The sequence below is a fragment of the Syzygium oleosum genome, unplaced genomic scaffold, assembly GCF_021117445.2.
Source record: "Syzygium oleosum isolate NSW1041296 unplaced genomic scaffold, Sole_v2.1 Sole_v2.17, whole genome shotgun sequence".
Lineage (NCBI taxonomy): Eukaryota > Viridiplantae > Streptophyta > Magnoliopsida > Myrtales > Myrtaceae > Syzygium > Syzygium oleosum.
Window position 1 is genome coordinate 1,432,411 of NW_026607501.1, and position 65,924 is coordinate 1,498,334.

The following is a 65,924-nucleotide window of genomic DNA, read 5'->3' on the forward strand; positions in this document are numbered from 1 at the left end:
TTTTTCCGGGGCTAAAAGAGTGAATATGCTATGAAGTACGTTGCCAAAGGTCCTTTCAGATTTTGACTTTTTTATTATAGGGTCCATTTGCAAATCTACATATTTTTAATTCTATTATTGTAGCTATCTAACACATGCAAAATTAAACATTACATCCAAAATGTAGCAATACATCACATAGGGGTCCAGCCTCATCAATGATAAGAAAAGAAGAAGCTAAAGATCATATTAACACGTAAAGGTGGTCCAGCCTCCTTGATGATCAACCTAGATCAAATCAGCATCAGAATTCGACATAAGAATTCAACCGATGATGCCTCGCCCTCGGTCTCTGGTGTCGAAGAAAGTATTTGATGGTTGCTAGTGCCACGTCATAGGCTGACGTGGCATGCATTGTTTTTTTTGAAACCCAATCATAAATTAACACATGACAATGGCATGGACAAATGTAAAAAAATTAAAAATCTGTCCAGATTTTCCTCTCTTCCTCTCCTCCTCCATTCACGGCGAGCTCTCCTTCAGCCACAACCGTGCGTACACACACATCGCCGGCAGCCGTGGACCTCCGACGACCTGCCTCTGCTTTTTTTATTTATTTATGATTTTTGAGCATCCAGTCTCAGGCAGCGATGGACCACTGGCAAGCTGCCTCTATTGTTTTTCTTTTTGCTTTTTAAGGCCATGGACGAGAAAGGCTCCCGACCAAGCTTCCGTCGTCAGCGTCATCTAGATCTGAAATCTTGGCCGTGAACCAAGGTTGGTTTACTCTCCACAGAACTGGAAATCGCCGACGATCGTCTATTGATGCCGGCGACGGAGCCTTGGCCGCGAGCGAAGGCTGCTTTACTCTTCGCGGACGAAGGCCGCTTCATGCAGTGGGAAGCTTTACTGCAACCACTGCCCTTACCACGAAAGGTAAACCGCTTCAAATCCTTGAGCCCACAAGAGGTTACAAACAAATTGAAGACCAGCAAAACAGTATCATGCTTTTCGACGAGGACGACGACGAGTTCGAGCGCCCTAGATGGATTCGGCGGTGGGGGACCGAGTGCGCCATTGTGGATGGAGGAGAGAGCTTGCCGTGAATGGAGGAGGAGAGGAAGAGAGAAAAATCTAGACAGATTTTTATTTTTTTTTACATTTATCCACGTCACTACCACGTGTCAATTTATGATTGGATTTTGCCAAAAAAATGCCACGTCAATCTATGACGTGGCACTTAGGGTACGCATGGCAACGATTCTGTGTCCAGGAACTAATTCTGCTCAGAAATGATTCTTTTTTATTCTATATCCGGAAACAATTTCTAAGCATTTGAAAACATTTGGTAACTACCCAAAATTTTTATTCTTAAAATAGAAAAAGAACATAAATGCGTTTGATAACTACACAAAATTTATTTTTATTAATAATATTTTGAATTTTTTAATATTTCTTTCCTTTTTTTCCTTTTTTTTCTTTTTTTTCCTTCCCTTCCTTGGCCATGGCCGGTCGCCAGCGCCGACAACCGGCCACAGGCCAAGGCTGTCGAGGGCGTCGCGACCCTCGCCGCCGGCCTCGCCATGGCCAGGCAAGGTTGAACCTCGCGGCCGCGAGCCTCCCTCGCCTGCCCTGGCCGGTCACCGGTGGCAGACCGAGAAGAAGAAGAAGAACAAACCAAAAAGGAAGAAGAAAACAAAAAAGAATCAGAAATGGAAAATTTGTTCCAGAATCAAGAAGCTACTTTTTTTTCTTCTTGATTCTGTTCCAAAGCTGATTCTGGAAACAATTTTTTGCAAATTTGTGCCCGGGCACAAAAATTTTAACAAACGAATTTCTGTTTCCAAACTGATTCTGAGAACAAAAGAACAGAAATTTTCACTATTTGGCAACTTGCCAAACGCCCCTTAGCAATCACCGAATACTTTCTCCTGGTGTCGAGGCCGAAATCGTCTTCGTGCCATCTCTGACATCTTTTCCAAGTCATACAATTAAATTTAGAGAAAAGATCAAAAATATAAAATACCACATTAAAAGAATGGATTAAGGTTGTTACACTTACATAATTCGGCCTTGCTCGCCCACCAGCCCACTTCCCATTACTTTTCGAGTAAAATATCTGGTATCCGTCAATCTTGTTGAGTTTTACACAGAAAAAAAGAAGAAGGAATACTAGTAATTATCACTGTTTAAAGATGAACAAACATATCATTGTCAAATTTAAAGGAGAAAAGATAAATAATAATAAATAATAAATTAAAAACAATGATGATGAGGATGAGGATAACAATAATAATAATAAGATTTTTTTTGGTCGGAATATAATAATAAGATAAAAAAAATCTTATTTGCTTTTATGATAGTATTACTTTAGTTCGTTGAATGTTTTCGTCTTTAATATCGTTAGTGAAACCATAGGCAATTCTCCTTAGCTGAAATTAGACTTTGACTTGACTTCGAAAATTAGCTCACGGGTTCATGTCCCGAAACTTAATAATGAGGCGGCATATACTTTCCTCGTCTCGTATCGAATTTACTTTTCACACTTTACTTTTATCCGTCCTTTATTGTCATTTTGATGTGTTGTGTTGTTTTCTTTATTTTAATATCGTGACTCGATTTCTTTAGCTTCATTTAACGAGTAGATTACACTTTCGTGTCAATCTCGATCAAACAAGAATGTATGGACATGTATTGGAGAATACTTAGAATCCATACTTTGATAAAGATGACACGAGTATAATCAAATCCCCAAACTTAGTGTAAGGACCTCGGCCCCACCACGCTTCCGCTGCGCCCCTCCTTGTGTAATATTGTCCGCTTTGGACACTAAGTCCTCACGGTTTTAAAACGCGTTACACAAGGATTATGGGCCAAGCCTTATAAACTCACCAAGATCTCACTCCCTAAGCAATGTGGGACAAGAGTAACGCAATCCTCTCACCATCCGCGAAATTTGCCGGGAGCCGCTCCTTGTCCGAGCCCTCTCTGGCTCCGACGATCACTCCCTGCCCTCGTCGGACCGGGTCATTACATTCTCCCCTCCTTCGAGCATAGCGTCCTCGCTATAGTCCCACATGCGGTCGGGAGTTGGCTCTGATACCATTTGTAAGGACCTCGGCCCTACCACGCTTCCACTGCGCCACTCCTTATGTAATATTGTCCGCTTTGGACACTAAGTCCTCACAGTTTTAAAACGCGTTACACAAGGGTTAGGGGCCAAGCCTTATAAACTCACCAAGATCTCACTCCCTAAGCAATGTGGAACAAGAGCAATGCAATCCCCTCACCATCCGCGAAATTTGCTGGGAGCCGCTCCTTGTCCGAGCCCTCTCTGGCTCTGGCGATCACTCCCTGCCCTCGTCGGACCGGGTCATTATACTTATGATCTCTAGCTCGTAGGAAGAAGAATGTTCTCTAGCTAGCACCTTGCCTAGCTTTTAGTATATTTCTCAACGTCGTAAGCGATTAAGATTTGGGAGAGCCCGCGCCAAAGGAGAGTGAGCACCTCGGTTAGAGGGATTGCACGTTCCTGTTCGACAAGTTGTTAAACCCGCTCGTCCCGCTTAGGAGGGTCACAACAGACTCTGACTGCCTTTGCTCGTACTATCAACATTCATATTCTACCAAAATATTACGAAGGCAATAAAGATTCAACATCTTATCAGATCAATTGAATCTGCTTCTGCATTGTGTTGATCTTGAAATCACTTGAGCTAGTTGGATTGTTCTGCCCTAACTAGATCATCTTCTCTAGCTCTTCTACTCCTTTCTGCAACTTTGACCTTCTTGGTCGTATATGTTGCTCAGGTCATCCGCTTAGCAGTGATCCTTAGACACGATTTTGGCTCCCGATGCTCAAGGAGCTGCCAGGGAGACATATGTTGGCACGATATCACTAGTTGCAGAATCCCCTGCCACGATTACCATGTAATGATGGAGTTTGATATAATTTTGAGCCTTTGGATATAGATTTCCAGCTTCAAATTCATTATACGGTTTAAATTCAAATCGCGAATCATTTGGATACAGGCTTCCGATAGTGCATGATTGTGACTTCTCCTGATTAACAATAATTAGCATATACGTGTTGCATTTTAACAAGGCATAACACCATTTCGCTTCGAGTAATAATAGAGGAAAGGCTTGGCATTCATATGAATTGCACGCTCACTCAGAGCAAGTAGGCCAACTTGCTTCCTGAAAGAGATAAAGGTTAGGCTAAGGCAAGTTGACTTGTCAACTTGTTTTCTAAAAGGTGACAGCTTGGAGCCTGACAGCTTGGAGCCTGATTCACGACCTAACGCGAATCAACCGGGGGTACCGAGTCTCGCGTTGCGGGTTGATTCACGTTAGCGGCGAGGTTGGCAAATACAGCAGTTGTCTGCTAGACCACCTTATCACCCCAAGCGCGGGATGCTACTATGCAAGCCCTACTCGGTGGTAGCCAGTCGAAACTGACGTGGTATCTACCTTCACCACCTAAGGCCCTCCTGTCCTAAGTCTCCTTTGTAAGTTTTTCAACCCCAAGGGGAGGGTTATGGGGTTCAGCAAGGGGTCTCCCACCCCACTCTCCTTAACCCTTTGAGCCTTTTAAGGACATGCTCGGTCCAGTTTCCCTTCCTTCTTTATTAAGCAAACTTGACTAAGATTCGGAGGCCAACTTTGATTTTTCGTACTTGACCGCCAATGGTAGGACGTGGATTATTCAACACCACCCTCTTTGATTTGCCCAATCCCCTACAAACCGATTCTAGCCGTAACTCCATCGATATTGTCTTTTGAAGTTCCAAACGGTGGCCACGCTTTTCCGTGACTGATGCAGCTAGAACTTTGCTACCTAAAGTATCTGATAGGCCTTTATTACACGAGAGCAACCACCTATTCTTTCTGAAATCTTTCTATTAATGGAGGTAAAAGCAATATTTTGAGCAACAATATTGTGGTTCTTAAACCGATTTCATGCTTATCTATAATCCCGATTGCAAGGTTAATAACAAAATTTTGGGAGAAGTTGATGTTCAAATACTTTCTGTCCAGATTAAAGTTGCATGGCTTGATTGCACAATTCATGGTGATTTGTATTGGTTGGAGTAGGCTACTCTTCGTAGCCAAAGGTCTGGGTCTGGCAATTGAGTTGGTTAATGCAGCTGAGTTGGGTCCATTGCGTATTAGTAGAAGTCAAGATTTTATTAGGAGCTATACGAGAGTGATAAGTAATGAGAAACGGATGGAGGTGATGATGAAGGAGGAGGAGTTGAATTTGTAGGAGTTTTTTTTTCTTTTTGGGTGCGGCCGAATGATCACATTCCGCCACATTCATTTTTTTTCTGAAGCAACGGAGACTCAACGGTCACTGGCAGTGACCTTTGATAAAAAAAAATTGGGCTGTTTTTGGGCTAGCCTGTTTGGGCCTAAGGGGATGGCCTAGGCCCACCTGGGCTAGAGCTCGACCCGGCACAATGGCCATGCACGACTACCCTTTGAAGGGGCCGTGCTGTGCAGTTCCTGGGCCGACAAGGTCGAGTGGTCATTACTAGTCACAATACCACAGTAAAGTTTGTGCTATTGGGTCCACTTGTTCAACTTCTTTCTGGGTTGGTTCTGCAATTTTGAAAGTCAAATGAATGTTTTGGGAGTTCATGTGTGCTAAGACTTTAGAAGGGTTGCTGCGTTTGGTAAGGCTTCCAGGGAAAGTCTTTGGAGGAAATGCAAAGAATTTGGGTGAGAGGGTTTTTCTTAAATGCAAGTAGTGTTTTGGTAAAGTGTAAATTAAAAGCGCATTGGGAACAACTTTGATTTATATACTATTTGGAAAAAAAAAACTACACTTACAAAGGAAGTTTTGCTATTTTCTTTATAAAAAAAAATCCTCAAACCTTCACCGGTGGTTCAGATCTGGCACTGAATCTAACCTCGCCAGCAACGCCATGATGAGGTATTTTTGGAATTTCAAAAGTTTAGGGAGGGCAAAGTTGAAAGAAAAAATATACATTAACATTCCAAAAATGTTTAAAGCCAAAGCTCCTATGAATCTGTCTTGGGCTAAGCGACTTTAGAGTACTTTAAAAATGCAATGCGTTTTCCCAAAGTTTTTCAAAAATATTTGTCGAATGGCTTAACTTTTGGCCAAAGTCCTTTAGAGGCCCAAAGGCCTTTTGGCCAAATGGTTGCTAAACGTAGCCATATTATGGGACAAATTTGATTTGCAATTAAAACATTTGGTTGATGAGAACTTGAGAGTCCCGGTTAATTGATACATTATTTGATAGGCAGATTAGTACTTCTCATGTAGACTACCATTTCTCCATCGCAGCTTCATATGTCATGTTGACATATTAATATAAACACTTAACGAGTGTCAAGGGGTAACCTTTTTTATATTTCGTCAATAGTAAGGTGTCTGGTTCTATTTAATGATTGATAAACTCACCATGTTTGGCAATCATTTCAGCTTTTTTTATTGGTCTATATTTAACCATCTTGGCATCAACCAACGTTTATTATTTGTCCCAAAAAGTGCATATAGAATAAGGACTCGTGATTCATATTTTAAGAGGAGCATTTAGAAATTATGGTTAGAGAAACATAAGAAGACATTTTGGCTCCCATAATACAATCGAAATCATTGGAGTCGTTTTGTTACCAATTGAGTCTCGACCATGAATTCTATCTAAAAAAAAGAATAAGTTGGAATTGATTTCGTTGCCCCACTGGAGGAGCCAATTAGGTTTACTTATCATTCCATCTAGCAAACTTTGGTGCTTAGTTTAATGACAATACCCACTAGAGGAGCCACAAGATTTACTTTTTTTTTATTGAATAGTTTTTTGGGGTAGAGCCTGATGGTCCTCTAGTGCTTACTTATGGAAGAGCGAGAATATTACATATTGATTAGTGATTATTCCATCTAAATAAATTTGGCTTAGTTATATGTTTAAGATGAAATTACACAAATCCCCTTGAACTTTGGGAATAGTGCACGTTTGCCCCCAGTTTCAATTATTACACAATGTCCCCTGAATTTTAATTTTGTAACAGCCACTAACCCTTTGATATTTTTTTTCCGTTAACATGTGTACAATGCATATGACTTGTAAAGTGCAAAAGCATATTTTAATCTCATTCTTTGAAGAAAATATCTCTCTTTTACCCATAATTACCATAGAAAAATGAATAATACAGAACATAGGAGAACGCTAATCTAAATAAAATTATCGTATTGTTGATTTTTACCAAGAGAACAACAATCAATGTTAATTGTCAAATAATATTTCATTCAAACAAAAAAAAAAAAATAGAACCCATGTGAAAGGTGAAGTAACAAAGCCAATTCGCGTCCTGGTAAGTCTTGGTCTTCCTGAATTTTATTAAAGTTTCTTTCGCACATCTCCTTTTCACTTTTGCGTCTCTTTCTTTTCTTCTTTTTTTTTTTTTGTGAAGTACATGATGTCCCCTAAAGTCTTGGTCTTTCTGAGTTAATGGTTTATTTACATGAACATCGCACCTGTGGACAGAAAGCATCCTTGAAAGTCTTGGTCTTAGCTTAATGTTTATGGTGGGTGAAAGTTTTGGTCTTCCTGGACTTTATAGTTTTCTCTCTCCATTAGCTCATTATCACTTTGCTTCACCATAACTCATCACCCCATGGCCATTGGAGAGATATTTTCCGTTCCTTCTTGGCTTTCTTCTTATACTAATTTATAAAATTGTTAATTTTAAGCAAGACATGCAACTCGTGGAAATTCTACTAGTAATGGAAAAGAGACATTCACATAGGGATGGAAGAGAAGGGATGTGAAAAGTGAAGCAATGAAGCCAATTTGTGTCTTGGAAAATCTTGGTCTTCCTGGATTTTACTACAGTTTTTTTTTTCCATTTGCTCTTTCACTTTTGCTTCACTTTCTAGATAAAAAAAGGTACATGATATCCAATAAAGTTTGGGTCTTCCTGATGAGAAGTATTTTATTTGAGTGTATTATTACGACAATCCGTTTGAGTAAGACCGAAGAGCATATGTTTTGATGCACATTATGTTCTTGAGTTAGATAAATCAATTGTTCCCCTTTTTCTCCGGGTCAAGAACTTTGAACATGCAAAGTTAGCCCAAATTATGGTGCGCAACAAAGAGACATTCACATTATGGATGATAGTGGGATGTGAAAAGTGAAGCAACAAAGCCAATTTGCGTTTTACAAAGTCTTGGTCTTCCTGGAATTGATTAAAGTTTCTTTCCAGTTGGTACTTTTTCTTAAAGTGCTTCGCTTTTGCTTCTCATGTCACGCGTAGAAATTCTCCACTTTTGCTTCACTTTCCAGACAAAAGAGCACATGACATCCAATAATGTCTCTGGAAATATTCTCTAAATATTAGGAAACAAGTACTTGTGGACAAAAAATATTTTAAAATGATTTCTCTAGCCATTGATGAGCATATTTTAAAGTCTTGGTCTTTGTTTAATATTTTTCGTAGGTGAAAGTCTTGGTCTTCGGGGACTTCTACAGTTTTCTCTCTCCGTTACCTCATTATCACCTAGCTAGTTAGCTTCACCATAACCCTTGTTGTTCTCTACGGTGACTGATTCACCCATGGCCATTGGAGAGATCTTTTCCGTTCCTTCTTGGCTTTCTTCTTATACTTGTTTCTAGTATTGTTACTTTTAGGCAAGACCTGTAACGAGTGAAAGTTCTACTAGTAATGGAAAAAGAGACATTCACATAGGGATGGAAGAAGAGCGATGTGAAAAGTGAAGCAATGAAGCCAATTTGAGTCCTGCAAAATCTCGGTCTTCCTGGATTTAATAATATTACTTTTTTCCCTTTTGCCTCACTTTCTACACAAGAAAGTGGATGAGTTACAGTAAAGTCTTGGTCTTCCTAATACGCCAAGAAGTTTGAGTCAGACCGAAGAGCGTATGTTTTGATGCACACTATGTCCTCAAGTGAGATTGTTCTCCTTTTTCTTCAGATCAAGACTTTTGGATGTCGTTTGAAATAGAGGACCTTTTCTTTTAGCCAAGGCACTTGATTTTGTTTTCATTATCAAACAGACAAACTTGCCGTCCTTTGTGACTTGTAGATGTATAATAGAAAATAAGATGTTATTGTTAACTGTGTCTTTGATAATTTAGGTTTCAAAAACACTGACATAGTGGCGATCCTTTGATGCGATTTTGGCCCACGATGGTCAAGGAGCTGCCGGGGAGACATATGTTGGTACGAGATGGCTAGTTGCAGAATACTCTGCCACATGTGCCTTGTCATGAGGGAGTTTGACATAATTTTGAGCCTTCAGATATAGATGTCCAGCTTCAAATTCATTTTACGGTCTAAATTCAAGCCTCGAATTGTTTGTCTACAAGCTTTCGATAGTTTATGATTGTGAACTCTCTAGAATCACTATAATTAGCATATACTACAAGACATAATACGATTCGCTCCAAGTAATAATAGAGGAAAGGCATAATACTTAGTGCGTTCACTCAGATTAAGTAGGTTAAATTGTTTTCTAAATTCTAGAATCGTAGTTAATCCCGATCCACTGTGAAGATAAATTTCCACATCCAATTGGTTTGGTCTCCCCACTCGAAAAAAGGAATTGAATTTTGCTTTAAGAAAGCAAGATTGTGCAAGAAATCTTTGCTTTAAGCAAGATTATCGTGAAAAACGTCCCCATTCAATAAGGAAAAATGAATTTTCTTATAAGAAAGCAAGATTGTGCAAGACATGCAAGACTCCAACTTGAAGTAATATGATGGCTCTCTCTCTCTCTCTCTCTCTCTCTCTCTCTCTCTCTCTCAAACCTCTCAAGTCGTTTCATGTCCACACACATCACGTATTCCGCTCATATATAGTTAGATTCTCGACTGTTGTTGATTCTTATAACTTACGATACCTAAAACATGATTGATAAAAGTATTCAAGATTGTATGGGCTAATTCTATGATAACAATCAGTAGTACTATAGGAGTCTAATTTGCTCTTTTTTTCGAGTGAAGAACGGTGAACATCTTCATTTGAATCCAGTAAAAGATATGATTGTATTAATCTTGTGTAACTTTGCAGCCTTTAATAATTGGCGGACGAAAAGTCCTTAATGCTATGCTTGATTGGACATGGTGACAAAAAAGGCTAAAGCAGTGCTCCCAGTTCCATCATTTTGTTTTAGCATGTGTGGGACCGATCTTTGGTCACTATTGGTGAACATGATCCAATAACTGTTTAAGCATATACATAGCCTCCATGATTCCTCACATCCTTGGGTAAACTAAAGTTATGCCAAGCGTGAATGTCAAAAACTATCAAATCTATTAAATCAGGAAATTTGGTTGGACCCTTAAAAAATCTCTCCGTGACTCTTAAGTCGAGCTGATATGGGTTTCTACTCTTTACCATGTAAAATGCAAGGAAGTAAAAACTTTAACTACTTAAACTACTTTGATAGAGAACAACAAGAGGATTTGGCTCAATTTGATCCGAAAGAGAAACGTAATGGAAAATCCGAATAGGATTAGAAGTCAGATATATATCCCAGTGTCCAAATCTGCACTGGCGTTACTTTGCAAAGAGAGGCGAAACGTGGGCAATAAGCAGACGGTTACGGTCAGGATCATCTGACCATCCCACATCACCTAAAATTAAGAAACCCCGAGTTACCAAAATAAGTGTAAATAGCTCAGAAATAACCATTTGATAGATAAAACTTGTTGATACCTAAATTTTGCCCAAAGTCGATTTCATATATATTTGAAAAAATGGAACCGGTTTTCCTAAAAAAAAAAAGTTTCTTGCAATTAAAGCATTTTATAAGCATATACCAGAATTTTAACAAAAAGGATTAGGTTCCTTCGAATTTATTCCCCAAAGAAAAAAAGAAAAGAAAAGATAAAATGGGAACCTCTGAGAAAAAATACCCACCTTAGAGCCACACCGCCTCACTTTTTCCTCAACCACCATCATCAGCTTCAAACTCACGCCCACAGACTCCACTTTCATTCAATTCACTTCTCGCATGCATGTTGATTGTCGCCAATAACCACCATCTCTGATCTGCCCAATCCCCCACAAACCTGTTCTAGTCGTAGCTCCATCAGTATTGTCGTTCGTCGTTGCAAGCGGTGGCCACGCATTGCCGGACCAGAATTCACATACATAAACTGTGAACGGCCGAAACTGGTGCTCGCCCCCCTCTCAACAGTGTTCTCTTCCTGCTTGTTTGAACCTAGTGCTCGTGCTTGCTGGATTGCTGTTGTTGATCTAATCCCGTTCACCGGTCTGCTCCAGGAAGTCTACACGGAATAGGTAAGAGACATCTATTTTGGTTCTTAAACCGATTTCATGCCTATCTATAATCCCAATTGCAAGGTTAATAACAAAATTTTGGGGGAAGTTGATGTTCAAATACTTTCTGTCCAGATTAAAGTTGCATGGCTTGATTGCATAATTCATGGTGATTTGTTGAATATTTTTGCCATCGGTGTTCATGAAATTGCATATCACTAGGTCACTCTCAATCACATCTTCACGTGTCATTTCATGTTTACATTGCCTATACATTCGTTGCATTCTAGATTTGTATATTAGGGGGCATGTTTAATAAAACCTCATGTAGATTCATTAGGTGTTGTACATTTAGGAAATTGCATATTAACCATTTACATTTTTGGGGAAAGTTATATTCACAATTTTAACTGTGTTCATATTGTATAATTGGGCTTATTGAAGATTTTTAATTACATATTAGGATGGATTTTCATTTATTTTCACGTTTCCTTTTGTAAATCACATGTTATAAATTGGAAAATGTAGGAAAAATCATATCTTGCATGTTAGTAATTTTAGATTGCATCTTTAAAAAAAAAACAAAGAAAATATGTATAGTGGAACTCTCCGCAAGCCACGAAGAGTATTATCGTCCCATTCCTGCATTTTATGTTCTTTATAAGTTTTTTTCTGTTTTTCTATTTTGGTTTTTCTTCTTGAGAAGTGAAGCACCAAAGCCAATTTGCATCCTGCAAAGTCTTGGTCTTCCTGGATTTTAGTGAACTTTCCTTCCCATTTGCTCCTTTTCACTTTTACTTCACTTTCTAGACCAAAAAGTACATGATGTCTAATAAAGTCTTGGTCTTCCTGAGTTTTTGGTATATTTACATGAACAGATATATATGATCGTGGAAACTACAAATATCTGGGATAATCTCTAAATAGTACAAAACAAGCACTTGTGGACAGAAAGCTTTCTCGAAAGTCTTGGTCTTCCTTTCATCTCTTTGGTAGTTTTCTCTCTCCATTATCTCATTATCACTTGGCTTCACCATATGCTCGTCCCCCTGCTCAACAGTGTTCTCTTGCTGCTCATCCGAACCTAGCGCTCGTGCTTGTTGGATTGCTCTCGTTGATCTAATCCCGTTCAACAGTCTCCTCCAGGAAGTCTACTTGGAATAGGTAAGAGACATCTATCTACTTGCTCTCGTTTCCCCTCAAACCGATGCAGCCAGAACTTGGCTCACTAAAGCATCCGGTAGACATTCATTACACGAGTGCAACCACCCATCGTTTCTGAAATCTTTCAGTTAGTGGAGGGAAAAGCAATCTTTTAAGCAAAAGAAGAGGCAACAGCAGTAACAAAATTTGGTTCGTAAACCGATTTCATGTCTATCTATAATCCCGATTGCAAGTTTAATAACAAAATTTTTGGGGAAGTTGATGTTCAAATACTTGCTGTCCATTTTTAAGTTGCATGGCTTGATTGCATAATTCATGGTGATTTGTTGAATATTTTTGCTGTCGGTGTTCATGAAATTGCATATCGCTAGGTCACTCTTGATCATATCTTCTCATGTAATTTTCATGTTTACATTGCCTACACATTCGTTGCATTCAAGATTTGTATATTAAGGGGCATGCTTAATAAAGCCACATGTAGATTTATTAGGTGTTGTACATTTAGGACATTGCATATTAACCATTTACATTTTTGGGGAAAGTTATATTCACAATTTTAAATGTGTTCATATTTGCATATTTGGGCATATTGAAGATTTTTCATTACATATTAGGATAGGATTTCATTTATTTGCACGTTTCCTTATATTAATCACAAGTTATAAATTGGAAAATGTAGGAAAATCATATCTTGCATGTTAGTAATTTAAGATTGCATCTTCATTAAAAAAAAACAAATGTACAGTGGAACTCTCCGCAAGTCACGAAGAGTATTATCGTCCCATTCCTGCCTTTTATTTTCTTTATCAGTTTTTTTCTGTTTTTTTTTTTTTTTTGGTTTTTCTTTTTAAAAAGTGAAGTAGCAAAGCCAATTTGTGTCCCGCAAAGTCTGGGTTTTCCCGGATTTTATTGAACTTTCCTTCCCTTCTGCTCCTTTTCACTTTTGCTTCACCTTCTAGACCAAAAAGTACATGATGTCTAGTAAAGTCTTGGTCTTCCCGAGTTTATGGTATATTTACATGAAGAAATATGTATGATCGTGGAAACTACAAATATCTGGGATAATTTCTTAATATTACAAAACAGGCACTTGTGGATAGAAAGCATTCTCGAAAGTCTTGGTCTTCATTTCATGTCTTGGTAGGTGAAAAGTCTTGGTCTTCCTCGACTTTATAGTTTTCTCTCTCCATTATCTCATTATCACTTGGCTTCACCATATGCTCCTCCCCCTGCTCAGCAGTGTTCTGTCGCTGCTCATCCGAACCTAGCGCTCATGCTTGTTGGATTGCTCTCGTTGATCTAATCCCGTTCAACGGTCTCCTCCAGGAAGTCTACTCGGAATAGCTAAGAGACATCTATCTACTTGCTCTCTTTTCCCTCAAACCGATGCAGCCAGAACTTCGCTCACTAAAGCATCCGGTAGACATTCATTACATGAGAGCAACCACCCATATCATTTCTGAAATCTTTCAATTAATGGAGGGAAAAGCAATCTTTTGAGCAAAAGAAGAGGCGACAGTAGCAACAAAAATTTGGTTCTTAAACCGATTTCATGTCTATCTATAATCCCGATTGCAAGTTTAATAACAAAATTTTTGGGGAAGTTGATGTCAAATACTTGCTGTCTAGATTAAAGTTGCATGGCTTGATCATGGTGATTTGTTGATCTTAATTTGGCCTAGTTGTTTTGATGAGGTGATACATCTGCACGCTACTTGTTTAAGCCAAAACTGACCTCTATTTTATGATTTTTCATTATATATTAGGATAGAATTGCATTATATTCATATCAGGACAATTATATTAGAAAAATTAGAATTTTCGTGGACAAGCATTATCATGCACATCTAGGCCATTTGGAGTGGATTATTATTAATTGTCATATTTGCACGTTTCCTTTCATAAATCAAATGTTATAAATTGGAAAATCTGGGACAATCTTTATGCATGTTAACAACTTTAGATTGCATCTTCATTAAAGAAAACAAAACAAAAATGTGATGTGGAACTCTTCGCAAGTCACGAAGTATTATCGCCCCATTCCTGCATTTTTTTTGTTTATCAGTTTTTTGCTGTTTATCTTTTTTAGTTTTTCTTTTTTCTCTTTGTTCGAGCCAAAATTGTCCTCTAATTTATGTTTTTTTATTACATATTAGGATAGAATTGCATTATATTCGTATCAAGACAATTATATTTAGATTCTCCACTCTTGTTGATTTTTATAACTTCCGATATTTAAAACATGATTGATAAAAGTATCCGAAATAATATGGGCTAATTTTATGATAACAATTCGTAGCACCATACGAGTCTTAAGGGCTCTTCTTTTGGAATGGAAAACGGGCGAATATTTTTATTTGAATCAAGCAACAAGATATGATTTTATCAATCGTGTGTAGCTTTTAGGCCTTTAACAATTGGCGGATGGTGGGTCATCGTCCTCGGAGGGGTCAAGTCCTTAATGCTATGCTTGATGGGACATGGTGACAAAAAAGTCTAAGGCAAGGTCCTACCAATTCAATCATTTTGTTTCAGCATTGAAGGGACCGATCTTTGGTCACAATTGGTGGAACGTGATCCAATAATTGTTTTCAACCACCACCACCATCATCATTATCAAACTCACACCTAGAGACTCCACTTTCATTCAATTCCCGTCTTGCATGCATGTTGATTGTCGCCAATCACCAACATCTTTGATCTGCTATTCTAGTCGTAGCTCCATTGATATTATTATTCGTCATTGCAAGCGGTGGCCACGCATTGCCATAGCTGAATTCACACGCATAGACTGTGAACCGCCGAATCCAGTGCTTGTCCCCCTGCTCAATAGTGTTCTCCTCCTGTTCGTCCAAACTTAGCGCTTGTGCTTACTGGATTGCTGTTGTTGATTTGTCCAGATCGCTAGTCATATTTTGTAATTCAAACTGGGCATGATAGAGCCGTTATTCAGCTCGAGATAGGCCCATCGCCCATCACAGTGCACCTGCCGCCATGGTCAAGCCGGAGTCCTCACCTCATTGCTGCGTTCCCACCACTGCCTTGCCGTGATCATCGCTAAGTGGCGTCGTTAGTCATCACAACAAGTTGCCTACTCGTTGATCTAAACCCGTTTTCCGGTCAACTCCAGGAAATCTACTCAAAATAGGTAAGAGACATCTATCTACTTGCTCCCTTCTTCCCTCAAAACTGATGCGGCAAGGGAGGGTGACGTCAAGTACTTGCTGGCCAGATTAAAGTTGCGGCTTGATTGCATAATTCATGGTGATTTGTTGATCTTAATTTGGCCTGGTTGTTTTAATGAGGTGATACATCTGCACGCGTACTTGTTTGAGCCAAAATTGACCTCTAATTTATGATTTTTCATTACATATTAGGATAGAATTGCATTGTATTCATATCAGGACAATTATATTGGAAAAATTAGAATTTTCGTGGACAAGCATTATCATGCACATCTAGGCCATTTGGAGTGAATTATTATTAATTGTCATATTTGCACGTTTCCTTTCATAAATCAAATGTTATAAATTGGAAAATCTGGGACAATCTTTATGCATGTTAACAACTTTAGATTGCATCTTCATTTAAAGAAATCAAAACAAAAATGTGATGTGGAACTCTCCGCAAGTCACGAAGAGTATTATAATCGCCCCATTCCTGCATTTTTTTTCTTTATCAGTTTTTTGCTGTTTATCTTTTTTAGTTTTTCTTTTTGCTCTTTTTTCATTTATTAAACTTAAATTTGGAAAGATCAATGAAAATCTAGACATAATTCTGACAGACAAGTACAATAGAGATTAATGAACGAAAAATCACAATATGGTTAAAAATGCCAAAAGTTGGACAAAAATTAGTTGATTTTGAGCGAGAGAACGATAATCAATGCTAATTGTCAAATAATAATCTGTCTCCATAAGTCTTGTCTTCCTGGATTTTATTAAAGTTTCTTTCCCATCAGCTCTTTGTCAATTTTGCTTCACTTTCACGACAAAAAAGTTCATCATTCCCAGTAAGGTCTTGATTTTCTTGAGTTTATGGTTCATTTACATGAGCAGATATATGATTGTGGAAGCTACGAATATCTGGGATAATCTCTAAATATTACGAAACAAGCACTTGTGGACAGAAAGCATCCTCGAAAGTCTTGATCTTTGTTTCATCTCTTTGGTAGGTGAAAGTCTTGGTCTTCCTCGACTTCATAGTTTTCTCTCTCTATTAGGTCATTATCGCTTTGATTCACCCTAACCTTTGTTGTTGTCTACAGTGCCTGATTCACCCATGGCCATTGTAGAGATTGTTTTGGGTTCCGTCTTGGCTTCCTTCTTTCAGGTCCTATTCGACAAATTAGCTTATTTGGGATTGAGCAATGCGCAAAGGGAAGGAGCACCGCCCTTCTCTGGAATCAGCACCGACCTGCTCAATAATTGGAGGAAGACGCTAGACACAATCTATGCAGTGCTGGATGATGCAGAGGACAGGCAACTGAGCAGTAACTGTCCAGTGAAGCTGTGGTTGGACGATGTTAGGGACTTGGCCTATGATATGGAAGACTTGCTCGATGAGCTCGCGATCCAAGCCACTCAGGTTAAGTCGGGGGCAAAATCCAGCACAAGCAGAGGTCGGATAAATTGCAAGTTCTCTCGCTTTGGCCAAGATAAATCCTCCAGATCGAATCCAAACCCGTGCTCACTCGTGTCTGAAACCGAGGTCCGGGAGATCAATGGCAGGTTGGAAGAGATTGTCACCAGGAAGGATCGTTTAAGCTTGAGAGAGAATGTTGTGGGCAGATCTGACAACACCAACCAAAGGCTCCCTAGCACTTCTCTACCGGAGACTCAGTTTTTTGGCAGGGAGAAGGAAGAAGCACAGATACTCGAACGATTGGTTAGTGAGGTCGAAAATTCTGATGCCACGCTGAGCATAATCTCCATAGTTGGGATGGGTGGTGTTGGAAAGACGGCATTGGCTCAACGGCTGTATAATGATGCTAGAGTGAAAAGCTATTTCGAGACGAGAGCATGGGTTTGTGTGTCAGATGTTTTTGATGTTTTTGACATAACAAAGACTATTTTGCGGTCGATCACCGGGTTGTCCTGCGAGGGCGAAGATCTTAACGGACTTCAAGTTAAGTTGAAGGACAGTCTATCCGGGAAGAAGTTTCTTGTGGTTTTAGATGATGTATGGAATGAGAACTACGGAAAATGGACTGACTTCTTAAAGCCATTTGAAGCGGGGGCCAAGGGAAGCAAGATCATTGTCACGACTCGCAACCTTCCCGTTGTTTCCATAATAGGAGCTTCACCGTATCATTTGGAGCAGCTGTCCCTTGATAATTGTACAAGCTTATTAGCCTTTCATGCTCTTGGAGCAACAAATTTTGAAAGCCACCCAGATCTTCAAAGAATAGGCAAGGAATTAGCTAAAAAATGTAAAGGCTTACCTTTGGCAGCGAAGATGTTGGGCGGTGTCCTATGTAACGAAAGGAATCCAGATAAATGGAAAGATATCTTAAATAACAGAATATGGGATCTTCCAAAAGGAAAAAAAGATGAGGTACTCCCAGTTTTGAAATTGAGCTATGTCCATCTTCCTTCTTATTTGAAGAGATGTTTTGCTTATTGTGCGGTATTTCCCAAGGATTATGAAATTGAGAGGGATGAGTTGGTACTCTTATGGATAGCAGAGGGCTTTTTAGATGGAAAAAAGGCAAATGAGGATATCTTGAGACTGGGACAAGATCACTTCGATGAGTTAGTATCGAGATCATTTCTTCAACAATCAAGGGTCGATGCATCTAAGTTTTCAATGCATGATCTTCTGAATGATCTAGCAAAGTCAATTGCGGGTGGGACATGCTATAGATCAGGGGACTCTCAACTGGCAAGTAATGAAGACGATGCATCTCTAGAGAAAGCTCGTTATGCATCATTCATGACAACATGGCATGTTACATCAAAAAGCCTGGGAGCATATCACGGAATGAAGGTACTAAGAAGTTTAATTCTAGTACGTGTTGGATATAGTGGGGGCTCTTTCTCTATTTCCAACAAGGTGCTACATGACGTGCTAACAAACTTAAAGTACTTGAGGGTGTTCTCGTTATGTCATTGTTCCATTACAGAGGTACCGAATTGTGTCGGTGATTTGAAACATCTTCGATATCTCAATTTCTCATACACTGAAATCAAATGGCTACCCGAGTCAATTAGCACCTTGTGCAAATTACAAGCTTTGATATTGAGAGGTTGTCAAAATCTTTCTATGTTGCCTTTAGGCATCACAAACTTGGTCAGCTTACAGTTTCTTGACATTAGAGATACAGAAAGTCTAAAAGAGATGCCATTAGGTATCAGTAATTTGAAGAATCTTACTATCTTGTCCAAGTTTGTGGTGGGAATAGAGAAAGGGTCACAGTTAAAGGAGTTAAAGAAGTTGCCACATCTTCAAGGAGAATTACTCATATCAGAATTGCAAAAGGTGAAAGAAGTGAGAGACGCAACTGATGCTAATTTGTCAGGAAAGCAAGGCCTTAGCAACTTATCCTTGCATTGGGGTGAAGATTTTGGAAATTTGCGGGATGATAAGCGCGAAGCGCAGGTGCTTCACTCTCTGCAACCTCACACTAATCTTGAAAATCTCACTATCTCATACTATGGTGGTGCGAAACTCCCGTCCTGGTTAGAAAGTCCATCATATTCTAAGATGGTGTCTTTGTACTTGCGAGACTGTCCTAATGTCACGTCGCTGCCCCTACTTGGACAACTACCTTCACTTAAGGAATTATCTCTTTTCGGTCTACATGCAGTAAGAATGATAGGCTCTGAATTTTACGGTGGTAAACGGCCTTTCTCGACCTTAACAACTTTGAAGTTTGAAGAGATGTTGGCATGGAAGGATTGGTGTCGTTATGCCGGGGACACAAAAGAAGAAGTCCCATTCTCCTGTCTTCAGCATCTTGTCGTCCGGAGCTGTCCTTCGTTGGTCGAGGCATTGCCTTGTCAACTTGATCTTCTCATAAAGCTTGAAATTCATTCATGCCCGCATTTGAATAACTCAACCGGCATGGTTCGTCTTCCATCTCTCCGCGAGTTATGCCTTGAGGATTGTAATAAGGAGATCTTAACGTGCTTGGTCAGCCTAACTTCTTTAACCGTTCTCAGAGTTCAAAATCTTGCAGATCTCGTTTGCTTTAATCATGAGTTCATGAGCGGTTGGGTCAAGCTAAAGGAGCTTCAAATAACAAGCTGTGACAAGCTAACACACTTGTGGCAAGATGAAAATGAAACGCGAAATCTTATTTGCCTCCAGAAATTAGCCATCCAAAGCTGTGCTCAATTCACGTCTTTTGTGGCAGGAGAAAAAGAGATAGAGCTGCCTTCCAACCTTGAAAGCATGGAATTAAGGAATTGCATGAGTTTAGAAAAGCTTCCGAGCAAAATGCAGGCCCTCAGAAATTTGGTTATTGGGAAGTGTCCAAAACTCATGGCATTAACCATTGCTCCAGATGACCCCACCAGTATTAACCCGATGCCTCAACTTGCTGCTCTGAAGACACTTCAAATTAGTGATTGCGAGGGAGTGAAATCGCTGGAAGAGATCGCCATAGAATCGTTGAAATATTTAACTATTAACAACTGTATGAAACTAAGAAGCCTACCACAGTGCCTTCGCACGTTCTCCCATCTCACTTTTTTGAAAATACGTGACTGTCCAGCATTGGAGATAGAGGACTTCCCTCCCCTTCCCATCACCCTGTCGTGTTTCTGGCTCCGTAATTGTCCTAAGGTAAAGTCTCTACCAAATCAGTGGCATCGTCTTACATCCCTCGGGTCGCTATCTATTATCATTTGCCAAAATATCAAACGCTTCCCCGAAGGAGGTTTTCCTCCCAATTTGCTGCACCTTATAATTGTAATGTGTGAGAATCTGGAGCAACCAGTGAGAGAATGGGGATTACACATGCTCACTTCCCTCGAGACACTGTCAATTGACGGAAGGTGCATGGGAGGGGAGGGAGAGAAGGTGAGTTTTCCTTCGGAGGAGAACGAGGAGGAGGAGGATGCGTGGAGTCTTCTCTTCCCTTCCTCTCTAACCTCTCTTGGCATTTACCAGATGAAGAACGTGGAAAGACTGTCGAGCGGTCTTCGCAACCATCTCTCCTCTCTCACACATTTATGGATTTACGATTGCCCGAAGTTGAGGTACTTGCCAGAGGATGGCCTCCCTCCCTCCCTCCAACGATTGGAGATATATCGATGCGAGATTCTGAAAGATCGATGCTCAAACCTCGGTGGCCACTATTGGCCCCTCATCCAAGACATCCCTTACATCGGCATTGATTACCATCGGATCCAGTGAATTGATTCGGCCATGTACAGTGGGTTTTCTAGGGTTCGCGTGAGTTTTATGGTTTTTGGAGGCATCGATTTCCATTTCTGCTTCCTCGATTCGATGCGTAATACAAATTGATACTTTCCAGTGGAGATGCTTCCCATAAATTTCCAAAAAACCAGCCATTGAAGGTCAAAGACGGACATTCGGGTGGGTTTTCTCGTTGGGTTGGATCTTCCTCTTGCTATATTGATGACCTATCTTCAACTCTGCTTGATGCCCAAACAAATTGTGAATGAAAAATGTACTATGCCTTGCATGAGAGTCACGAAGAATCGTAGCGTTCTGCAATCATATTCCTCTGCATTTTCAGCGTTCGTTGTTTGTTCTCTTCACAGCATCTTTTTCTTGTGCCCTAGCTCATTCACTCTAGTTGTTTTGCAGGTACCATTGTAGTCTGCATTGGCAAAATCTATTGGAAGGATCATTTGCGAACATTGTTGAGGTAGGGCTAATGCTGTCAATGTTTTTGTGTCATTTTTTTTGCAATTTATCCAAAAGAAAGAGAAGAAACAAAGAAATTTATTTGGTGCACTGATACGTTCTAAATTTTCTTCTAGTGAATATAATCTTTTTCAAAATCTAAAAAAAATGATCAGTTATGTGGAAGCCGTGATGTGATTGTGAAGAAAGGGGATGCAGTATATTTTTTTTTTATGGTTTTCTTTAGAATCGAGAACCTTCTTTTTGTTGATGATGATCCTTCGTAGTATTAAGCAGTCGATCTGGGATAATATTCTGAGGCAGATCGTGGCTCCAAGCTTTCATCACAACTCCTATTCATGACGGCATTGATATTCCATAAATCACCTTCCGTTTGGGTCTTGATCTCCGGTGGTTTAGGAAACTATTGCTTACAGCTTGCTAGAAATATTCAGCCATTATACTTATGCTTGTTTGGTTGAGATTGTAATGATATGCTGCCTGCCTCTGGGTTTGCATTTGCGTTTACTCCACTGCGGAAAATGATTTCGTCATACATTGTGTCATTTTATCTGAAAATACCTTCTTATGTGGCATTCTTCCTGTAGGGAGTTCAGGAAGAAAAGCTTCGATCTCACTTGGGTTACTTTGGCGTAACTGGAAATCGTGCACTTCAACCAATGTATACCTTGTCTGGTACATCTCCTCCCTTTTGCTACTGTTGCATATGTAGTTTTTTTGTTGCAGCAATTTTCGCATGAAATTTAGAAGCTCTAGTAGAGGTTAGTCAATTTGTAATCTGAATTGTAGTTCACTGTGTACTACTCCGAGGCTATTTGGATTTTATTGCAGACATAACATGGTGCTTTGACCATATAAATAGGTGGTCAGAAAAGAAGAGCTGCATTTGCCAAGATAACTTTCGAGAAACCTTACATAGTTTTGCTTGTTGAGCCATCCAATCATCTGGTAAGTTTACTCATTTTTTTCCATCTTATGGCTTCCATTACCTTTTCAGTTAGCTTATTATTTTTCTTGCACTAATTGAACTTATCGGAATCTGCTCTTACATTGAAATTTTAGGAGAACCAATCAGTGATTACAGCTACAGAGAGCCTCTGTCATCATATATATAACTTATAATGGAACATAAACCAATCTAATTATTCCAACTTGGAAAATATTCGGAATAGAACAGTTATGCTAGCCTGATCAGTTTTTTCGTATTAGAGTAATCATTATACCAAATAGTTCTGATATCTGTGCCTATAGGCAATATTGGGCTCTGCACATAGTTAATGTGGTTGTGGACCTACTTTTGTTTATAAATTTGGTCTTCAAGTTCTACTTTAATGACCAATGACTGCTAAAGTATTATCTTTGCAAATTGTTTGTTTCTTGTCTAAGGATGAGTGACTGTGATTTTGCATTTTTGCCTATCCTCAACCGTAGGATTTGGATGCAGCGGAGGCACTCATTCAAGGTCTGGTCTTGCTCCAAGCAGGAATTCTGATGGTGAGATTGATTTTCTTGTCAAAATACTTCAATTTGACCAATGATGGATCATTTTCACAGATAACAGCCCTCTTTTCGCCATGATTTGCAGGTTAGTCACGATGAGCATCTAATGGCTGGAAGCTCAGATGAGGTCTGGCTGGTTTCTCAAGGCAAGGTGGCGCCTTTCCACGGGAATTTCCAGGACTATAGGAAGGTGCTTCAGTTTTCCTTGAATAAGGTGCATCTAGTTATTGACATCAAGAGAGAGTGGTTTGATGGGTTCACATTACCTTACAAAATAGAAAATGAGGCTCAGCTACATAGAGAAAGCAAAAAAGGATGAAGAGAGGATTGTTGCTAATATACAGGACGGACTCACAGTCAAACTGGCCCTCGTTTGTCATATATACTTGATAAGGGCTCGTGGAAGGATGAGTCCAAGTTTTTCACATTGAGCATGCAGTATCATTTGCAATAGCTTAAGAACTGAGATGGGATTGCAGTCCTGGTATAATTTATGATTCTTTGCACATTTTGTCCTAGCAATAAGTCCATTTGATGTGTCCCTGGAAGTTTGATACTCTATCGCCGCAGAAGTCAGCTTTCCCATGCACAGTAAAATGATTTAATCATTTGCGAAAGAACCATTTTAGCACAGTAAATTATTTTGTAAGACAATCTATTTTTTGATAAAGCTGTATGAATATATTTTCCCTATTTTCATTCTTTGGCACTGTTCGGGAGAATTAATTATGAAAATATTATCACAGTCAACTAAACTCTATATTCAACTCTAAGTACAGAATTGCTTTTACTAGCTATAATGTAGGCCTTGCCTAGCCAAAAAGTACTATAATGAAATTCTGTATAAATGCCTGGATTTGTTAGATAATATCCTTTTAACATGCTCAGGTCAATAATCAAAATAAGAAGCTTTCTTTCTTCCAACTGCTATGGTGCAGATGAATGAACGCTACTGAAAACAGAGGTTTGAATATGCGAATGTGACAGCTAGATTTTGATGAGCCCTGCTGGTCAAAACCCATTCACAAGCTGGTTGCCTGATCAAAGGTTAAAGTTTATCTTTCTTTTATTCAAATACCTACTCCATCTCTTGACAACATTTTTAGCAGACCTACATATTATATTTCCTGTGCAGGAGGGGGAAGGGAGGGAGGGAGGATCGATAGCCGTGGCTACCATCTGGATGTTGCTTTGAGGATTTGTGTCTGCAATGAGATATTCTTATTCCGAGAAAGTCGTCACTTAGCACCACTCATGACCAATTCATTGAAGTAGGCAAGCCCCATCACAATTACCCCATCAAGGTGCCAAAGGTCCAGAACCATTCTGACGCAACGAGATGTATGCATTACCATCGCAAATGGTTTCGATCTCGTGACCTCACATGTTAAAGATATATCTTGAGTTTGAGTTTGAGCAGATGAAGGAAATTTGATCCAAGGAGGAAACTTGCTACTATGGCTTCATGATATACAACATTGAGGAATACTGTTGCATGAATTCTATTATCGGACACTTCTGTTACATGATAAAATTATTGCTTGCTTCATGAGGTTTATGCCATAACAATCATCTTGATCTTGAGGAGCAAAACTGTTTTCTACATCGTCAGACCCTGCTTGAGACATTGTCTCCCGAACTACTTTTAGCAGAGACTTTTGATCTGGAGCGGCTGCAAGTGGAGCTTGATGTTGAGTTTTGTTAAGGAATAATTGAGTTTGTTCTGGTAGTCTGCGACTTTGACCCGAGTGGGATTTGCAGCGAACCATAAACGCCTCTTCATTTGCAAATGGAGGGGCAAATTTTGACCACCATTTAATTTTCTAATTGTCTTTCAAGAATAGAGCATGCCACGGTCTACTGAACAAGATCTAACATGTGAAGATGAAGAGGTTCTTGAATATTTCGAGAGAAGTAATTGTATCCATTTGAAACCTATGGAGGGAAAATATGAGATCCTGGACCAAATTAGATTAAACCAGTCTTGGAACCAAATAGGACTCGTTTTCTGAAAATTTTTATCAAAGAAGAAGAAACATGAATGATCAAAATGTTTCTGATTTAAAAAGTTATACCGTGCTTGCATAGACTCATAGTAACTATATGGTTGAGGCTTAAATAAATTCGTAAAAAGTTCTGGCTCTAAGAGGATGATCTGTAATATAAGTAAAATCCGGAGGGATGTGACCCTGCATTATTTTTATGACTGAGTTTTGAAAAGTTCTTCTAGGATTTTGTTTGTTTGCAGAAAAATATTTTAATCGAAAATTGTTATTTTCGTTTTTCACTATTTAGAGTGGTAAAAAAAGCTTGTCAGAGGAAATTACTTTGGTCAATCAGAAAATCAAATAAAAAAACTTTTTAATTTGAAAAGTCGAAGTACGAAAATAGTATGGACACAAGAGTCTGAAATGAACTATTTTAAGCCAAAAAAAAAAACAGTCCCTCTAATTTGCTGTTACAGGAAGTTGCCACCAGATATAGTGGTGATTCCTTGATTTACATGAGTGAGATCACCACTCAAATGATTTTCTTTTTCGTTATTATGTATAAAATCTTTTGATTGATTAGTTTGACGCCATGTTGAACTCACTAAACTAAGACAAACTTGACCATACTTAAACACACTTCAACTTGTTTAAGACTTATATAAGATAAGCATGTCAAACGAAAGAGAAAATGAAGGTCAGTTCGGTTCGTTTGAGTAAAGTAAGAACTAACTCCAAATTAGGTTTCGTTATTTTTCCCTTCAAGAAGTAGAGGTTAAGGAAGGGACAAAGGACTCGTCAAGCTGTATGTCTACAAGACTCGGTGTATGTTTTCTTTGCAAAAGGTAGTAAAGAATTTGCTCTGAACTTTGCCCGTGTAAATCAATTTTCACATGACTTTCCAGATGGTTTTACCATTTACGATTAAGTAACTTGTTTATCCTGAATTTGTCACACCATAGATGACAAATCGGTGAAGCTCCACTACTGCCTAATGTCAGTTCATTTATTTCTTACAATGGACTTGTTCGATTTAGTTGAATGTTTCGCTATTTAGTTGCTTTGCCCCTTTTCTTGATTAGTAATGGATCAGTTGTTGCTCCATGTAGTTTTTTCTTTTGGCCTTACTTACCCAGCCGGTTGCCTTATCTTGGTGTAAGATAATTGTGGTTCAGAGGTTCAATCAGATCGAGCTCCAGCAAATTCTGATTGCATGCTGTCGATTCTCGAGGCAACACGGTTTCTTCTCGTTAAATTTTTGTTGGTGATATCACTTGTTAGTTGATTGCCTGCTGTTTTTTTTGTCGATGAATTGAGTCGAAGAAGTACTAGTTCGAGAGATGAGTCCTCATTTTAGCCATTAGGCGGCCTATTTCGGAGAAATTTGGTTAGGATCATCCAGTTCAGTTGATGAGTGGATATAAAGCTGATTGATGCCAGCTTGACATCGTCTGCCTAACTAGCCAAGCCCCTTTCGTTGTGCTTTTTGAGTAGTCGAACCGATTTCAAGAGGTTCGCTGGATTTGTGATTTCGATACCCGTTTCTTTTGTGGCTGGGATATTGCTCAACTAAATCTGTTTCAGGAGCAAAAACTAGCATTTGCAGAGTGACTTGGGAATTGGTTTTAGCCTCTCTCTCGACTTCATCGATTTGAAGTTCCCTTCTTTTCGAATTTGCCTATTCTATCTAGCTTGATTCTGGTGGGATTTTTTTTTTTTACCACCAATGCTGTTTATGGTTCGTCATGCGCTTTATCATTTCTAAACATAGGAAGCACGATGGAGATAAATTAAATGATGCAACACGATATCTTTGAAGTTTTTCCCCGGTTTCCTTAGCTATATGACTCTGTGTTTCGTCTATTTACCGACTAAGACGATTCTTAAAATTGGTGGTTGGCAGCTCTTACTGAGAATCCAAATCAATGCTAATTAAGGGCATTTACATCATCTTATTTGCTTGCTCTAGGTGTGGATGGTGAGGACATTACAAATTCCGACTGTGTTTTCTTCCAGAAGATTATCAGCATGATGTGCACATACTTGAGGCAAAGTTATAAGCTGGTTATTCTTCTATTGAGTGGCATTTGATCTTTCTTGCATAATGAGGAGAGAAAAATCTTACCACAGATTGCTCTTGCACTGATGGGCGAGCAATTTGTTTTATGAGATTGATTATCTGGAGATGGCTTAAATCGTAGTTATATGTATTGGTAGTAGTTGCTATAATTAGCCCGACGGGGGTTCGTTAAAATTTTCCAGAGAAATTTGAATTGAATAGCTTACTGGATAATCATCTTTTGTGAATAATAAATATGTCTCTACTTTTGTACAAGGTGCAGATGTGAGATTTAAACTTGATTGGAGCTCATAGAAGGATGAGTCTAAGTTTTTGACATCGAGTATAAATAAATAAAGTAAAAAAAAATAAAGATGAAATGCAAGCAGTGCTAAAAAATAAAGGAACAGATCAAAGGTAAGAAGCTTATTCTACAGTCTGAGCTCACATTAGGCCACAAATAGAACCAATGCTTTTGATAACTTAAAAGCCTAGTTATTCTTTCCACTTAAGTGAAAACCATGAGTGCAGCCGGAAAGCAATGTTTCAATCAAGCAGCAGTGCAAATTACACCAGACATTAGAGGGAGACTTCATCTCGAATTGAAAATAGAATACAAGAATAACCTCAAATATGAGTATAGATAATAAAATGTGAAGGTGCTGAATCTTTCACTTAATTATCTGGGTTAGAACATTTAGGTCACATACAGCTTTTGCATCTTCATTGCTATCTCCTTCCTCTAGCCTTTGCAAAGCTGCTCAAAGAGCTTTCACCTCACATTTTCCGCGGGAAAATCGGACATCCTTCCACTTTCTAGTTCTGTTTTAAGCAATGCTCGCTAAAAATGAGGGTGGCCAGTGAATTACGATTATTTGCCGATACCAAGCTGAGTGAATGAGCGCAGGAAGGAATGCTTTCACAAGTGGTAGAAAGATACCCCGTTCAATACTCACCTAGATGGACAACCAATCAATCTCGATTCCCGGCACTGTGAAAATGGAAACAGGAGCTCCCACGCTTTTTGCCATCTTTGAGGGTTAATTCACGAAGGGAGATCCAATGGAAGAAAATTTTCTCGGTCTTTTTTAAAAATGGCACAATTGAAATGGACGGCTACGAAGGAAAAAGGCATTTTAGCCCAAAATCCCAACTCAAATGATTTGAATTAGGATATCCCAATGTCACACAATAAGGAGTGCAGTTGGCGACTCCGGTCTACACTTTCCCTTTCTGGTCCTATCGAACCAGAAACTTCATACCTCTTATGTTGGTTAAGGTCGAGCTACTTCCTTCTCTCTAACTCAACTCTAGTAAAGTATTCTATTCGTTCTATCGCTTTTTAACTTTAACGACTCGCTATGTAGCTCGTAAGTAATCGTAATTCACAGGCCACCATCATTTTTATCGAGCATTGCTAAAACAAAACCTAAAAAGTGGAAGGATGTCCGGTTTTCCCACGGAAAATGTGAGGTGCAAGCTCTTTGAGCAACTTTGCAGAGGCTAGAGGAAGGAAATCAATGAAGATGCAAAAGCTGTCTGTGACCCAAATGTTCTAACCCAGATATTTAAGTGGAAAGTTCAGCACCTTCACATTCTATTTTCTATACTCATATTTGAGGTTATTCTTGTATTCTAATTTCAATTCTATTATTGTCTTCGTGATCCAGTCCACCATTTGACACGTGCACTTGATCTACCCTACACCCCTCCATTTAGTCGCACATAGGATCCACGCATCCTCTCTCTCTATTTTCTTGATCTTCCATCATAATCTCCTTCAGGCCAATTTTGTCCCCCCACATCAGTTTAAGCTTGAATTTGCTTCACTTGCAGGACTATTCTGAGCGCAACATGTCCACCGCTGCATTTCCAAGTATTGAGTCTTTTGAAAGCCAACTCTTGCTCGGAGCGAAATGACGGAGAGGCTTGCCACCCTGCGAATAATTTAGTTGAGCAAAACTCAAAACTAATCTAATTAATGTCCAATTGTTCTATGTCTCTTCAGATAACAATCATGAAGTAATTGGATCATTGTTCTGCTCACATGTGGCAACGATTGAGTACCACGAGACTACATCTTTTATTACCACACGCCCAAATAGGCATCTCCTAAGTTGCTGAACTTGGCATGCATGTTTGTTAGAGAACATTATCTGCAAACAAATCTAAGTTTTTGCCCATGCTTAATGACGTATAGATGAATTATGGTTCCAATCAAATACCGCATCAAACTAAGCAAAAATAACGAGGAGATTACAGACAGTCACAGAATCCATCTTTACTTCCCACGTAACTCATAGCAGACAATTTCAGCTGACATCTCCCATTCTAACACCCAGAAACCATTGCATTCCATGTGCACTACCTAAGTAATCATGATAAACATGCGTGCGTATCTTCAGAACAATGGAAACTCTCCCCTCCCTGTTTATTTCCTACAAGCTTCACTGACATCAAAAGCTAACCACGATAAAACTTAAACAGAAAAACGTACCTAGCGGATCGCAGGGCATAGATTACTTTGCCTTCGCCTTTTTTTCTTTTTTCTGGACGTGGTGGCCGAGCTTTGAGGTGGCTGTCAATGGAAGCTCGACGGTAGCCGTTGATGATCGGAGATGGCGAACAACGAAGGCGGTCATGTGTATGAATGATGAAGCTTCGATCGGCTTGCTTCCATCGAGGTAGAGATCAGAGAGAGAGAATTAGTGGAGAGCTTCGCGAAAGAGAGAGCAAAGAGAGTTTCTCATGGAGAGAGTTTGTTTCGCTTCCTTATGCCCCCGTCCTGTTTTGCTGTTGCAAACCCAAAACAGATTCTGTTGAGAGTTCAAAACGGATTCTGTTTCGAGCATGTGCGTGACTAGCCTTCTAAAATCCTTACCGCATTAAAAGCCTTTATCGCAAAAATACAATCGAGTCCTGAAATTTTTAAAAGGTACAGTCAAGTCCTAAAACTTTTTAAACATGCAATTGAGTCCTAAAATTTTCCAAAAATACAATCAATGGAAGGATTTGATTGGACCAATTTGAAAAGTTTTAAGATTTGTTTGCACTTTTTGAAAGTTTTAGGACTTGATTGCATTTTTTAAAAGTTCTGGAACTCGATTGCAGTTTTGTGACAAGTTTAAAGACTGGATTACATTTTTTGAAAGTTTTAAAACTCAATTACCCTTAAAACTTCTAGTGCACTTTACATCCGCATCGATCATCTTGAGAGAGCAGAGAGAGAGAGAGAGAGAGAGAGAGAGAGAGAGAGAGAGGGGTGGAGGGGCTGAGCTTGTTTGGTGGGCCGAGGGTGGTCTGCAGTTATGAGTTTATGGGCTTGAATTTTTGGGATTGTTTATGTGATGGGTTCTTTCATATCCGGTGGACCATTTCTGATGTTGGTGGATTTGGGCCGGATTGCTCTGTGGATAGCTTTCGTCGGCTGCGTAAACCAGACTAAGACCAAATTAAGCCCTCTTTTTATTTGTTGATTTGTTCATTACTTATTTATTTGTTTTTGTCATTATCTTGTTATTCTTTATCTTTTGTACCTTTTATAATGATGAAAGTTCGAATTGTTGACCAAAATTCAGGTGTCAACAAATACCGGCTCCATCTCTTGACAACATTCGAAGCAATGTCTGTTATGAGATGCTTTTTATCCCGAGAAGGTCGTTATTCGGCAACACCCACGATCCATTCTTTGGAAGTAGGCAAGTCCCGTCATTGTTTAACTCTACGAGGGTGCCAAAGGCCTAGAACCAATCGCACATAACGAGATACACGCATTGCCGTCATAAATGATTTCGATCTCGTGACCTCACTTTTGTAGAATATCAGCCTGTACCAATAAATCACAATCACCAGTGATTAGGTTTCTCCCTCATTTGTGGCTTAACATGATCATAACATTTATTCAGCGGGAAAAAAAAACATCGAAAGGGTCACTAATTTCTAAGAGTAGGAAAGTGAAGTATCTCGATTCTTGTCTTGTTTGTTCATTTTTTGATTGCTGTCGGGTGGGTATGCATGCAATTTTTTTTGTCTAATAACTCTTATAGTTATTTATTACGCATGAAAGATAATTTTTATGCAGGAGTAATTGATTGTTCCTTTCCAGATTCTTTAGTTTTCTAATGTTTTTTTTTGGGGGGTCGGATTTAGTTTTCTCATGTTAATCTCGTGCCATATGTTATTCTTCAAGTTGATAATTCTCCCATACAATTGACAGCGTGATTCAAATTGTACTGATTAATGATGATGGCGATGAGCAAAGCCATGGAATTAAAGGTAAAATCTTGGGCTTTTACTTTGTTTTTCAAAGCATTTTTTTATATTTGTGATTGAATCATTTTGGAGTTGGTTATTACTTATAGCAAGAAATTCTCAACTTGCTTTTAGATGAAAAGAAAAACATACCAACTTTCTCATGTTCAGTCTGATTGAAAAGCTTGCCTAGAAATAAAGACATGAGGAAGAAATATAGATTGTCCGTTGAAAATTAGTCTCTTCAATTGATTTGCTTCTCAAAGTTTATTTTATGTCATCACACAATAACTTTCACAATATGCATCAAATTGCCCAAAACCTTTTGGGATAGTGTCTTTTTCTATTAGAATGTTGTATGGTATAATATATGGATCACAAGGAAGATAGAACTTGATCTGAACAAAGTATTATCAGTTCATATATTTCCTCAAAACAATTGGATAAGAAAATAATGTTTTCACCTTTTTTGGGAAAGTAAATCTGGGCAAAAGCCCGAAATGACACAACTAATCTTCAAGATACTGAAATACCAACTAGATCACATGTAATCTTTCATTAAGCACCCCTTCATCCACTTCCTTTAATAACCACCAATACTTTTAACACATGATAATCTCCCTTCATTCACTCGCATAGTGCATGCTTAGCCTCTAGCATATAATTTTGAACTAATTTGAATAGTGATTATGTTAATTTAGAGTTGATTTTTTCAAGTTAGTGAGTGTAATGATCTCACGGGATTGGTATGGTTTGTTGGGACGTTGGGGGATTTCCAACTCAAGAATTGAAGGTCATTCATTCGAATCCCATCAACTGCTTTTTAATGGCTCTAGATAAGGGCCACATGCATAGATCAAAGGTCTGTATTAAACTAGTTCATAGGGCTTGCAAGATGTCCATGGGTCTCTAAGCATATGGATTTCCATACTTGTGTCATCAATTATTCAAAAAAAAAGAGAAGAAGTAAGAATGTGATGATCTATATTTGCCTAATGCTACAATCATTAGTACACCTTACTCCCCATTTTTTTCCTTAAATGATAATCACCAAATTTTGTGATTGAATATACTTTTCTTTTCACTTTGTCTAAACATGCAAAAGAGAACTCAAATCGTTTTCTTCCCCAGCTTCAAACTAATCATCGAGCTTGTAGGGCAGCTCTACTATGACAATGGACTGGGTCAGATTCGAGCAGCATTTTGAAATTGAATAATACTTTGTTGCAGAATTCGAAGAATGTACAGCATCACAATATGGCGTCGGACTTAAAACATATTTTACCAAATGGTGGGGTTTTCAATACGGGAGTACCTGAGAAAATTGAAAAGAAATAGCCCCTCAAGATTCCAACCATATAATAATACTAATAATACAATAAACAATCATTCCTGCACCAATGAGCTATCATCAAGATCATCCAACTTGCATTAGACTAATACTAAATTGATGGAAGGGGACAAAAACTTGTCAAAGTGGGGTATGATCAGAGGAGGATCACAGCCTCACAGGTAAGGAAAAAGAACTGCAAGATTCTGCGTCAAATGATGTAATCTGTCCTTATGTGCCCAGAGGATGATTTGCAGCAATAAATTATTCTGGGGGAAGATAATGGGGAAAATCTCAGTCACCCTATCATCATTATGAGCACCACTATGCAAACAAGAAAAGCTTTTTGGACCAAAGCACCAGATTAGAAATCTCCTAAATCATCACTTCATGGAAATCAATTGTACAAGAAAAATTATGAGTAGAGAAAAATGGGAAATGAAAGCAAAAAAGATTGCCAAGAGAAGCAGCAGTAGCAGAAACAGCCCCGAAGGCTAGAATATCAAGCTTCAACCCATTCAATACAATAGAAAGTTCAGTCTCTCTCTCTCTCTCTCTGCCTCTAAAGATTTATGTTAAGAATGATTAATCTATCCTTGTGAAGCTGGTTTCTTCTAGGCTCTGTTTTGAAGCAAGGTGATTATCACTCAATATCAAGAAAAGCCATATTCATCTGATTCTGATTTTCCCATCCCCTCTTTCAAGAGAATCTCCTGGTACCGGCACTCTTCACTACAGAAAGCTTTCTCTCTCCTGAAAATGGTGAAAATGCCAATCTGTATGAGCTAAAAGATTCGGAGATAAATGGTGCAAACGAATTGATGTGCCTTTTTTTGGTTCATCGAATCACTCTATACAAATAATTGTGACCAGAATGAGGTACCAGAGCAAAGTGATATGAAATCCTAGGTATTGAGTAAACCATCTTATGATAAAAAAAAAAAAAACAATAAAATAGAGCTAGAATCACAACATGAACTTGTATCTATTGGTCCATCTTCCTACCAGAGGTGAATCTAATAGAACTGCAGTGATCAAAGTTGCAATTGAAAGTCTCAGCTTCTTCTTGTATGACAGGATTAGGGAAAATTCAAATTCATGTGGCAGGAAACTTTATTTTCTTATTAAAAAGGTTTCAGAATCACAAAAATTTTCAATTATAGAAGCTACATGAAGTAAACTTGGTTACCATATTTGGAAAGGGATTCTCAGTTACACATGCTCTCTTTCCACATTCATCCCAAAAGTGTCCAAAAAGTGCTCAAATTCAATAGATCACACTCAAAAATCACTCAAAATGATGTCCCAACAAAATTGCAGAACTTGAAAGTTTGAACTAGCCTGTACATATAAATGTCACTTCCCTGCCCAAGATTCTTCTTGCAGGTGCAACAGAAGCTAAGAAAACTCTGTGACAAAGAACCACTACTCTGCTCATCACTCAAAAATCCATTCTCCTTCAAATCAGAGGCAACCCCAAAAACACCACAGCAGCTCTCGACAATGCAATGCGTTGTCTTCGGGTTCGGGCCATGGGAGATCACGCAAGTGTAGTCCTCCGAGAGCTCCATCTCACTGGCACTTAAAATCTGGGGCGAGCCGGGCACACCCAGGCCACGCGAATTGGAGGATGACCCGGAACGGGATTTCGTATCTGGGGACCGCGAAATGCGCGGTGATGCAAAACCCAGCTGGGAATTCCTCGATTTGATCCCAAAATTGGGTGGAGACCTTGGGCTCGCCGACTCGGGGTTGGGAGGGACAGAGAACGGCAGGGAAGGGACTTGGATCTTGAGCTTCGATCCGAAGATGACGACAGGCCGGGTCTCGGGTTTAGTTTGCTTCGGGTCAAAGCTCTCGTCTTTCAGAGCGTCAACAATGCCCAGGCCAATTCCTACTGATTCTATCTTCTTCTTTTCCCAGTAAGAGCGCTTGTGCTCTGTGTCTGTGTTTCTGGGTGAAGAAGACGAAGTGCTGGTGTTATCAGACCAGAAGGAGTTTCTGATGGTCGAGAATGAGAATGGTTTGGTGTCAAGAACTGAAGTGGGACTAATCGCAGTGTCGGTTTCAGAGAACCCCTTCACAGTGAAGCTAGTGCATAGCCTTGGCAAGCTGAAAAAAGATGATCCGGTGACTTTCTTGTAATTATTTCTGGGAGATGGTAAAGAGAAAGAACTAAGTTCCGCCATTAAAAAAGCTTCTCTCTGAGAAAAATCTGCTCTCTCTATGTATACGGCCCCAACAACAGCTCAATCTGCAAAGAAGAAACACCAAGAAACAAAGACCCTCACATAATTATAAATGAAAAAGAAGGATTGAAAAAAGATATTTGGAGAGAGAGAGAGAGGGAGAGACCTGAAAAGATTTGTAGATTTCAGGCAAGAACAGCCGTGAATTCAAATGGGCACAAGCAGGATCGCCTTTATGCTCCACCAAATTGCAGAAAGTTCGTGGCTTTTTTTTCTTTTTGAAGCTAAGTGTCAGAGAATGAAGGACGAGAGGGGGGATATCAATAGGACACTCAAAGAGGCCATGCTTTTTTTTGAGGCCATGCTTTGAGCACTAGAGAATCAAGAAAATTACGCAAGGAAGAGCCCATGAAGTTGAAGTTCCTCTCTCTCTCTCTCTCTCTGCTAGATTTCTCCTACCTCCATCTCCAGAAACAGAGCAAACCCAAGAGAAACGGAAGCTCATAGGCTCAACTTTTTCCCCGGTTTTCTCGCTCTATCTCTTCCCCCCCAAATGTTCTAGCCCAGACCAAGCGAGGGCATCGCAACCCTCGTCGACCAACAGGCGAGGGTGTCCATCACCTACTCGGGCAAAAATCTACTTTCTATAGCTGAAGCAACCACCACCATTGACCTACTGATCTGCACGGTCGGGCTCCGACTCTCTCTCTTTCTCTCTCCGTTTCCATTTATGTCTGTATAATCCGGATGCAAGATCGATTGCCTACTTTTCCCGGCGATCTTTGGATGCTCTTTCCTCTTTTGGCCGACGAGGGGCGCGACACCCTCGCTTGGATCTGGGCAAGGGCTCAACACCCTCGCTTGGATCTGACGAGGACCACGACGCTCTCGGCCAGCCGCCTGTGGCTAGCGAGGATAGCGGCGCCCTTGCCCAGCCGCCTATGGCTGGCAATGGTCAACCGACGACCTCGCCGGCCAGAGGTTTATAAAAAACAAAGAAAAGAAAAGAAAAGAAAAGGAAAGGAAAAGGAAAAGGAAAGAAAGGAAAAATAAAAAATAATTAATAAAAAAATTCACAAAAAAATATTAAAGTATTATTAAAAATTGTTCATGTTATTATCGGTCATACCACGTAGGATAGCCGGTATCCACGTCAGCGTTTTTCAGTTAAAATTGATCGGATAGACTCAATTAGCAAAACGTAAAAATATTTAGGTGTCAATTAACGAAGTTGAAAGGTTTATGACTAAATTGAAAAAATTACCAACTATGCATATAATGTCTTCGGAAGTTATGATGAAATTTCTAATTACAACCAAAAATAAACATCATACCCATGTATTCGATATTTTTTAGACTCGCTTTCGTGCAAACATTAGATAGAAAAATCGAGAATGCATCAACTTGACTGCCCGAGCTTGACGCTTCGACCTTTGTTGCTTGACTCATGATAGACTTGGACTCGAAACCAATTTCGTGGAAAAGGCCAAACGATACAATCAAGAGTAGAGATTTACCCAAGAGACGACATATGTAAAGGATTTTCGTGGAAAGAGAGAAGAGTTTCAAGATAAATTACCTTCTAACGTGTCTAATGAATATCTATAGCAAAAAACTAACGTTTTACAGAGAATGAAAATAATCACATGAAGGTGACATTCATTCATCAATCAATTTGACGGGTAACTCTCCGGTCATCGTGGCCTAGTTTGAACATTTGACTTTTCCATGCGCAGATTTTTCCTCATGATCATCCTATAAATAACCTTTTAGCTTTTGCTCATCTCTTCATCAATCAACTAAGATCCATCCTTTGTCAAATTTCTTTTGGTCTCTTACAATATGAGTTCCCGTGTGACAGTCCCCCTACGTCTTACTTTCCTCATCGCGCTAAGCATAGTGCCGATCCCTTTGTCCATCGCCCAGGACTTGCCCCAAGACTATGTCGTGGCCCACAATGTGGCCCGCTTTCAGGTCAGTGTGGGCCAGATTGCGTGGGACGAGGGCGTGGCTGGCTATGCCAGGGATTACGCCAACAAGCATGCCAACGACTGCACGCGGCTCGTTCATTCAGGCGGACTCTATGGGGAGAACCTTGCATGGGCTTCCCCCAATCTTACTGGCACAAGAGCGGTGAACATGTTGGTCAGCGAAAAGCCCGACTATGACTACAATTCCAACTCATGCGCACCGGGAAAGGTCTGTGGGCATTACACTCAGGTGGTGTGGGGCAACTCGGTTAGGCTCGGATGCGCAAAGATCCAATGTGCGACGGGCGGTGCTTTGGTCACTTGTAACTACGATCCTCCTGGGAACTATGTAGGCCAGAAGCCTTATGCATTTACAATAATAAGTTGTATGTCGAATGATGAACTATAATGTCAAAATAATGCCCCATTCTGTGAGGCAAGAGCTTTGGATTCACCTAAATTAAATAGTGTACTATGATTTGCATTTAGATTATGAAACATTTAGATTATGAAACAACCGATATGTTGTTTTCACTTTCTACAAGAGAGACAAGGACGATTCCTCATATTAAAAAATTAATTACACTGACTTTTTTTTTTTATGATAACAGCGCAATAAGTCTGATCTTTCATTTGGGGAATAAGACAAAAGAGCTCAAGTCCGAGCTCGTTCAATCCGTTAAAAAGCTTGAAACAATAATTTTTTTATTCATTTCATTAGCAACTCTTGATTCTAACATTCATCAGTAGAACTGTGCATGCATGTTAAAAAAGCAATAATCATTGACTTCGTCCTTTGTATGTTAACATTATATTCAATCTATTTCAATAAAATTGTTTAATGGAAAATAATTGATAAGATCGCTTCTTTTTTTGTCGGTATATGTAGATAAAAAAATCTTGATAAATTTATTTTCTTAATTTCTATTTTATTTAGGGCCAAAGTTGAGACATTACGACCTAGCTCTAGTCACCGGTGAGCCACGTTCATCCACAAACAGGCCAATTGTGATTATTTGACTGATGTTGCTGGCCGAGGTATAAGTAAATTCCAAATATTTACTTCCTATTTCTAAGAGAAAATTATTCTCTTTACACTAGAAGTTTTGATTTCTTTTGTAACAGGTTACAATATCCACACTTTGCATATGCATACCCGAATGTAAATGTTTTATCTGCATATATTGGTATTTTTACATGCTATTTTTATCCATGTTAACATATAAACTTCATCACTTAAGATCTCGAGAATGTTGGCACTTATGTTGTTTCTATGAATGTGTTGGACCTATATCAAAGCATGAGTACTTAAAAAGCACTTAAAAAGCAATTATCCATGAAAACGAGCTTGAATCAAGCTAGAACTGCTGATTCTTCCCTAAATTCGTGTACTAACTCTCCATACCCCTTTATTCTTCAATTTCCTCGTACCAGACGCATCAACTTGCTGCATATAAATGACAAAGTTTAGCTTCATACTAGATGATATTCGATGATGCAAACCACATAGCCAATCCCACTTATATACCTGGGTGGTCGCACTTGAAGAGGTGGCTCCCATCGGTTCGAAAGGTGGCTCCCACTATTTAGCCTTTTGCTCTTATAAGGATCAAGAAGTGGCTCCCGCGATATAAAAATTCGTCTCATGTGACACTTAGTTTTAGGGGAGAGCAAAAAAGACTGGATTGACCCAGATCAAATGGCCGTAATTTTCAAGTCCGTATAGGCACAGGCCAAGATTTCGAGTTCCCCCTTATCGATACTCAAAGTACTTTGGTAAAGTCATAAATAAGTTAAAAAATAAACACGTAAAAAAAAGTGATATTTGAGGTGAAAAATCTAATAATTGATCTTTTTTTTTATGGAGATAAAATTCGGGCGCATCCTGAACCGGCCTGGACCTCTATTTCGGCCTCTATCGAGCCTGCAAATTCCATGGACTTGTGGATGCTCCCGTAGTTGACGGGGTATTGAAGGACTTGTCTCTTCTTTTTTTCTTCTTTTTGGTTGGGTTATCGTCGTCTGCTTACACGGCGCATTCGATGGAACGTTGGGTCTTCGTCTCCGTTGACTTCCCAATCCTCACGTAATGGACTTCGTTGAATATGAGGCACCAATTTGTCCTTCATATGGACCCATCTTATTCATTTGGTATCCCCCTCCCTTTCTTCTTCGTTGTTACCTTGATCTCTCTTTCTCTCTCCTCCTGTTGGAGAGTACTATGTTATATAATTAATATTAGTGTATTGAACCACGTGGCAGATTATAAGTGGACAATAAGCACATTCAATAACTTATAACAATATGCCACATCACTTTTTATGTCAAATTTATAAAACAGCCTTCGTATCTGAGTTTCTCTTTCATTATTTTGTAATGGGAGTGAAATCAGGCAAGACGTTGAAATATAAATAACGCTACACGTACGGAGATTTTACTAGAATTTCTTACGAAATGAAATGGCTCGCTATGTGACACTCGTCATGTCATTAAATAAGTGCGGAATCAGCATCAGCATGAAGTTTGTCAAAAAGGATAAAAAGATCAATGGGGCAAGATCAATTATAGGATAACTTATTCCCCTATTCCACCATCATTTCTTCTCTAAATTACATAGAAGTCTTCCTTAAGCATTTTTGCAAACTGTCTTGAAGTTTGTTTGACAATCGTTGAAGCTATTCAAATGGTTTTTACTTTGTTACGCCAAATATAATTATTTCACCCATAGATATTTAATTGTTATTAATTTTGACTTCACTAGAGTTATCATTTGGTAGTTGTGTGTAGATCGTCTTCAAAACTAAAATTTGAGGGATCATTCTAATAAAGTTCAAATATATTCAATACATTTATGGCCCCCACGGGTTCAAGAATCAAGAGGTAATTCCCACCATGTAGCATTTGGCCCTTATAAGGTTCAAGAGGTGGTTCCCCCTATGTAGCACTTTATCTAGCATGACACTTATTTTGTAGGGTGAGCAAAAATGCTTGAAAGCCCGTATGGACCTTGATTTGACTGGCCGATTTTTTTGGTCGAAATAGGTTCGGCCGAGATTTCGGGCTCCCCTTTATGTTCGTGCCCTAACTTGCCCGAATTTTTTTTTTCAATATAAAAAATTTAGAATCGCACTTTTTCCACCTCAGATTTCACTACTACATACACAACTAACACCTTGAATTAGCAAAATAACTAGTCGGCCATCTGTCAAATAAACTATTATTTGTTTGGAAAAGAGAGACACCAGTTTGTCCCAGACGAGAAAAAAGAAGAAGAAGAAACCAAATAAAGAAAAGGGCCAATGTGATCAGAGATCAGAGAGAGAGAATTAGTGAAGAGCTTCGTGAAAGAGAGAGAGAGAGAGAGGATGAGGGAGCACAGCAAAGAGAGTTTCTCATGGAGAGAGAGTTTTGCTTCGCTTTTTCTGTTCTCCGTGAAGAACCGAATGAATATCCTTCCGCCCCATCCTGTTACGAGTGCAAAACAGATTCTGTTGCGAGTGCAAAACGGATTCTGTTGCGAGCGTGGGTGACTCAGCCTTCTAGAATCCTTTCGAAGCCACGTTACCTCGTTCTCTCTCCATTTATCCTCTCGCGTCTTTCTTTCTTTTCGGGTTAATGCCCGAAAAACCCCAAACTAATACACCCGTGATAAATTTATTCTAAGCTAATTTTTTTACCACTAAAAATCCCAAGCTAGTGCGCATGTGACAAATTTACCCCAAACTAATTTTTTGACCACCAAAAATCCCAAACTGGTACACTTGTGACAGATACACCCTCTATTAAATTGGATTAATACCACGAAAAATCACAAATTGGTAAACATATGACAAATAGAGGAGTAAAATCCCAAACTGGTACGCCTATTAACTGTCACGTGTCATCAAATTCAACAATTTGATGGTAAAATTTAACAGAAACTAACTGAGGGTAAATTTATCACGGGTGTACCAGCTTAGTATTTTTCGTGGTCAAAAAATTAGTTTTTGGTAAAATTGTCATAGGCGTACCAATTTGGGGTTTTCCGTGATATTAACCATTTTTCTTTCCTTGGGAAAAATGATGTAAATGGTCCTTGAACTTTAATCCAATGTACAGTATGATCCATGAATTTTTAATTTATTAAATGTGGTCCCTGAACTTTAGCTCAATATGTAATGTGATCCCTAAATTTTTAATATATTCAATGTGATCCCTAAACTTTTAGTACATGTTCAAACTAGTCCTTGAACTATATGGAAATATTTCATATTGTCCCTAAAACTTAAATTAATGGAAAAATAACATTGAACATATAATACAGGGATTAGTTTGAACATGTACCAAAAGTTTAGGGATTAGTTTGAACATACCGGTCGCCGGCGAACGGTGGCAGACCGAGAAGAAGAAGAAGAACAAACCAAAAAGGAAGAAGAAAACCAAGAAGAATCAGAAATGGAAAAATTGTTCCAGAATCAAGAAGCTACTTTTTTTTGCTTCTTGATTCTGTTCCAAAACTGATTCTGGAAACAATTTTTTGTAAATTTATGCCCGGGTACAAAAATTTTAAAAAACGGATTTCTGGTCCCAAACTGATTCTGAGAATAAAAGATCAGAAATGTTCACTTTTTTGCAACTTGCCAAACGCCCCTCAACAACCACCAAATACTTTCTCCTGGTGTCGAGCCCGAAATCATCTTCGTGCCCATCTCTAACATCTTTTCCAAGTCATACAATTAAAGTTAGAGAAAAGATCAAAAATATACAGTACCACATTAAAAGAATGGATTAAGGATGTTACACTCGCATAATTCGGCCTTGCTCACTCATCAGCCTAGTCATGGCCACGGTTCGGAACCGACCGGTTCCGGTTCGGAACCAGCGGTTCCGGTTCGTGGCCAAGCATGAACCGGAACCGTCCGGTTCCGGGCCAGTTCCGGTTCCGGTTCAGGTTCAGAACCAGTTGGTTCGGAACCGGTTCTGGGCCGGTTCTTTTTTTTTTTTCTTTTCTTCCTCCGTCGGCCATAGCCGGGCCGGGCGGAGGTCGCCGGCCTAGCGAGGCCGGCTCGCCGGCGCCGGGCAAGGGCCACCCTCGCCGGGCCGGGCGAGGCCGGCCTCGCCAGATCCGGGCGAGGGCTCGACTTCACCGGCGTCGGGCGAGGCCGACCTCGCTCGCACCGGCGAGGCCCGCCTCGGCCCGACGCCGGCGAGGTCGAGCCTCGCCCGGCGTCGGCCGAGGCCGGCCTCGCCCAGGTGCGAGGCGAGGTCGAGCCTCGCCGGCGTCGGCCGAGGCCGGCCTCGCCGGTTGCGAGCGAGGTCGGCCTCGCCGGCGCCGGCGAGCTCGAGCCTCGCCGGATCCGGCGAGGCTCGCCGGCCGAGGCCGGCCTCGCCGGTTGCGGGCGAGGTCGGCCTCAACCTCTCCGCGTCCGGCCGAGGCCGCCTCGCCCAGGTGCGAGGTCGGCCTCGCCCGAGCCGCCGGCGGCGGCGAGGGCGGCCTCGCCTGAGGCCGGCGACCTCCGCCGGCCCGGCTATGGCCGGCGGAGGAAGAAAAGAAAAAAAATAAGAAAAGGAAAAGGAAAATAAAAAAAAGAAAAGAAAATAATAAAAAAATTAAAAAGTTAATGTTCCGGTGACGGAACATTATTCAATATAAATTGTAATTAAAATGTAAATTGTAATCAAATTTGGGGACAAAAAGACAAGAGAGAAAGAGAGGGCTTGAACTTAATAAATTATCATTTAGCACATTATAATTCGTTACAACGATTTATAAAAAAAAGAGCACAATATATATGCCCTAGAATGACCCCAAAACCTAAGCATTCCGTGCGCAGAGGACCAGAGGTCACATGTCGTCGGATTATATTTCGGTTTCCCTAAGCTCACGTGGGCGTACCCGGTATGAGAAACAAGGGTTCCCGAAAATATTTGCCAACTCCAATAGTTCTTTTACCCTCAATCGTCACTACACGTTCCAGTACCGGTACCGGTACCGGTAGTATCTCCGTCGTTAAAGAATTCGGATTCATTATTCCGATCTATCTCTTGCTGCCGGTATTTAGCCTTCGTCCAATCAGCAACACAAGCTTGAATCTGCACTGATTTTGGAGATAATCTTGAACGATGTTCGTCCAAAATATTACCTCCGGCACTAAATGCTTATTGGACCGCAACTGTGGAACAAGGGGTTGAAAAAATCTGTTTTACAATAAGAGAAAGGATTGGATATTGGCTTGCGTGCCTCTTCCACCAATCCAAAATTAAAAAATCTGTACCACCTTCGGATTCAGTAAACTCAAATGAAACGGTTAGATAAAATCTCTAAGTCAGAAATATTTCCTATTACTCCTTTTATTTTTTTTGTCTATGTAATAAAAGTTGGTACCCTCTACTAATTTTACCTGTACTGTCATTTTGTATCTCCGTAGATCGAGAAGATCCAATATCACCTAAATTATATTTAGCATAAAATTCATTATATAATTCTATTACTACATTTTTAACCTCACGTATTATGGTTGTAACATTTATCGCATCATAATGTAAACATTGATAATACGTACGCACAAAATCATTTAAGCCATCCAATTTGCAACGCGAATCAAAAACACAAGCAACTAAATAAATAATGGGAATTTCCCTATAATAATGTAGCCACTTCATTTTCATTGCAACTATAGTATGTTGCAATTCAACATCATTTTCATATTCATCAAAAATTCCGACAATATTAGTACACTCTACTAAAAATAAATGTATAGTAGGATAATAAACACCGGACAAAGTATAAGTTGCATAATTAAAAACCTTTAAAACATCTAAAATTTTTTGGCAAATATCCCACTCTTGTGGGTATAAATTAATCTCGGGTATATTATTAGAAATAAATGCACATAATAAATCTTTATATGCTAAAGATTCATTAAGCAAGTGAAAAGTAGAATTCCAACGAGTTGGAACATCTTTTGGAAATCTTTTTGGCCTTTTGCCATTTTCTCTACAAAATCTACCCCATTCTTTCATTTTCTGGGGATGTTTCCATAAAAATTGAATCGCCGTTTTTATTGGTTGAAGAAAAATATCAAGAGTTTTCAAACCATCTTGTACACATAAATTTAAAACATGACAAGCACATCTAATGTGAAAAAATTTTCCGCCAAAAGCGGGTTTACAAATATTTTCTAAATCGGCAATTGAAGCGGTATTTGCCGCAGCATTATCAAAACCAATTGAAAAAATTTTGTTAAGCAAATAATATTCTTCTAAAATTTGCCTAATTATTCTATAAATATTATTTGCCGTATGCTTATCATCGAAAACTCTAAATGCAATAACTCTTTTTTGAATACTCCACTCGTCATCTATCCAATGACATGTTATGCCCATGTAAGAATGATTTTGCCAATGATCACTCCAATTATCACTACCTATATGCACGCATCCATTAAATTGTATAAAAAAGTTTTGTAAATCTTTTCTTCCATTTTTGTAAAGATCTTTAATTACTCGTTTAATTGAATTTCTAGGAACACGTTTTGCTTGTGGAGCACATGCTTTTTGTACAAATTCATTAAAACCAAATCTTTCTCCAAAATTAAATGCTAAATGCTCAACGGAAATAAATTTGCCTAATTCTTCCTTATAAGTTTTTTTCATTAAAACGAAATAAAGGGGAAGTGTTAGGATTGACGTACCCGGAAATTTGTTGTTGCCCGATATCGATTCCCGTTTCGGTTGGATGTTTGCTCGTAAGATGTCGTTTAAATGTTCCATATCCTTGTCCACCTGTATATTTATATATTTTCCCACAATATTTACAAATTATATCATACCTTTTTTGACCAATATCAAACCTTTCTATTTTCGTGAAATGATTCCAAATGTCAGATGTAAATTCCCGTTCCACTTCCTTTGTTGTAGATATTTCGGCAGGAGGATGAAAACTTTCTTGCGCCGGGATGCGCTCCACATCGGGAAAAATGTTGATTTCATCATCTTGAAAATCTGCATATTCACGAGGATCAAAAGAATGATGGGATTCCGTCGCGATATTCTTACCTTTGCCAGTTGGCACTTGACTTCTACTTGCCATTTTTCGAGTGGATTGAGAGAATTGAGCGAATTAATTGGGAGAATTAAGAAAGAATTGCGTGTATTGAGAAAATTGAGAGAATTTAAGAGAATTTGAGAGAATTTCGACTATTGAGAGAATTTGAGAGAATTGTGAGTATTGAGAGAATTTGAGAGAATTTATGAGAAAAAAATGAGAAGAAAATTTATAATTAAAAAAAAAGAAAAGATAACCGTTGCAATTTTGCAACGGTTATCTTTTTTTTTTTTTAATAGTTTTTTGCCCGTTGCCAACGGGCGTTGGCCCGTTGTCAACGGGCCGCAAGCCCGCAACAGGGCCTGCAGACATGTAGGCCCTGCTGCGGGGATTTTTTATTTTTTTTTTATTTTGCCCGCAACAGGGCCTGCAGTGCAGGCCCTGCTGCGGGCGCCTGGGGGAGTAGGGGGGGCCTGGGGGGGTTTTTTTTTTTTTAAAAAACTTTGCCCGTTGGGCCAACGGGTCACTGCACTGCAAAGTACAGAGTGCAGTCTGCGACTCTGCTAACTCTGCAATGCAGCAGTTTTTTTTTTTTCCTGAACCGGGCCGGTTCCATCAAGATTGACGGATACCAGATATTTTACTCGAAAAGTGATGGGAAGTGGGCTGATGTAGTGGTGGCCACGGGCCGGTTTCGGCCCGGAACCGGACCGGTCAAACCCGGGCTCGGTCAACGGTTCCGGGCCCAGTTCCATAATTTCTGGAACCAGAACCGGGCCCGTAGGGCACGGGCCGGTTCCGGTTCCAAACCGTGGGCCCGGTCAACGGTCCGGGCCCGGGTTTGACCGGTCCGGTTCCGGGCCGAAACCGGCCCGTGGCCACCACTACATCAGCCCACTTCCCATCACTTTTCGAGTAAAATATCTGGTATCCGTCAATCTTGTTGAGTTTACACAAAAAAAAGAAGAAGAAGGAATACTAGTAATTATCACTGTTTAAAGATGAACAAACATATCATTGTCAAATTTAAAGGAGAAAAGATAAATAATAATAAATAATAAATTAAAAAACAATGATGATGAGGATGAGGATAACAATAATAATAATAAGATTTTTTTTGGTCAGAATATAATAATAAGATAAAAAAAAATCTTATTTGCTTTTATGATAGTATTACTTTAGTTCGTTGAATGTTTTCGTCTTTAATATCGTTAGTGAAACCGTAGGTAATTCTCCTTAGCCGAAATTAGACTTTGACTTGACTTCGAAAATTAGCTCACAGGTTCATGTCCCGAAACTTAATAATGAGGCGGCATATACTTTGCTCGTCTCGTATCGAATTTACTTTTCACACTTTACTTTTATTCGTCCTTTATTGTCATTTTGATGTGTTGTGTTGTTTTCTTTATTTTAATATCGTGACTCGATTTCTTTAGCTTCGTTCGACGAGTAGATTACACTTTCGAGTCAATCTCAATCAAACAAGCATGTATAGACACGTATTGAAGAATACTTAGAATCCATAATTTGATAAAGATGACACGAATCACCTAATAAGTAATTAGTGTAATCAAATCTCCAAACTTAGGATCTCTAGCTCGTAGGAAAAAGAACGTTCTCTGGCTGGTACCTTGCCTACTTAAATAGGCTAGTGACAACTACCTCTTAGTATATTTCTCAACGTCGTAAGCGATTAAGATTTGGGAGAGCACCTCGATTAGAGGGATTGCACGTTCTTGTTTGATAAGTTGTTAAACCCGCTCGTCCCGCTTCACAACAGCCTGACTGCCTTTGCACGAACTATCAACATTTATATTACCAAAATATTACGAAGGCAATTAAAATTCAACATCTTATTTGTTTCTGCATTGTGTTGATCCTGAAATCACTTGAACCGGTTGGATTGTTCTGCCCTAACCAGATCGTCTTCTCTAGCTCTTCTACTCCTTGCTGCAACTTTGACCTTCATGGTCGTATATGTTGCTCAAGTCATCCACTTCAGCAGTGATCCTTCGACGCGATTTTGGCTCCCGATGCTCAAGGAGCTGCCAGGGAGGCATATGCTGGCACGAGATCACTAGTTGCAGAATCCTCAGCCACGATTACCATGTAATGATGGAGTTTGACATAATTTCGAGCCTTTGGGTATAGATTTTCAGCTTCAAAATCATTATACAGTTAAAATGCAAAACGCGAATCATTTGGATACATGCTTCCGATAGTGCATGATTGTGACTTCTCCTGGATAACAATAATTAGCACATGCACATTGCGTATTAACAAGGCATAACACCATTTCACTTCAAGTAATAACAGAGGAAAAGCTTGGCTTTCATATGAATTGTGCGCTCACGTGGAGCATGTAGGCCAACTTGTTATCTAATAGAGGAAAGGTTTGGCTAAGGCAAGTTGATCTGTCGACTTGTTTTCTAAAAGTGACAGCTTGGAGCCTGATTCACGGCCTGTTTCTCTTCCTTCTTTATTAAGCAAAGTTGACTAAGATTCGGAGGCCAACTTTGATTTTTCTTGCTTGACCGCCAATGGTAGGACGTAGATTATTCAACACCACACTCTTTGATCTGCCCAATCCCCTGCAAACCGATTCTAGTCGTAGCTCTATCGATATTGTCTTTTGTAGTTGCAAACGGTGGCCGCCCATTTCCGTGACCGATGCAGCCAGAACTTTGCTACCTAAAGTATTTGGTGGGCCTTTATTACACGAGAGCAACCACCTATTCTTTCTGAAATCTTTCTATTAATTGAGGCACAATCATTATTTTGAGCAACAATATTGTGGTTCTTAAACCGATTTCATGCCTATCTATAATCCCAATTGCAAGTTTAATAACAAAATTTGGGGGAAGTTGATGTTCAAATACTTGCTGTCCAGATTGAAGTTGCATGGCTTGATTGCATAATTCATGGTGATTTGTTGAATATTTTTGCCGTCGGTGTTCATGAAATTGCATATCGCTGGGTCACTCTCGATCACGTCTTCACGTGTAATTTCATGTTTACATTGCCTATACATTCCTTGCGTTCTAGATTTGTATATTAGGGGCATGCTTAACAAAACCACATGTAGATTTATTAGGTGTTGTACATTTAGGACATTGCATATTAGCCATTCACATTTTTGGGGAAAGTTATATTCACAATTTTAAGGGTGTCCATATTTGCATAATTGGGCATATTGAAGATTTTTCATTACATATAAGGATAGAGTTTCATTATATTAGTATTAGGACAAGCATTATCATGCACATCTAGGCCATTTGGAGTGCATTATTATTAATTGTCATATTTGCACGTTTCCAAATTGGAAAATGTAGAAAAATCATATCTTGCGTGTTAGTAATTTAAGATTGCATCTTCATTAAAAAAAAAAAAACAAATGTATAGTGGAACTCTCCGCAAGTCGCGAAGAGTATTATCGTCCCATTCCTGCATTTTATTTTCTTTATCAGTTTTTTGCTTTTTTTTTTTGGTTTTTCTTTTTAAAAAGTGAAGCACCAAAGCCAATTTGTGTCTTGCAAAGTCTTGGTTTTCCCGCATTTTATTGAACTTTCCTTCCCATTTGCTCCTTTTCACTCTTGCTTCGCCTTCTAGACCAAAAAGTACATGATGTCTAGTAAAGTCTTGGTCTTCCCGAGTTTATGGTATATTTACATGAAGAAATATATATGATCGTGGAAGCTACAAATATCTGGGATAATTTAATATTACAAAACAGGCACTTGTGGATAGAAAGCATTCTCGAAAGTCTTGGTCTTCATTTCATGTCTTGGTAGGTGAAAAGTCTTGGTCTTCCTGGACTTTATAGTTTTCTCTCTCCATTATCTCATTATCACTTGGCTTCACCATATGCTCCTCCCCTGCTCAACAGTGTTCTCCTGCTGCTCATCCGAACCTAGCGCTCATGCTTGTTGGATTGCTCTCGTTTATCTAATCCCGTTCAACGGTCTCCTCCAGGAAGTCTACTCGGAATAGGTAAGAGACATCTATCTACTTGCTCTCTTTTCCCTCAAACCGATGCAGCCAGAACTTCGCTCACTAAAGCATCCGGTAGACATTCATTACATGAGAGCAACCACCCATATCGTTTCTGAAATCTTTCAATTAATGGAGGGAAAAGCAATCTTTTGAGCAAAAGAAGAGGCGACAGTAGCAACAAAAATTTGGTTCTTAAACCGATTTCATGTCTATTTATAATCCCGATTGCAAGTTTAATAACAAAATTTTTGGGGAAGTTGATGTCAAATACTTGCTGTCTAGATTAAAGTTGCATGGCTTGATCATGGTGATTTGTTGATCTTAATTTGGCCTAGTTGTTTTGATGAGGTGATACATCTGCACGCTACTTGTTTGAGCCAAAACTAACCTCTATTTTATGATTTTTCATTATATATTAGGATAGAATTGCATTATATTCATATCAGGACAATTATATTAGAAAAATTAGAATTTTCATGGACAAGCATTATCATGCACATCTAGGCCATTTGGCGTGGATTATTATTAATTGTCATATTTGCACGTTTTCTTTCATAAATCAAATGTTATAAATTGGAAAATCTGGGACAATCTTTATGCATGTTAACAACTTTAGATTGCATCTTCATTAAAGAAAACAAAACAAAAATGTGATGTGGAACTCTTCGCAAGTCACGAAGTATTATCGCCCCATTCTTGCATTTTTTTTCTTTATCAGTTTTTTGCTGTTTATCTTTTTTAGTTTTTCTTTTTTCTCTTTGTTCGAGCCAAAATTGTCCTCTAATTTATGATTTTTTATTACATATTAGGATAGAATTGCATTATATTCGTATCAAGACAATTATATTTAGATTCTCCACTCTTGTTGATTTTTATAACTTTCGATATTTAAAACATGATTGATAAAAGTATCCGAAATAATATGGGCTAATTTTATGATAACAATTCGTAGCACCATACGAGTCTTAAGGGCTCTTCTTTTGGAATGGAAAACGGGCGAATATTTTTATTTGAATCAAGCAGCAAGATATGATTTTATCAATCGTGTGTAGCTTTTAGGCCTTTAACAATTGGCGGATGGTGGGCCATCGTCCTCGGAGGGGTCAAGTCCTTAATGCTATGCTTGATGGGAAATGGTGACAAAAAAGTCTAAGGCAAGGTCCTACCAATTCAATCATTTTGTTTCAGCATTGAAGGGACCGATCTTTGGTCACAATTGGTGGAACGTGATCCAATAATTGTTTTCAACCACCACCACCATCATCATTATCAAACTCACACCTAGAGACTCCACTTTCATTCAATTCCCGTCTTGCATGCACGTTGATTGTCGCCAATCACCAACATCTTTGATCTGCTATTCTAGTCGTAGCTCCATTGATATTATTATTCGTCGTTGCAAGCGGTGGCCACGCATTGCCGTAGCTGAATTCGCACGCATAGACTGTGAACCGCCGAATCCAGTGCTTGTCCCCCTGCTCAATAGTATTCTCCTCCTGTTCATCCGAACTTAGCGCTCGTGCTTGCTGGATTGCTGTTGTTGATTTGTCCAGATCGCTAGTCATATTTTGTCATTCAAACTGGGCATGATAGAGCCGTTATTCAGCTCGAGATAGGCCCATCGCCCATCACAGTTCACCTGCTGCCGTGGTCAAGCCGGAGTCCTCACCTCATTGCTGCGTTCCCACCACTGCCTTGCCGTGATCATCGCTAAGTGGCGTCGTGAGTTGTCACAACAAGCTGCTTACTCGTTGATCTAAACCCGTTTTCCAGTCAACTCTAGGAAGTCTACTCGAAATAGGTAAGAGACATCTATCTACTTGCTCCCTTTTTCCCTCAAAACTAATGCAGCAAGGGAGGTTGATGTCAAGTACTTGCTGGCCAGATTAAAGTTGTGGCTTGATTGCATAATTCATGGTGATTTGTTGATCTTAATTTAGCCTAGTTGTTTTAATGAGGTGATACATCGGCACGCGTACTTGTTCGAGCCAAAATTGACCTCTAATTTATGATTTTTCATTACATATTAAGATAGAATTGCATTATATTCGTATCAGGACAATTATATTAGAAAAATTAGAATTTTCGTGGACAAGCATTGTCATGCACATCTAGGCCATTTGGTGTGGATTATTATTAATTGTCATATTTGCACGTTTCCTTTCATAAATCAATGTTATAAATTGGAAAATCTGGGACAATCTTTATGCATGTTAACAACTTTAGATTGCATCTTCATTTAAAGAAAACAAAACAAAAATGTGATGTGGAACTCTCCGCAAGTCACGAAGTATTATCGCCCCATTCCTGCATTTTTTTTCTTTATCAGTTTTTTGCTGTTTATCTTTTTTAGTTTATCTTTTTGCTCTTTTTTCATTTATTAAACTTAAATTTGGAAAGATCAATGAAAATCTAGACATAATTCCGACAGACAAGTACAATAGAGATTAATGAACGAAAAATCACAACATGGTTAAAAATGACAAAAGTTGGACAAAAATTAGTTGATTTTGAGCAAGAGAACAATAATCAATGCTAATTGTCAGATAATAATCAGTCTCCATAAGTCTTGTCTTCTTGGATTTTATTAAAGTTTCTTTCCCATAAGCTCTTTGTCAATTTTGCTTCACTTTCACGACAAAAAAGTTCATCATACCCAGTAAGGTCTTGATTTTCTTGAGTTTATGGTTTATTTACATGAACAGATATATGATTGTGGAAACTACGAATATCTGGGATAATCTCTAAATATTACGAAACAAGCACTTGTGGATAGAAAGCATCCTTGAAAGTCTTGATCTTCGTTTCCTCTCTTTGGTAGGTGAAAGTCTTGGTCTTCCTCGACTTCATAGTTTTCTCTCTCTATTAGGTCATTATCACTTTGATTCACCATAACCTTTGTTGTTGTCTACAGTGACTGATTCACCCATGGCCATTGTAGAGATTGTTTTGGGTTCCGTCTTGGCTTCCTTCTTTCAGGTCCTATTCGACAAATTAGCTTCTTTGGGATTGAGCAATGCGCAAAGGGAAGGAGCACCGCCCTTCTCTGGAATCAGCACCGACCTGCTCAATAATTGGAGGAAGACGCTAGATACAATCAATGCAGTGCTGGATGATGCAGAGGACAGGCAACTGAGCAGTAATTGTCTAGTGAAGCAGTGGTTGGACGATGTTAGGGACTTGGCCTATGACATGGAAGACTTGCTCGATGCGCTCGCGCTCCAAGCCACGCAGGTTAAGTCGGGGGCAAAATCCAGCACAAGTAGAGGTTGGATAAATTGGAAGTTCTCTCGCTTTGGCCAAGATAAATCCTCCAGATCGAATCTAAACCCGTGCTTGCTCGTGTCTGAAACCGAGGTCCAGGAGATCAATGGCAGGTTGGAAGAGATTGTCATCAGGAAGGATCGTTTAAGCTTGAGAGAGAATGTTGTGGGCAGATCTGACAACACCAACCAAAGGCTCCCTAGCACTTCTCTACCGGAGACTCAGTTTTTTGGCAGGGAGAAGGAAGAAGCACAGATACTCGAACGATTGGTCAGTGAGGTCGAAAATTCTGATGCCACGCTGAGCATAGTCCCCATAGTTGGGATGGGTGGTGTTGGAAAGACGGCATTGGCTCAACGGCTGTATAATGATGCTAGAGTGAAAAGCTATTTCGAGACGAGAGCATGGGTTTGTGTGTCGGATGTTTTTGATGTTTTTGACATAACAAAGACTATTTTGCGGCCGATCACCGGGTTGTCCTGCGAGGGCGAAGATCTTAATGGGCTTCAAGTTAAGTTGAAGGACAGTTTATCCGGGAAGAAGTTTCTTGTGGTTTTAGACGATGTATGGAATGAGAACTACGGAAAATGGACTGACTTCTTAAAGCCATTTGAAGCGGGGGCCAAGGGAAGCAAGATCATTGTCACGACTCGCAACCTTCCCGTTGTTTCCATAAGAGGAGCTTCACCGTATCATTTGGAGCAGCTGTCCCTTGATAATTGTACAAGCTTATTAGCCTTTCATGCTCTTGGAGCAACAAATTTTGAAATTCACCCAGATCTTGAAAGAATAGGCAAGGAATTAGCTAAAAAATGTAAAGGCTTACCTTTGGCAGCGAAGATGTTGGGCGGTGTCCTATGTAACGAAAGGAATCCAGATAAATGGAAAGCTATCTTAAATAACAGAATATGGGATCTTCCAAAGGGAAAAAAAGATGAGGTACTCCCAGTTTTGAAATTGAGCTATGTCCATCTTCCTTCTTATTTGAAGAGATGTTTTGCTTATTGTGCGGTATTTCCCAAGGATTATGAAATTGAGAGGGAAGAGTTGGTACTCATATGGATAGCAGAGGGCTTTTTAGATGGACAAAAGGCAAATGAGGATATCTTGAGACTGGGACAAGATCACTTCGATGAGTTAGTATCGAGATCATTTCTTCAACAATCAAGGGTCAATGCAGCTAAGTTTTCAATGCATGATCTTCTGAATGATCTAGCAAAGTCAATTGCGGGTAGGACATGCTATAGATCAGGGGACTCTCAGCTGGCAGGTAATGAAGACGATGCATCTCTAGAGAAAGCTCGTTATGCATCATTCATGACAACATGGCATGTTACATCAAAATGCCTGGGAGCATATCACGGAATGAAGGTACTAAGAAGTTTAATTCTAGTACGTGTTGGATATAGTGGGGGCTCTTTCTCTATTTCCAGCAAGGTGCTACATGACGTGCTAACAAACTTAAAGTACTTGAGGGTGTTCTCGTTATGTCATTGTTACATCACAGAGGTACCGCATTGTGTCGGTGATTTAAAACATCTTCGATATCTCAATTTCTCGTACACTGATATCAAATGGCTACCCGAGTCAATTAGCACCTTGTGCAAATTACAAGCTTTGATATTGAGAGGTTGTCGAAAGCTTTCTATGTTGCCTTCAGGTATCACAAAATTGGTCGGCTTACAGTTTCTTGACATTAGAGATACAGAAAGTCTAAAAGAGATGCCATTGGGTATCGGTAATTTGAAGAATCTTACTATCTTGTCCAAGTTTGTGGTGGGAATAGAGAAAGGGTCACAGTTAAAAGAGTTAAAGAAGTTGCCACATCTTCAAGGAGAATTACTCATATCAGAATTGCAAAAGGTGGAAGAAGTGAGAGACGCGGTTGATGCTAATTTGTCAGGAAAGCAAGGCCTTAGCAACTTAGCCTTGCATTGGGGTGAAGATTTTGGAAATTTGCGGGATGATAAGCGTGAAGCGCAGGTGCTTCACTTTCTCCAACCTCACACTAATCTTGAAAATCTCACTATCTCGTACTATGGTGGTGCAAAACTCCCATCCTGGTTAGATAGTCCATCATATTCTAAGATAGTGTCTTTGTACTTGCGAGACTGTCCTAATGTCACGTCGCTGCCCCTACTTGGACAACTACCTTCACTTAAGGAATTATCTCTTAAAGGTCTACATGCAGTAAGAATGATAGGCTCTGAATTTTACGGTGGTAAAAGGCCTTTCTCGACCTTAACAACTTTGAAGTTTGAAGAGATGTTGGCATGGAAGGATTGGGGTCGTTATGCCGGGGACCCAAAGGAAGAATTCCCATTCTCCTGTCTTCAGCATCTTGTTGTCCGGAGCTGTCCTTCGTTGGTCGGGACATTGCCTTGTCAACTTGATCTTCTCATAAAACTTGAAATTCATTCATGCCCGCATTTGAATAACTTAACCGGCATGGTTCGTCTTCCATCTCTCCGCGAGTTATACCTTGAGGATTGTAATAAGGAGATCTTAACGTGCTTGGTCAGCCTAACTTCTTTAACCGTTCTCAGAGTTGAAAATCTTGCAGATCTCGTTTGCTTTAATCATGAGTTTATGAGCGGTTGGGTCAAGCTAAAGGAGCTTCAAATAACAAGCTGTGACAAGCTAACACACTTGTGGCAAGATGAAAATGAAACACGAAATCTTATTTGCCTCCAGAAATTAGCCATCCAAAGCTGTGCTCAATTCACGTCTTTTGTGGCAGGAGAAAAAGAGATAGAGCTACCTTCCAACCTTGAAAGCATGGAATTAAGGAATTGCATGAGTTTAGAAAAGCTTCCGAGCAAAATGCAGGCCCTCAAAAATTTGGTTATTGAGAAGTGTCCAAAACTCAAGGGATTTATCATTGCTCCAGATGACCCCACCAGTATTAACCCGATGCCTCAACTTGTTGCTCTGAAGACACTTCAAATTAGTGATTGCGAGGGAGTGAAATCGCTAGAAGAGATCCCCATAGAATCGTTGAAATATTTAACTATTAACAACTGTATGAAACTAAGAAGCCTACCACAGTGCCTTCGCACGTTCTCCCATCTCACTTTTTTGAAAATACGTGACTGTCCAGCATTGGAGATAGAGGACTTCCCTCCCCTTCCCATCACCCTGTCGTGTTTCTGGCTCCGTAATTGTCCTAAGGTAAAGTCTCTACCAAATCAGTGGCATCGTCTTACATCCCTCGGGTCGCTATCTATTATCAATTGCCAAAATATCAAACGCTTCCCCGAAGGAGGTTTTCCTCCCAATTTGCTGCACCTTATAATTGGAATGTGTGAGAATCTGGAGCAACCAGTGAGAGAATGGGGCTTACACATGCTCACTTCCCTCGAGAGACTGTTAATTGACGGAAGGAGCATGGGAGGGGAGGGAGAGAAGGTGCGGTTTCCTTTGGAGGAGAACGAGGAGGAGGAGGATGCGTGGAGTCTTCTCTTCCCTTCCTCTCTAACCAAACTTGCCATTGGAGAGATGAAGAACGTGGAAAGACTGTCGAGCGGTCTTCGCAACCATCTCTCCTCTCTCGAAGAGTTACGGATCCACGATTATCCGAAGTTGAGGTACTTGCCAGAGGATGGCCTCCCTCCCTCCCTCAAAGAATTGCGCATAGGAGAATGTGAGATTCTGAAAGACCGATGCTCAAACCTCGGCGGCGACTATTGGCCCCTCATCCAAGACATCCCGAGCATCCTCATTGATGGCGATCGGATCCAGTGAATTGATTCGGCCATGCACAGTGGGTTTTCTAGGGTTCGGGTGAGCTTTATGGTTTTTGGAGGCATCGATTTCCATTTCTGCTTCCTCAATTCGATAGCGTTCGTTGTTTGTTCTCTTCACAGCATCTTTTTCTTGTGCCCTAGCTCATTCACTCTAGTTGTTTTGCAGGTACCATTGTAATCTGCATTGGCAAAATCTATTGGAAGGATCATTTGCGAACATTGTTGAGGTAGGGCTAATGCTGTCAATGTTTTTGTGTCATTTTTTTGCAATTTATCCCAAAAAAAAAAAAGAGAAGAAACAAAGAAATTTATTTGGTGCACTGATATGTTCTAAACTTTCTTCTAGTGAATATAATCTTTTTCAAAATCTAAAAAAATGATCAGTTATGTGGAAGCTGTGATGTGATTGTGAAGGAAGGGGATGCAGCATATATATATATATATATATATATATGGTTTTCTTTAGAATCGAGAACCTTAGAATCGAGAACCTTCTTTTTGTTGATGATGATCCTTCGTAGTATTAAGCAGTTGATCTGGGATAATATTCTGAGGCAGTTCGTGGCTCCAAGCTTTCAATACAACTCCTATTCATGACAGCATTGATATTCCATAAATCACCTTCTGTTTGGGTCTTGATCTCTGATGGTTTAGGAACTATTGCTTATAGCTTGCTAGAAATTTTTAGCCAATATACTTATGCTTGTTTGGTTGAGATTGTAATGATATGTTGCCTGCCTCTGGGTTTGCATTTGCGTTTACTCCACTGCGGAAAATGATTTTGTCATACATTGTGTCATTTTATCTGAAAATACCTTCTTATGTGGCATTCTTCCTGTAGGGAGTTCAGGAAGAAAAGCTTCGAGCTCACTTGGGTTACTTTGGTGTAACTGGAAATCGTGCACTTCAACCAATGTATACCTTGTCTGGTACATGTCCTCCCTCTTGCTACTGTTGCATATGTAAATTTTTTGTTGCAGCAATTTTCGCATGAAATTTAGAAGCTCTAGTAGAGGTTGGTCAATTTGTAATCTGAATTGTAGTTCACTGTGTACTACTGCGTGGCTATTTGGATTTTATTGCAGATATAACATGGTGCTTTGACCATATAAATAGGTGGTCAGAAAAGCAGAGCTGCATTTGCCAAGATAACTTTCGAGAAACCTTACATAGTTTTGCTTGATGAGCCATCCAATCATCTGGTAAGTTTACTCATTTTTTTCCATCTTATGACTTCAATTACCTTTTCAGTTAGCTTATTATTTTTCTTGCACTAATTGAACTTATCGGAATCTGCTATTACATTGAAATTTTAGGAGAACCAATCAGTGATTACAGCTACAGAGAGCCTCTGTCATCATATATATAACTTATAATGAAACATAAACCAATCTAATTATTCCAACTTGGAAAATATTCGGAATAGAACAGTTATGCTAGCCTGATCAGTTTTTTCGTATTAGAGTAATCATTATACCAAATAGTTCTGATATCTGTGCCTATAGGCAATATTGGGCTCTGCACATAGTTAATGTGGTTGTGGACCTACTTTTGTTTATAAATTTGGTCTTCAAGTTCTACTTTAATGACCAATGACTGCTAAAGTATTATCTTTGCAAATTGTGTGTTTCTTGTCTAAGGATGAGTGACTGTGATTTTGCATTTTTGCCTATCCTCAACCGTAGGATTTGGATGCGGCGGAGGCACTCATTCAAGGTCTGGTCTTGTTCCAAGCAGGAATTCTGATGGTGAGATTGATTTTCTTGTCAAAATACTTCAATTTGACCAATGATGGATCATTTTCACGGATAACAGCCCTCTTTTTGCCTTGATTTGCAGGTTAGTCACGATGAGCATCTAATAGCTGGAAGCTCAGATGAGGTCTGGGTGGTTTCTCAAGGCAAGGTGGCGCCTTTCCACGGGAATTTCCAGGACTATAGGAAGGTGCTTCAGTTTTCCTTGAATAAGGTGAATCTAGTTATTGACATCAAGAGAGAGTGGTTCAATGGGTTCACATTACCTTACAAAACAGAAAATGAGGCTCAGCTACATAGAGAAAGTGAAAAATGACGAAGAGAGGATTGTTGCTGATATACAGGATGGACTCACAGTCATACTGGCCCTCGTTTGTCATATATACTTGATAAGGGCTCGTGGAAGGATGAGTCTAAGTTTTTGACATTGAGCATGCAGTATCATTTGCAATAGCTTAAGAACTGAGTTGGGATTGCAGTCTTGGTATAATTTGTCACGCCCCGTACCCCACGAAGCGGGAGCATCCCACTTTCGGTCGATAAATTGCGACGTCCCAGGAAGCGTCGCCGACCCACGCCCATACAGAGATCAAGCACAAGCGGAAGTATAAAATAAACAAACCCAGACAATTACAATATGAGCCAAGGATAGCCATCCAATAAACAACGATCAACGCAGAAAATATGTACATACTTATATTACTATTTTAAAACTCTTTTTACAGTGTTCACGACAACCAAAAAGGAAACACCAACAGCTGAGAATAATCCAAACAGCCACTTCTCTGGTCTGCTCCATCCCCACCGGGGTGCATGCTTGACGACTGCTGGATAAAAGGCGATATTCCCAAAAAGAGGTGGTGACCTCTGCATCCTTCTTGGGGGTCGAAAATGTTTGGCCATACAACCGTGAGACGAATCTCGAGTGAGTTCAACCCCTAAACCTAGGCTAGGCTAGCATGTAATCTCCTGACCGGAAACAAACATTTAAAATCATAACACAACCATAATCATACAATTCTCTGACCCTGCAGGTTAGATAGTTCAATATGTAATAATCACGGGACATACGTGGCACACATTATCACACGTACGCCAATCACATGCTCATACACCGAGTCTCACACACTCGCATGCCATTCAATGCATGTTTATGCATGCAAATGTCATTGACATGTCATGCACATTTCTTTGGCCCACTGGCCCACACTGGCACACTTGCCCAATTAATTATTATTACGACTCGAGTCATCAATTTTTCACGGCCCGGTGCGTCTAGCATGCTTCAAAGTGCATGAGGCGCAGCATCCGATCCGGCCCGGTGTCTCTAGCCTCGCTTCAAAGTGCATGAGGCGCAACACTGTTTCTCCTTGCGAACCGAGCCCGCTTCAAAGTGCATGAGGATGGTCGCCTTCCCGGACGTACGGGCATCGTCCTGCTTCAAAGTGCATGAGGACGGTATCGACCCGAAGGTCCTTAGGTGATCACAGCTCATTATTATCGAACCCGCGTATAACGCCGGGGTATTTTAGGTGATCACATGCTCATGGCAGACACGCATTCTCGCACAATTTTCATCACATGCCTCACTCTTGGCATACGCAATGCGTGTCCATGTTATGCAATGCAATGAACCACGAGCACCAATATAATTCAGACAACCCGGGCATACCCGGCAATTTCACCGATGAACTCCTAAATTGGTCATTAAACCCTATTATCCTCCCCAACGATTCTCATTAATCCACTAAATTTTTCCGATAATAAATTCTACTAATCGGTCCTCAACTTGAGTCTCAAATACACACTTGCTATTATCTAAGCCGGTCAAAAATGCACCGATAATACCTAAACCAGTCCAGGAAAAACGCACTATCAGTCCTAATCCGGGTTTAGGAATTTTACTCACCAAAACAAGGGTCACGACGACGGGGAATGGCGGCCGATCACTGATGAACAGCGAAACCGGCGGCGGAATTCCCGGCGGACGGCGGCGCGGTGTACGGACGGTGAACAGTGATTCCGTACGGACGCGTGAACAGTACCACCCGTACGGACACACTGTACGGACGGCTGGGAACGGGTGGCCGGCGAGGCGCCGGTCACGGCGGCGACGGCCATACGGGTCTGGATGAACAGTGACCGTACGGACGGTGAACAGTCGTACGGTCTCTGTACGGACGGGGCTGAACGGCGACGTATGGACGTGCCGAGCGGCCAGGGTGTCGACTGAGGCAGCGATCGGAGCTCCGTGCATGTCACTGCTTCACTGAGAATGGAAAATGAGAAAAAGAGAGAAAAAGAGAGAGAAAAAGGAGAGAGAAATGGACGGAACCGAGGCTGAGCTGAAGCGGGGGACCAAAGGGGTCGACGGCGAGGCACGGCGGTCGGCGGCGTGCTCCGGCGAAGCTCCGGCGAGAGAGAAAATGAGAGTGAAAATTTGAGAGAAAATGAGAGAAAGTGAGGGGAAAATGGAGAGAAAATTTTTCTGAAGGCTGGTCTGGTCGTGGGAGTGAGAGAGGAGAGAGAAAAAAAATGCTTATCTTAGTCAAAAACTAGGGCCTAGGGTGCCATGTGTCAAAAATCAAGCCAATGGACAATTTTGCCCTTGATCCAAAGGCTAGGATTTGCCCCAATCCAATAATTTAGGGGTGAAATGGTCTTTTGCCCCTAACCATGGTTGACCAGACCTGGTTTAACCTTAACTCACCTTGGTTAATCCCAAAATTAAATCCAATTTTCGGAATTAATCAAAAATGGCCTAGGGGCATTTTCGTAATTTTCCAATCCCGAACCAAAATTCCAATTTTCGCACATACGCGTTCCATATATGCGTGGCCAACATAATATGGCGTCGGAATCGCGAAATTCATCGCGCAAGCCCTCCAAAATCCACGTCAAAGTTTCGGGAATAAAATAATATTATTTTTTCAATTTTTGTCAAAATTCCAGTTTTTGTCCAAAATGACTCCTGGTATGCGTGGCCACCCAAAAATGGCGTCGGCCACGAAAAATAACCTCATTTGGCCTCGAAAAGCGACGCTGGCATCCCGGGGGCAAAATCGTAATTTTTTCACCCCCGGACCGAAATTCCAATTTTTACTCGTACTAACTCCACATGTGAGTGGCCAGCGTAATATGACGTGAGATTCCCAAAAATAGTCTCTTAAGCCTTTGAAAATCGATACCGAAATCCGGGCCCAATTACGTGAACAAAACCCGCTAAACTTTCAATTTCAGAGTCTCTCACTAACGGGTGGCTGTTTAGAGGTTACGCGTATCGACCTAAGGCTATTCGTATCGTGATGGTCTCGATCATTGAGAGAATGAGAAATTATCATTAGTTCCAGAGGTCACAATCATTAGGTTCAAGTTCCGGATTTGGTTGACCACGTGCACTTTTGGTCTTGCAGAATCACCTGCGTCCCAATCGTACATCGTTGGCCTTGGCCAAACCAAATCCGTTACCTTTCCTAAGATCGGCTCACGTTGGCCCAAAATATTTCCTCAGAGTCTCTCGTGATCGGTATCCCTTTCGCGATAGGGTCCCCGGTCCACGTACCATCTTCTAGTTAGCCATACCCTATTGGTTAGTATCCCGAGAGTGATCAGCTCTGGGTGAGACTTACTAAAATGAAATGCGAAATAATATCAGTTTCATTGATCCCGGAAATTACATCGAAATTCGGGCTGTTACATAATTTATGATTCTTTGCACATTTTGTCTAGCAATAGGTCCATTTGTTGTGCCCCTGGAAGTTTGATACTCTATCGCCGCGAAAGTCAGCTTTCCCATGCACAGTAGAATATTTAATCATTTACGAAAGAACCATTTTAGCACAGTAAATTATTTTGTATGACAATCTATTTTTTGAGAAAGCTGTATGAATATATTTTCCCTATTTTCATTCTTTGGCACTGTTCGGGAGAATTAATTATGAAAATATTATCACAGTCAACAAAACTCTATATTCAACTCTAAGTACAGAATTGCTTTTACTAACTATAACGTAGGCCTTGCCTAGCCAAAAAGTACCATAATGAAATTCTGTATAAATGCCTGGATTTGTTAGATAATATCCTTTTAACATGGTCAGGTCAATAATCGAAATAAGAAGCTTTCTTTCTTCCAGCTGCTGTGGTGCAGATGAACGAACGCTACTGAAAACAGAGGTTTTGAATATACGAATGTGACATCTAGATTTTGATGAGCCTTGCTGGTCAAAACCCATTCACAAACTGATTGCCTGATCAAAGATTAAAGTTCATCTTTCTTTTATTCAAATACCTACTCCATCTCTTGACAACATTTTTAGCAGACCTACATATTATATTTCTTTCCTGTGCAAGAGGGGCAAGGGAGGGAGGATCGATAGCCGTGGCTACCCTCTGGATGTTGCTTTGAGGATTTGCGTCTGCAATGAGATATTCTTATTCCGAGAAAGTCGCCACTTAGCACCACTCATGACCAATTCATTGAAGTAGGCAAGCCCCATCACAATTACCCCATCAAGGTGCCAAAGGTCCAGAACCATTCTGACGCAACGAGATGCATGCATTACCATCGCAAATGGTTTCGATCTCGTGACCTCACATGTTAAAGATATATCTTGAGTTTGAGCAGATGAAGGAAATTCTATCCAAAGAGGAAACTTGCTACTATGGCTTCATGATATACAACATTGAGGAATACTGTTGCATGAATTCTATTATTGGACACTTCTGTTACATGATAAAATTATTGCTTGCTTCATGAGGTTTATGCCATAACAATCATCTTGATGTTGAGGAGCAAAACTGTTTTCTACATCGTCAGACCCTGCTTGAGACGTTGTCTCCCAAACTACTTTTAGCAGAGACTTTTGATCTGGAGCGGCTGCAAGCGGAGCTTGATGTTGACCTTTGTTGAGGAATAATTGAGTTTGTTCTTGTAGTCTGCGACTTTGACCGAGTGGGATTTGCAGCGAACCATAAACGCCTCTTCATTTGCAAATGGAGGGGCAAATTTTGACCACCATTTAATTTTCTAATTGTCTTTCAAGAATAGAGCATGCCACGGTCTACTGAACAAGATCAAACATGTGAAGATGAAGAGGTTCTTGAATATTTCGAGAGAAGTAATTGTATCCATTTGAAACCTATGGAGGGAAAATATGAGAACCTGGACCAAATTAGATTAAACCAGTCTTGGAACCAAATAGGACTCGTTTTCTGAAAATTTTTATCAAAGAAGAAGAAACATGAACGATCAAAATGTTTCTGATTTAAAAAGTTATACCATGCTTGCATATACACATAGTAACTATATGGTTGAGGCTTAAATAAATTCGTAAAAAGTTCTGGTTCTAAGAGGATGATCTGTAATATAAGTAAAATCCGGAGGGATGTGACACTGCATTATTTTTATGACTGAGTTTTGAAAAGTTCTTCTAGGATTTTGTTTGTTTGCAGAGAAATATTTTAATCGAAAATTGTTATTTTCGTTTTTCACTATTTAGAGTGGTAAAAAAAGCTTGTCAAAGGAAATTACTTTGGTCAATCAGAAAATCAAATAAAATAAACTTTTTAATTTAAAAAGTCGAAGTACGAAAATAGTATGGACACAAGAGTCTAAGACAAACTATTTTAAGCAAACAAAAAAAAAGAAGACAGAGTCCCTCTAATTTGCTGTTACAAGAAGTTGCCATCAGATATAGTGGTGATTCCTTGGTTTACATGAGTGAGATCACCACTCAAATGATTTTCTTTTTCGTTATTATGTATAAAATCTTTTGATTGATTAGTTTGACGCCATATTGAACTCACTAAATCAAGACAAACTTGACCATACTTAAACACGTGTCAACTTGTTTAAGACTTATATAAGATAAGCATGTCAAACGAAAGAGAAAATGAAGGTCGGTTTGGTTCATTTGAGTAAAGTAAGAACTAACTCCAAATTAGGTTTCGTTATTTTTCCCTTCAAGAAGTAGAGGTTAAGGAAGGGACAAAGGACTCGTCAAGCTGTATGTCTACAAGACTCGGTGTACGTTTTCTTTGCAAAAGGTAGTGAAGAATTTACTCTGAACTTTTCTCGTGTAAATAAATTTTTACATGACTTTCCAGATGGTTTTACCATTTACGATTAATAAGCGACTTGTTCATCCTGAATTTGTCACACCATAGATGACAAATCGGTGAAGCTCCATTACCACCTAATGTCAGTTCATTTATTTCTTACAATGAACTTATTCGATTTAGTTGAATGTTTCGCTATTTAGTTGCTTTGCCCCTTTTCTTGATTAGTAATGGATCAGTTGTTGCTCCATGTAGTTTTTTCTTTTGGCCTTACTTACCCAGCCGGTTGCCTTATCTTGGTGTAAGATAATCGTGGTTCAGAGGTTCAATCCGATCGAGCTCCTGCAAATTCCAATTGCATGCTGTCGATTCTCGAGGTAGCACGGTTTCTTCTCGTCAAGTTTTTGTTGGTGATAACACTTGTTCGTCGATCGCCTGCTGTTTTTGTGTCGATGAATTGAGTCGAAGAAGAACTAGTTCGAGAGAAGAATCCTCATTTTAGCCATTAGGCGGCCTATTTCGGAGAAATTTGGTTAGGATCATCCAGTACAGTTGATGAGTGGATATATAGATGATTGATGCCAGCTTGACTTCGTCTGCCTAACTAGCCAAGCCCCTTTCATTGTGCTTTTTGAGTTGTCGAATCGATTTCAAGAGGTCCGCTGGATTTGTGATTTCGATACCCGTTTCTTTTTTGGCTAGGATATTGCTCAACTAAATCTGTTTCAGGAGCAAAAATTAGCATTTGCAGAGTGACTTGGGAATTGGTTTTAGCCTCTCTCTCGACTTCATCGATTTGAAGTTCCCTTCTTTTCGAACTTGCCTACTCTATCTAGCTTGATTCTGGTGGGATTTTGTTTTCTTTACCACCAATGCTGTTTATGGTTCGTCATGCGCTTTATCATTTCTAAATATAGGAAGCACGATGGAGATAAATTAAATGATGCAACACGATATCTTTGAAGTTTTTCCGGTTTCCTTATCTATATGACTTTGTGTTTCGTCTATTTACCGAATAAGACGGTTCTTAAATTGGTGGTTGGCAGCTCTTACTGAGAATCCAAATCATATGCTAATTAAGGGCATTTACATCATCTTATTTGCTTGCTCTAGGTGTGGATGGTGAGGACATTACAAATTTCGACCGTGTTTTTCTTCCAGAAGATTATCAGCATGATGTGCACATACTTGAGACAAAGGTATAAGCTGGTTATTCTTCTATTGAGTGGCATTTGATCTTTCTTGCATAATGAGGAGAGAAAAATCTTACCATAGATCCTTACCCAAAAAAAATCTTACCATAGATTGCGCTTGCACTGATGGGCGAGCAATTTGTTTTACGAGATTGATTATATGGAGATGGCTAGAAGTGTAGTTATATATATTGGTAGTAGTTGCTATAATTAGCCCGACAGGTGTTTGTTAAAATTTTTCAGAGAAATTTGAATTGAATATCTTACTGAATAATCATCTTTTGTGAATAATAAATATGTCTCTACTTTTGTACAAGGTGCAGATGTGAGATTTAAACTTGATTGGAGCTCATGGAAGAATGAGTCTAAGTTTTTGACATTGAGTATAAATAAATAAAGTAAAAAAAAATAAAGATGAAAAGCAAGCAATGCTAAAAAATAATGGAACAAATCAAAGGTAAGAAGCTTAATCTACAGTCTGAGCTCACATTAGGCCACAAATAGAACCAATGATTTTGATAACTCAAAAAAAAAAGCCTGGTTATTCTTTCCACTTAAGTGAAAAACATGAGTGCATCCGGAAAGCATTGTTTCAATCAAGCAGCAGTGTAAATTACACCAGACATTAGAGAGAGAGACCACATCTCGAATTCAAAATAGAATACAAGAATAACCTCAAATATGAGTATAGAAAATAGAATGTGAAGGTGCTGAACCTTCCACTTAATTATCTGGGTTAGAACATCTAGGTCACGTATAGCTTTTGCATCTTCGTTGCTGTCTCCTTCCTCTAGCCTTTGCAAAGCTGCTCGAAGAGCATGCATCTCACATTTTCCACGGGAAAATTGAACATCCTACTGCTTTCTAGGTTTTGTTTCAAGCAATGCTAGCTAAAAATGAGGGTGGCCTGTGAATTACGATTATTTGCCGATACCAAGCTGAGTGAAAGAGCACAGGAAGAAATGCTTTCACAAGTGGTAGAAAGGTACCTTGTTCAATGCTCACCTTGATGGACTTCCAGTCAACCTTGATTCCCTTAGCAGTGGCATTGCGAAAATGGAAAAACGAGCTCCAATACTTTTTGCCATCTTTGAGGGGTAATTCATGAAGGGAGATCCAATGTAAGAAAATTTTTCCAGTCTTTTTTAAAAATGGCACGATTGAAATGGATGGCTACGAAGGAAAAAAAGCATTTTGGCCCATAATCCCAACTCAAACTATTTGAATTAGGATATTGTAATATCACACAATAAAGAGTGCAGTTGGCGACTCCGATCTGCACTTTCCCTTCCTGGTCCTATCGAACGAGACACTTCACACCTCTTATGTTGGTTAAGGTCGAGC

General features: G+C 39.7%; 3 protein-coding genes across 5 annotated transcripts; 2 read left to right on the forward strand and 1 right to left on the reverse strand.

Moving 5' to 3' along the window:
* The first annotated feature begins 16,703 nt into the window (after window positions 1–16,703).
* Window positions 16,704–23,457, forward strand: LOC115669488 (putative disease resistance RPP13-like protein 1). Its single transcript, XM_056319283.1, has 6 exons — window positions 16,704–20,779; window positions 21,201–21,261; window positions 21,848–21,935; window positions 22,123–22,208; window positions 22,692–22,754; window positions 22,846–23,457. The coding sequence occupies exons 1-6, from the start codon at window positions 16,704–16,706 to the stop codon at window positions 23,077–23,079; spliced, it is 4,608 nt and encodes a 1,535-aa protein (XP_056175258.1). The 3' UTR covers window positions 23,080–23,457.
* Window positions 23,458–32,752: 9,295 nt separating this feature from the next.
* On the reverse strand, window positions 32,753–34,921 carry LOC130140206 (FCS-Like Zinc finger 8-like). The gene is made up of 2 exons (XM_056319000.1): window positions 34,744–34,921; window positions 32,753–34,642 (listed from the first exon to the last, which is right to left on the reverse strand). The coding sequence occupies exon 2, from the start codon at window positions 34,575–34,577 to the stop codon at window positions 33,681–33,683; it is 897 nt and encodes a 298-aa protein (XP_056174975.1). The 5' UTR covers window positions 34,578–34,642; window positions 34,744–34,921; the 3' UTR covers window positions 32,753–33,680.
* A 16,922-nt stretch (window positions 34,922–51,843) lies between these two features.
* Window positions 51,844–57,643, forward strand: LOC130140203 (putative disease resistance protein At3g14460). Of its 3 annotated transcripts, none has more exons than XM_056318996.1 (6): window positions 51,844–55,613; window positions 55,743–55,803; window positions 56,418–56,505; window positions 56,662–56,778; window positions 57,217–57,292; window positions 57,416–57,643. In XM_056318996.1, the coding sequence occupies exon 1, from the start codon at window positions 52,155–52,157 to the stop codon at window positions 55,572–55,574; it is 3,420 nt and encodes a 1,139-aa protein (XP_056174971.1). In that variant the 5' UTR covers window positions 51,844–52,154; the 3' UTR covers window positions 55,575–55,613; window positions 55,743–55,803; window positions 56,418–56,505; window positions 56,662–56,778; window positions 57,217–57,292; window positions 57,416–57,643. The 3 variants fall into 3 exon arrangements, with proteins under 3 accessions (XP_056174971.1, XP_056174972.1, XP_056174973.1); XM_056318997.1 differs by having other exon boundaries at window positions 51,844–55,001; XM_056318998.1 differs by having other exon boundaries at window positions 51,844–55,001; window positions 56,693–56,778.
* The last annotated feature ends 8,281 nt before the right edge of the window (window positions 57,644–65,924 follow it).

Excerpts from the sequence above, each read along its gene's own strand:
- LOC130140206 (XM_056319000.1), bottom strand. The coding sequence starts at position 34,577 with ATGGCGGAACTTAGTTCTTTCTCTTTACCATCTCCCAGAAATAATTAC.
- LOC130140203 (XM_056318996.1), top strand. The coding sequence starts at position 52,155 with ATGGGTGGTGTTGGAAAGACGGCATTGGCTCAACGGCTGTATAATGAT.
- LOC115669488 (XM_056319283.1), top strand. The coding sequence starts at position 16,704 with ATGGCCATTGTAGAGATTGTTTTGGGTTCCGTCTTGGCTTCCTTCTTT. Across the intron at positions 20,780-21,200 it reads ATTGATTACCATCGGATCCA|GTACCATTGTAGTCTGCATT; the intron begins GTGAATTGATTC and ends GTTGTTTTGCAG. Across the intron at positions 21,262-21,847 it reads CATTTGCGAACATTGTTGAG|GGAGTTCAGGAAGAAAAGCT; the intron begins GTAGGGCTAATG and ends TTCTTCCTGTAG.